Here is a 72,089-nt window from a genome sequence, read left to right as displayed (position 1 = left end):
GGTGGGAAGGCTATAACAACCCTAACGTAAACCGACACCCTCATAATTTTTCCGACACCTTAAAAATATTTAAAATATCCCAATATGTCCCAAAATACACCCCATACGCGAAAACGGGCCACGAATACCTTAAATATTAATAAAAATAATTAAAAATTGAGTTTTTAGGTCTGTCGCGGGTCGCGTAGACTTCTTAAGAGTCTTAAGCAGGCCGCTAGAGATCGAAATGGTGGCGCAACCCGGTGATGACACGTGTCATCATCGTGTCGAGCCTACTAGCTGATCCGGACGAGCTACACGTTGACCTGGAGTCAACGCGGGCCGCGTAGACCCTTGTCTACGCTTACGCGGGCCGCGTAAAAGCTGAAATCAGGCCCTATATAAAGGAGCCATCGGATCTCAGTCAAATTCGTTAGAAATCGTTTCTTTCTCTCTCAAAATTAAATAGTGGGAATTATAGTCGGGTCTAATACCCCCCCCCACCCTAAATAGCGAGGTTCTGCTACGATGTAAGTATTATAAACCCTGGAGACGTATTAGATACTCTGCCCGATTGATCTAGGGTTCCGTAACGGCTATCGTGGTTCTGCCCAACGTAGTCATTGGAATGCCGTCTCGGGGAGGGTATGATGTGTGTAAAATGCAACATATAAATCACATTAATTAAGGCATAAAACTAACCCTTTTTAAGTACTAATGTTGGAAAAAGAGTGTTTTTGTCTTCCTTTTGTATTTTCAGGATGAAACGAGCTCAAAATCACAAAAGAAGCAAAAAAGACAACTAATTCTAGCATAAATACAAGAAAAGGAACAAAAGTGGACTGCCCGGACCCTCAACGGCACCTCCCAAGGCAAAGGAGAAGAAACAGAGTCTGAACACGCCCCGTGTCAAGCGAACACGGGGGCGTGCCCAGGAAGCAGTAGAAAAGACAAACCAATAGAAGCTTCCATTGCCCACCACGGGGCCGTGTCCAGCGGGCACGGGGGCGTGGTGAAAGTACAGCAGGCGCATTAATTGTAATTCGCAATTACAATTAATGAAGAGAGAGAATGTCAGACGGGCACGGGGCCGTGTCCAGCCTTCTGTTCAGCCTATAAATAGAGGAGCTTGGTTTCATTCTCTCTCATCCCTTGGCACACCACCTCTCTCACACTTCATCCACCACCCATCACCACCATAACACCATCATCCACCACCATCATCCATTGTCCATCATAGAGTGTGTGAGTCGTCTCGGGATCCAAGATTGATCGTAAGAGTTCTTGACAATCAAGGCCATGTTTGCCTAAGTCTCTTACATCACTTGGTGAAGACAAGTGTTTAGTATAATACTTTTTATTTTTAATCTTTTGCACTTTTTATTTGGTTTTGTATTAATGACTTTAATAACTAGTTACTTATGTTGAAGGTGATCTTTCCTTATCGTTTGTCCGTGGTGTCTTGGCATTATTTTACTGTCTATATAAAATAAAAGATTTTCACCATTCATATCTCCACGGTCTATATGGAGGTATGTTGGCTACCTGGTCGGGGGTTAAGGGAACGGTTTGGTAAGGGTCTTGCCCTTGTTCAGCGTTTAGAGGTCCTGCTTGGGACCTGGGTCAAATTTAGTAGGATCTCCTTCAATGCCCATAGGTATTGGATGGCGGGGATCCAAACTCTTTGACCCCCTCATAAGTTAACTACTATTAATACTATAACCCGGCTACTTAGGACTGTATCCCTGCTGACTCAGACTACTTAGCCGAGGGTAACGTCACCGCCAAAAGCGGGGCCTACCACAATTTGCATTAATAACTTAATTCATTATCTTTCAATAATCCGACCCTTTAGGATTGTATCCTTGCTGACTCAAACTACTGGGTTGAGGGTAACGTCGCCTTCAAAAGAGGGGCCTACTACAATAACTAAGATAATCTCTTAAACAAGTGCAAAAGTGCGAAAATAATCAAAGGTTATACTAATACACGTGTCGGGTCCAAGTGATTCATCTTGTCTATCTGTTTTTACTTTTATTTTATTTTTCAGCATTTAGTTAGTTTTTATTTTTCTTAGTTTAAAACATTTTTCTAACTTTTTGATTTGGTTAGACGTTGAGGATAAACCAGTATTAAAAGCTCTTGTGTCCTTGGACGACCTCGGTATCTTACCAACACTATACTACGTCCACGATGGGTGCACTTGCCCATATGTGTGTTTAGTGTTAGTGAATATCGTGTTTTATAAATTTAAAACTTGGCTAAAAGTGTAAAAAGGGGCTTAATTATATATTAAAAACATATACACACTGACACGCATCAAGTTTTTGGCGCCGTTGCCTGGGACACAATGATTTTAAGAAAGCTTAAAATCGACGGCCTAATCAGTTTTTCAAAACCTTTTCAAAATGCGCGCATTTTCCTGCATTTTAGTTTAGTTTTGCATTTACAGTAGCCTGAACACGGGGTCGTGCTCGCTGAACACGCCCCCGTGCTGCATATTTTTAGAGTAGATACCCAGATACAGAGTCTGAACACGGGGCCGTGCTCGCTGAACACGCCCCCGTGCTCAACGTGACCAGTAACTTTAATTAAAACGCCCAGATACAGACCCTGAACACGGGGCCGTGTTCACCCAACACGGGGCCGTGTCCAGCTTCTGTTTCCGTCTTATTTTCGTTTTCTGGTCCCGAGACTCAGTTGTGATCTGTTGAGTGATTCTTATGGATCAATACTCAAGAGGTTACAACTACACCTATGATGAGGATGATTATAGAGGTAATTATTGCACTAATTGTCGTAACGCACGCTCGGTTCAATATGATACTTCATATCAACCATCCAATTCATACAACCATTATGAGGAGCCCAGGTACGAGCCATCAACTTCGTACACATCCTATGAAGACCAAAGGTATGAACCTCCTCCCTCATACTCATATTTTGATGAACCAAGGTATGAGCCTTCATACTCATACTTTGAAGACTCAAGATATGAGCCACCACCTTCATATACTTATTATGAGGAACCATGGCGTGAACAACCCACCTCATATGAGTACTATGAAGAACAAAGTTTCGACCCTTATCCATCATATACTTACAATGAAGAACAATGGTGTGAACCATCTACTTCATATGAGTATTATGAGGAACCAAGGATTGAACAACCGGATTCAAGCTTTGAGGATCCAAATTCTTTTTCTCTCACCGAAGTAACTAATAGGATATTGGAAAAACTTAAAACTATCGAACGTTGTATAAAAGAATCTCGCGCAAGGGAAGAGGAATCCCGCGCAAGAGGAGAATTAAAAATCAATAATAACGTAGAGGTAGTTGAAAGTGTAAAAATGGAAGAACAAGAAAGTGAAAAACCGACACATGAGTTAAACAACAAAAAAGGTGAGTCTGATAACGTTAAAATTCAAGAGGAGTCTAATTTTGAGGAAATTATTCTCTTATCACCTACTTTCGAAAATCATCGTTTAGTAACCCCTCATGCTAAGTTTTTAAAAGAGTTAAACACTAGTGCTAAAATCAAAGACTTAGTAAGTGTTAAGTTAACTAATGATCAAACTTCGCTAATAAAAGAAGACCCTTTTGAAATTAACATTACACCGTTCCATGTTTCTTTCAAAATTCATTTATTAGTAATATCACTATTGATAAAGATCTTTGTGTTAACATAATGCCTAACTACATTTTTGAAAAATTAAGTGTTAGTGATTTTACTCCACTTCAAATACCCATTTTTCTATCCGATCGGAAAGTAATGAAATCAATCGGTGTAGTTGAAGATGTTTTGGTTCAAACAAATCAAATGGTAATCCCAACCGACTTCGTCATCTTAAATGACGCCCCCTTAGTCTTGGGAAAACCTTTTGTACAAACTCATAAAGCTTTGAAAAACCGGAAATTCAACAATCTACCTCTTCAATTAGGGGCATTCAAAAGGAGCATAGATCCTGAGCGCTCAATGAAATATCCTTTTGGCAACAATGACCCCCTAATTGAAGATGAAGCTGAGCCGCCCGATACAACCAACGAAGAAGACCACTTTGTCGAAGAAGAGATAGCCGTAGAACAAACCTTTAAGATTCTTAATCTAGATGAGCCACAAAATAAGGTGTCTTCCAAAGACCCACCCGTTGAGCTCAAAGAACTTCCTAAAGGTTTGGAATATGCTTTTCTAGGCAAAGATGGTAGTTTACCTGTAATTATTTCATCTAAATTAAGTAACTTAGAAAAAGAAAAATTAATTAGTCTGCTTAAAAAACACAAAAACGCGATCGCTTGGAAGCTTGTAGATATTAAAGGAATAAGCCCTTCCATGTGCACGCACAAAATTTTAATGAACGATGACTACAAAACGGTGATTCAACCACAACGAAGAGTGAACCCCAATGTTCAAGAAGTGGTTAAGAATGAAGTCATCAAGCTACTCGACGCCGGACTAATCTACCCTATCTCCGATAGCCCGTGGGTAAGTCCCGTTCAAGTAGTCCCAAAGAAAGGAGGTATGACGGTAATAACTAACGAGAAAAATGAATTAATACCAACAAGAACCGTCACAGGGTGGAGAGTTTGTATAGATTATAGGCGATTAAATGAAGCGACAAGGAAGGACCACTTTCCTTTGCCCTTCATTGATCAAATGTTAGAAAGATTATCCGGTCATAAATTTTATTGTTTCTTAGATGGTTTTTCAGGTTACTTTCAAATACCGATAGCACCAGAAGACCAAGAGAAAACAACTTTCACATGTCCCTACGGAACTTTTGCATATCGACGCATGCCATTCGGTCTATGTAATGCACCTGCAACATTCCAACGTTGCATGGTCGTCATTTTCCATGATATGATCGAAAAGACAATGGAAGTCTTCATGGATGACTTTTCCATCTTTGGAGACTCATATGACCAATGCCTCGATAATCTTGAACGAATGCTATCCCGATGTGAGGAAACTAACCTCGCCCTTAACTGGGAAAAATGCCATTTCATGGTAACGGAGGGAATAGTACTCGGTCATAAAATCTCAAGCGAAGGAATGGAAGTTGATCGAGCAAAAATAGAAACTATTTCTCGATTACCTCTTCCATCCTCCGTGCGAGCAATCAGAAGTTTCCTAGGACATGCCGGATTCTATAGAAGGTTTATCAAAGACTTTTCAAAAATTTCAAGACCTCTAACAAAATTACTTGAAAAAGATGCACCCTTCATCTTTGACAAGGAATGCAATCAAGCATTTCTAACCCTCAAAGAAATGCTAGTCAATGCACCTATCATGATAGCGCCAGATTGGAAATTTCCTTTCGAAATCATGTGTGATGCAAGCGACTTTGCTGTTGGAGCAGTCTTGGGACAAAGAAAAGAAAAGCATTTCCACCCAATTTATTATGCTAGTAAAACTCTTAATGATGCACAAGAAAATTATACAACTACAGAAAAAGAATTACTAGCAGTGGTATTTGCTTTTGATAAATTTCGTTCTTATCTTGTTCTTTCTAAAACAGTAGTCTATACAGACCATGCAGCCATCAGGTACCTCTTCAAGAAGCAAGACGCAAAACCCCGTTTGATCAGATGGATTCTACTCCTCCAAGAATTCGACATCGAAATCAAGGACAAAAGAGGAGCAGAAAACACTGCTGCAGATCATCTCTCACGCTTAGAAGACCCAGCTTTGGAGACAACCAGAGACGAGCAAATCAACGAGAAATTTCCCACGGAATCCTTGGAAATGATGGAAAGTAGACAAGAACCATGGTATGCCGACTACGCTAATTTCTTAGCTAGCGGTATAGTCACCAAAGGATGGCCACATCATCAAAGAAAGAAATTCTTTGCTGATGTAAAGCATTACTTTTGGGAAGACCCCTATCTTTTCAAAATATGTGCCGATCAGCTCATCCGAAGGTGTGTCCATGGTAATGAAGCACGAAGAATTCTCCGTCATTGTCATGAAGGTCCATACGGAGGATATCATGGTGCCGCAAGTACCGCACGAAAGGTATTTGACTCGGGATTTTACTGGCCAACCATTTACAAGGATGCACAAAACCTTGTAAAGACATGTGATGCCTGCCAGAGATCAGGTAATATTTCTTCCAAAAACGAAATGCCTCAAAATGGCATTCTCGTCTGTGAAATCTTTGATGTGTGGGGACTCGATTTCATGGGGCCTTTCCCACCTTCAAAGGGAAACAAATATATACTTGTGGCGGTCGATTACTTGTCTAAATGGGCAGAGGCCGAGGCTCTTCCAACAAATGATGGGAGAGTAGTGGTAAAATTTCTGAAAAAGCTGTTTTCTCGCTTCGGAACACCAAAGGCTTTAATAAGTGATAGAGGTACCCATTTTTGCAATCATCAACTCGAAAAAATATTAACAAGATATGGGGTCTATCACAGGGTCTCGACAGCATATCACCCTCAAACAAATGGGCAAGCCGAAGTGACTAATCGAGGTTTAAAACGAATACTTGAAAAAACCGTAGGAATAAATAGAAAAGAATGGGCCGACAAATTAGACGACTCTTTATGGGCTTTTCGAACTGCTTATAAAACCACTATAGGCACAACCCCATATAAACTCGTCTATGGAAAAAGTTGTCACTTGCCAGTGGAAATAGCTCACAAAGCCTACTGGGCAATAAAAAACGTAAACTTAGATTTGGAAATTGCCGGTAAAAATCGATTTTGTCAAATAAACGAATTAGACGAGCTAAGAAATTATGCATATTCTAATGCCGAAATTTATAAGGAAAGAATGAAAAATATACATGATAAATATATTAAATCCAATGAATTTCGGGTAGGAGATCAAGTTCTATTGTTTAATTCACGACTTCGATTATTTCCTGGTAAGTTAAAATCTAGGTGGTCAGGACCTTTTTCCGTCACCCATGTTTTTCCACACGGTGCAGTAGAAATTAAAACTCGAAATGGGACACCATTTAAAGTCAATGGCCAACGGCTGAAACTCTACCAAGGATCCATTGAGGATGAAGAAGAGGAGATCTCACTGCAGACGGTTAACGAATAAACTCATACCCGACATGTTACAGGTAAGTGTACGTTTAAAAAAACTGGAAAATCTTCTAACCATTTTTCGGAAATAAGGGGCATGCACACGAGCACAAAAAAAAAAATTCAAAAACTTTGCCCGGCACGGGGCCGTGTCCGCTGGACACGGGGCCGTGTCGAGGCGACTGTCGGGATAAAACCCTCTTTTCCTATCAGTTACACCATTCCACACGCCCCGTTTAGCCGAAAACTCTCTGGTTTGAGGCGATTTTCTGCAGATTTTCAACGTCACCACCGAATCTAACAACGTCAAGGTATGATTCTATCCTTCTTAGTAGTTAGATTAGTTACTTGCATGTAGTTAAAACATCAAAAATTGGGAAAAATCTAGGGTTCTTCATGTTCATCCGGATCGAACTCAAAATTTTTGATGAAATGTGTTAGTAGTAGTTTAGATTAGAGTAGTAGAAAGTAAATAGACAAATATTGTTGACAGATTCGTTCGATTTCCAACTAAAAACCCAAACCCTTGTTCTTGAACCGAAAAACACGAAATTGAAAGGGTAAACGGTTTGTTTTGGGAAAAATGACACTTAGGGTTTCATTTTCGGGGGTAACCGCTACTATTGGGCTAAAAATTTTCAGGTTTTCGAAACCGGGACGAAAAATGGAATTTTTGGGTTACAGACGCCTGGACACGGGGCCGTGTCCGCTGAACACGGGGCCGTGTCCAGCCCACTGTTAGCAGTTTCACTTCGATTTTCCTTGTTTCGTACTAACTTTTGATGTATTCTTTTCAGATGTCTAAATTCACACGGTTTAACGCAAATGAACTGGACGCTAGGGCACGATACGAGGTTCTACAAACAAGACTGGAAGAGTACCCAAGGCGGGCGTGTACGGATTTGCTAACCATGGTGAATCAACTTGACCGCTTCAACAACATTGTGAGGGGTCCACTGCATGTCGCATTGACAGCCCGACTTCGGTCGGTGCATCAATGCACGATGGAGTTCTACAGCACCTTCATTTTCAACTCAAGATGCGAACCGTTTGACCACGAGGCGGTCGAATTTCGATGTGGAGGGACCACGTACAGAACCTCCATGGCACAGTTTGGATCTATCATTGGGCTATACAATGATGAAGAAGCGGGGAATGAAGAGAATACTGGGGGATTACGAGACTTGGATGCAACTGAACGCCAAGCCGCATGGTCTCAAATAGGTGAAGGAATCTACAACCCGAGCAGCACCAAAAGCACCAAACTGAGGGACCCGCTATACCGATACATCCACAGGCTCCTCTCGTACTCGCTGAACCAACGCCACGACAGTAGTGGCGTTGTTGGGTTGAAAGATTTGGTTGTCCTTCACTGCATCCACAACCAGAAGCCTCTCGATGTTCCTTACCTCCTACTGCGAAACATGCACCTAAACCGCCTTGCTCATGCTCCTACACCGATCTTCTTCGGAGGATAGGTGTACCGTCTTTTCAAGCACTTCACGAATATCCCCAGGTCCTTCGAAAGGAGTCCATGGTCGGGATGGGTCGATTATCACATTTGCCGAGCCATGAACTTGCTTTATGAAGCGGAGGACGGGACGGTGAGCTTTCAGAGGACGCAAGGCTATGCATGGAACCCGCAGGAGGCTCTAGTTCTTCATGCACCACCTCCCCATTTTCAGTACCCACCCCAAGGCGATCCGGGTCAATCCTCCTCTCAAGGAGGCGGTTTTCCTAACTTTCAAAGTTTACATGATCTTTTGCAGGAAAACCTTATGTGCACCAGGAACACCTACAATCTCGCCAACAACACATACCATCGGGTTGGAGCTATCGAGCGCAACGTTAACGATATACAAGATGATATCGGTAGCATCCGGGAGTACATGGCGAGGCATGGCGGCGGAGGTGATGGTAGTGATGAAGACATGGAGTAGGAGGCTTGGAGGAACAAGGGGCTGGCTGGTGATGAGCCCACAGGTTTAAGTGCCCTTCTATCTATCAAACAATTCATGGCCTGCGTGCCATTTGTCGAACAATTTACTTTCCCTAACTACTTTTTATCTTTGTTTTGTTTTTACTTTATGTTTGGATGATGCTTGACAATGGTAATTTAGGATGGTTTGTGCTTGGTTGGTTGGTATTGAGTGATTAAACAGGTGCAATGCAAGGGTTAGAGTGCTAAACATTAGCACTTGCAGCCCCAGGATGGAGAAACCGGGAGAAAAACCTATTTTTCAGGCTAACAGACTGTCCACACGGGGACGTGTCCAGCCAACACGCCCCCGTGTTCATCTCCCAGATCTGCTGTTTGGCTACTAACCTGCAATTTTTTGCCAGACACGAGGCCGTGTCCAGCCGACACGCCCCCGTGTTCACCTTCTGTAAGTTTTCGTTACTGGCAGTTCACCACCGGGCCGTGTCCAATGGACACGGGGCCGTGTCCAGGATGCCAGTAACACAAATCTTTGTTTTTAAACCCACTTTTACACATTCTAATCAACCAAAAACATTATTTTTGGACACATTGAGGACAATGTGTAATTTAAGTGTGGGGGGGATGCTAAAACCTTGAAATTTTGCAAAATCCTAAACACAAGCCTTACACAAAACTCTATTGGAACCGCTAAACACCCCAAATTTTTTCAAAAACTTTTTCAATTTTTATTATTTACTTGTCTTAGTTTAAGTTGGGAATAACAAGTTCTAAAAAGGTTATATTTTTACAAGTTTACAACCGATAGCGTCGTGATAAAAAAGGAACCAACATAAGAAAATTATGAAACGGCATGACAAGCTTAGTTAAAAATTCGATTATATATACTTGATCACATAAAAACCCATTCCCACAAAAGTGAGTTTTGAGCCTTTATTGAGCATAAAAATATACACATCTTTAGACTAAATGCTCATTTTTCGTTTCTTGTGTGAATAGCCGCTTGGTTCTTACAAATCTAGAACTTGCCACGACGATACATTCCCGGTCCTTACCAACTTAAACCCAAGTAAGTAAATGATGGAGGCATTAGGACTAACCTTTTTCTTTCAAAACCATTATTTTTCATTTTTTTTATCACCTACCCAAAAATCCCCCCAGATAGCCCCTTTGAGCCTAAACCTTTCATTTCATTACCCCAAAACCCTTTTTACCCACCAAAAACCTTTTTTATTTTTCACCCTTTATTTTAGTAACAAGCTCGGTTTTTCGTAAACTTGCCCTTTCATGTGATCAAAATATATATATATATATATATATATAGTGATGAAGTCAAAAACAAACAAAAGCTATATAAAAGCTTGTTTGAGAAATACTTCAAAAATAAAAAGTCACTAAAAAACAAGGTATTTTACGAAAACCGACGCTTTTTACGATTTTCGTTTTTTTTTTTTTACTAACCGCTAACCCAACCACCCACCTTTAACCCAAGCCTAACCCTTCACCCAAAAGTCCTCTTGATATTTACAAAGGTAAAAAGTTAAAAAGGAGGAGGATTGATTGCTTGGCAAGCCTATGGAAGGCGTAAGTTCCATGCCGCTCTCGAGTGATTCACTAAAATATACACCTTCGGCCGAGTGTTGAGTGATCTCCCGTGAGGTATGTGAACCTGTATATAAATGGAATTTTAATAAGGCATGCTATGCCCAAATAAGTAATTTATCTTATGAAACGTTCAAAATAAATCATGACGAATAGGATTGTAAATAAGTAAAAATAAAATCTATAAAGACCTTGGATTCCCGACACTCTAGGACAAGCTAAAAACTTCTCTTCTACCTATTCCATTTGGGAGTGTAAGCCACATTTAAGAGTTTTGCTTGAGGACAAGCAAAAGTTCAAGTGTGGGGGTATTTGATGTGTGTAAAATGCAACATATAAATCACATCAATTAAGGCATAAAACTAACCCTTTTTAAGTACTAATGTTGGAAAAAGAGTGTTTTTGTCTTCCTTTTGTATTTTCAGGATGAAACGAGCTCAAAATCACAAAAGAAGCAAAAAGACAACTAATTCTAGCATAAATACAAGAAAAGGAACAAAAGTGGACTGCCCGGACCCTCAACGGCACCTCCCAAGGCAAAGGAGAAGAAACAGAGTCTGAACACGCCCCGTGTCCAGCGAACACGGGGGCGTGCCCAGGAAGCAGCAGAAAAGACAAACCAATAGAAGCTTCCATTGCCCACCACGGGGCCGTGTCCAGCGGGCACGGGGGCGTGGTGAAAGTACAGCAGGCGCATTAATTGTAATTCGCAATTACAATTAATGAAGAGAGAGAATGTCAGACGGGCACGGGGCCGTGTCCAGCGGACACGGGGCCGTGTCCAGCCTTCTGTTCAGCCTATAAATAGAGGAGCTTGGTTTCATTCTCTCTCATCCCTTGGCACACCACCTCTCTCACACTTCATCCACCACCCATCACCACCATAACACCATCATCCACCACCATCATCCATTGTCCATCATAGAGTGTGTGAGTCGTCTCGGGATCCAAGATTGATCGTAAGAGTTCTTGACAATCAAGGCCATGTTTGCCTAAGTCTCTTACATCACTTGGTGAAGACAAGTGTTTAGTATAATACGTTCTATTTTTAATCTTTTGCACTTTTTATTTGGTTTTGTATTAATGACTTTAATAACTAGTTACTTATGTTGAAGGTGATCTTTCCTTATCGTTTGTCCGTGGTGTCTTGGCATTATTTTACTGTCTATATAAAATAAAAGATTTTCACCATTCATATCTCCACGGTCTATATGGAGGTATGTTGGCTACCTGGTCGGGGGTTAAGGGAACGGTTTGGTAAGGGTCTTGCCCTTGTTCAGCGTTTAGAGGTCCTGCTTAGGACCTGGGTCAAATTTAGTAGGATCTCCTTCAATGCCCATAGGTATTGGATGGCGGGGATCCAAACTCTTTGACCCCCTCATAAGTTAACTACTATTAATACTATAACCCGGCTACTTAGGACTGTATCCCTGCTGACTCAGACTACTTAGCCGAGGGTAACGTCACCGCCAAAAGCGGGGCCTACCACAATTTGCATTAATAACTTAATTCATTATCTTTCAATAATCCGACCCTTTAGGATTGTATCCTTGCTGATTCAAACTACTGGGTTGAGGGTAACGTCGCCTTCAAAAGAGGGGCCTACTACAATAACTAAGATAATCTCTTAAACAAGTGCAAAAGTGCGAAAATAATCAAAGGTTATACTAATACACGTGTCGGATCCAAGTGATTCATCTTGTCTATCTGTTTTTACTTTTATTTTATTTTTCAGCATTTAGTTAGTTTTTATTTTTCTTAGTTTAAAACATTTTTCTAACTTTTTGATTTGGTTAGACGTTGAGGATAAACCGGTATTAAAAGCTCTTGTGTCCTTGGACGACCTCGGTATCTTACCAACACTATACTACATCCACGATGGGTGCACTTGCCCATATGTGTGTTTAGTATTAGTGAATATCGTGTTTTATAAATTTAAAACTTGGCTAAAAGTGTAAATAGGGGCTTAATTATATATTAAAAACATATACACACTGACACGCATCAGGGTATTACTAAGGTTAAAATGGGTTATTATACTAACACACGTGCATTTGTGTAATTTATAGATTATTCCCAGGAAATCCTTACTGAAAACCCTAAGACAGCAATGTGAGTTGATCCACTTTTTGAAAACCTTTTATTAATTGTTTTTACAAAACCTTAAATATTTTTCCATGCGAATAGCAGTTATTGAGTATTTGTAAGAATACAATTATCATGGGTATGTTGGGGTTTTGTATACAAAATTTGTTACCACCTGGTCAAGGATTAACATTTCCACAAGTTGAGTCTGACAGTACCACGGGTGATAATTGGTATAACTTGGATACAAATATAATTGCGAGATCGCCCTCAATACTGTACACTGGGTTTTACTTAAACTTGATTAAACTGGGATTCACTCACCAGTATTTCCCACTGACAAAATGTTTTTAAAACGTGTTTCAGGTAACAATATGTGAAAATCAAATAAAAGCCAGCTGGACAGCATTGAAGGCTTGGAAAAGTGGCAATAAAGTTACCTAAAAGAAATAGATGTTTTTCTTAAATAAAAATAGGATTTATTCCTATGAAATGTGTGTACTGAAAACTTGGGTTTTACCCATGTGTTTAATGTTATGAAAATGTGGTATTTTACTCTGATAAAATATTTCCTAACTACGGTCCTGATGAAAATTCCGCTTCCAAATTAGACAATATCAAGATACCACCAGAACTGGCTCACGGCCGCCCGCTCCCGGCATAAGGGACGGGGGTTGTGACACTTTAACTCCATGTTATAAAAGTATAGACTTCCTTAAAATTCTAAAAGGAAATGCCTGTCAAAAATATAGTTTATAATTTTTTGAAAAAGAGTTAGCCTTTGTTTAACCTCTGTATTATGGTCAAAATAACACTTTTAGTCAAATAGTTTCAGTTTCACTTTCTTTATTCACGGTGATTTTCAGTTTGTTTGAATCAACAATGGTGCTTTAACTAGGGTTGTAGTAAGCTCGCCATTCGTAGCTGGCAACGATTTTCTTTGCATTCCCCGGTGTGAAGTGATGGTAATTCGTGATGTATGGTGTAGATATGGTGAAAAATATGTAAAGCTCGGTTGCAACCACCTGTACATTAGTATTCACCCCGTAAAAAATAATGTTGAAAAGACAATAAAAAATAAGCAAGTTCATGTCAAAACAACGTTAAAAAAATAAGCATTGCAAAAGTACAGGGATAGAAATATAAATTGATTAAATAAAAAGAAAAAAAGTATTGAGTAAAGTTTATAGAGTATAACAAAAAGAGATTAAAAAAGCAACCAGTGCACGTTAGCAAAAGCACCCGATGCACGTTTGCAGGTGAACACTATTAGAACCTTCCTACTTTAGTGTGTGTGTGTGTGTATAGAGAGTATGTAAGTATTGGGAGAAAATCCACAGCGATTGAGAAAACCTAAAAAGCTCTAACCTCTCAACATTTTTTGATTTTGAAAAAAATCACACATGTAATATATATGTTTTTAAGAGTTTTGAACAAAAAAATAAAAAAAAATAAGCGCCGAGGGGATATTTTTTTTATAAAATAAACAAGTTTTGCACAACGCGACTGCAACATATATTACACATGACTGGTATATATGGTACACAAAAACATATTTGTTTTTTTAATCTGGTCGACGCTTTTTTGATTTTTTTTTTTTTGTTGCTCAAAACCCTTAAAAATATGTATATTACATGTGTGATTATTTTTTAAAAAAAAGTTAGGAGGTTAGAGTTTCCTATGTTTTCTCAATAACTATGAATTTCTTATTTAACCCTCCCTAACTTTGAGGAGAGAACTTGACAACTAATGTGAACACAAACAAAAGTCGTACATCCACAATGTTGTTTGGACTATGATTCTTATTCCACTTGAAATTTTATATTCGTAAACCAACTTTGTTAAAATATAGAAACTGAATCTATATATTTTAATAAATGAAAAGGATTTGGGCCATGTGGCATGTGATGGTGGAACCAATTGCTGACGTGGCATGTTATGGTGGAACTTTTAGGTGGGAAGCACTCTCAATACTCCATTCAATATTGGACACGGGATCCGTTTTTATATTGGGTCAAAATCTGGATTTGGGTCACCCGTCTCTCGAATTCCTTATATTGATTCATCTTCTTTCTCAAGCTTCAATATTCTCTACAAACCCTAGAAACTAAAACTTCCCAGCCACACTTTTCTAAAACCCTAAATCCAATTTGCGAAACAACTTCTTCCTGTTCTTCACTGATTATTTGTGATTGATCATAGGTATGTCATTGCTCTTTCCCTATTTGTTTTTTATTCTTATTCCGTAACGTGTATTGCATATCATCAAGAAGAAATTCTTAGGGTTTTCAGTTCTTCCACTCCAAGGTGAGTTATGTTGATTCTTTAAATTTGGGGTTTATTTTTGTTCAGATTACGTTTTCTTTTACAAATCAGTTCAGATTTGTTACTCGAACACTTGAAATTCCAAACCAAAAGCAATGGGTAATTTTGGACTGCGATTTGTATGTTATTCGGAATGAAAAGCCTGACAAGTAATCATTCTCCTTCTGTCTGTGTTCTTATTACTATTTTCTATCTCTATGTCTTGAATATTTCTGATCCGGTATCTTCTTCAGTTTGGAGCTCTGCAAGAGTGTCAAGTATGGGTCGATCACATTTGGGTTTCGTCGGCTACGATGGTGTTGAACGATGATAACGTCAGGTGAGTTTTAGGCTACTTTCTGTCTTATTTGATGCACTGTGTGCTCATGGTTCATTTTTATTTTTATTATTATGTGATGAATTAAGACTAGATAGGAGGTTTCAGTCATTTTTTATTTAATAAACGGTAACCAAAATGATATATGTGGTTTGCAGAGCGTAAACTTTGGGGTTTTGTTCAGTGGAGAAGATGATAGTGATGGATTTTGTTCATTCTCCATGGACTCATGAACACGATCAGTAGCCCGGGACTTCTTTTGAGGTTTGGATACATTTTTGTAAATGTTATTTGATTTTAGTTTCTTTTTGAGAGATCTTACCTTTTTTTCAGGTTAAGGTTAACCGAAGTGGGTGATGATGATGACTATAATCTGAAAAGGTTCCATCCATAATCACTTCTCCAACGTAGTTTTTTCCTCAAAAACAAGAAAATACAAATCATATATCTTCATTAAGTGTTTGAAGCGTTAACTTCATTGATTTTTGTTGGAACTTTGAGGCACGTGGGTATAACAAATATAAAATATGCATCGGAAATTGTTGTGTGTTTGTGTAGGTTAAAGTAACGCTTTTTAACATATATAATTTATATAAAAAGCTGATGATTAAAAACTATCCTGAGAAGTACAGAGCACATGTAATCTAATCTCAAGTTAATCTAAGTTGATTTTGGTTTCATGAGGTCCTGTTATGTGAATCATGGGTAAAAAAACTTCACTTTTTGGGGTTAAACTACTGCACTTCTATGGGTCAGAAAACTGCAGTTTTATGAGTTAAATAGTTGCATTTTTTCTGGTTAAATTCCTACACTGTTTGTATCTACTTTGTAGTTGCAATATTCAGCTTTCTAGGTAATATTTTTGCAACTATGTTCATGTGTAGGCTAAATTGAAAAAAGTGAAAAAAGGGAAAAGAGATGAGAAGTGAAAAAAGTGAAAAAAGGGAAAATTCCTACACTGTTTGTATCTATTTTGTAGTTGCAATATTCAGCTTTCCAGGTAATATTTTTGCAACTATGTTCATGTGTAGGCTAAAGTGAAAAAAGTGAAAAAAGGGAAAAGAGAAGAGAAGTGAAAAAAGACAAAAAGGCTATGAATTAAAAAGCATGTGTGTTCTTTGTAGTTCTGTGTGGTGCTGAAAAAATGCGGAAAAGGTTGAAACAAGTATCTTCATCTTCTCCCGGACTTCCAAATCATGGCGTCAATAATGAATGTATGCATATTATTTTTTTTTTGTACATATAATATTTTATCAAACATTCGAAAGTTTATAAATAAAAATTATGCTGATAATGTTACAGGTTTAAATATTCCGTTATCTAACATTACGAATGGTAATTCAACTTTGTCCTTAATTTTAATTTTATTTTTATGTTTTTAAACTGCTTGCAAGTTATTGTATTTTTTATTTGTTATTATTATTTTTTTATTTTTTTATGTTTTGATGTATTGTAGTTGACGAGGGCAGACGTAGACGAAAGTTAAGAAAAATATATCTTGATAATAAGAAATCAAGATCTACTTCAACACCAACGAATACACAATTGAACATACCGGCTTCGTTTTCGTTACAAGTTTCTACTTTAGCCGAGTCAAGTATGTGTGGTGGTGAATAAATGCATAATAGGTTGAAACAACTTACTACATCTTTGCCCGGTATGCCAAATCATGGCGTCAATAATGAATGTACGCGTGTTACTTTTTTGGTTTTACATGTATTATTTTATAAAACATTCGAAAGTTTATAATTTGATTTTTTTTTCCGATAATGTTTCAGGTTTAAGAACTCCGTTATCTAACATTACGAATGGTAATTCAACTTTGTCCTTAAATTTAAATTTATTTATTTTTTTGTCAAAATCTACTTCAACGCCATCGAATACACAAATGAACATACCAGCTTCGTCTTCCTTACAAGTTTCAAATGCTTATCTTAGAGGTAAATTGTCTATTATTTGTTATGATATTAGTTGTATATACATGTTTTATGTATTTAATTATATTTTAAGTTTAGTTGAAACAATTTTTATTAAAAAACCTAATTTTCTGATTATCATATGATCTTTTAATATTTTATGTTAGTTATATAATATTTAATTGCTTTATGTAATTTAACATTCAGTTGTCGAGGCTAAACACAGGCATAAGTTAAGAAAACTATACCTTGATGGTAAGAGATCAAGTATTACTCGAAAACCGTTTCCTTCCAAAGGGGAAGCATCATCTTCATCAGGAAGACTAATCATTTTTACCGACAAAGAGAATTTACCGCCTAATTCATCAATCACAACGTTTTGTACACATTCCTCAACTATTATACCGATAAGAAATTCTACATTTATATTAAATGTTTTTACTAATTGTACATTATTCTTACATGTTCACCAAGAAAATGCCCGGTTCTAGTTGCTATTTATTTTACTATAAGGTTTTTTATTTTGAATTAGGTAGTGATTTCAATTCATCCGGTAACTTAACATCTTCCATGATAACACGCTCAACTTTGAAGAACGGATTTGTACCGCAAGACTCTTATACAACACCCCAGCGTACACCGTTTGCAAACAAAGAAAATGTAATACCAGGTTCATGTATCACAAAAAATACTGTTACTATTTGCAGATGTTTCATAGTTTATTTTTTTTACTTTAAAATAAAATAACAAACCGTCGTTTTTAATACTTATTTGTACTATGATATTTGTGTTTTTTGGATTAGGAACTATTTTGAATTTTGCTGGGAAAGCAACGTCTTCATCCAGAGCCTTTTTGAATTTGAATAGCAAGACAAACGTATTGCAAGAGTCTTCTACATCAACACAACGTACCCAGATTGCAAACAAAGAAAACATAACACCAGCTTCGTGTATCACAACTATACGTTCAAAATTTCCTAATGTCTCATAGTTTACTAATGTTATGTCTTCTTTGAATCGTATCTCTCCTGGTACGCTTTTTATATAAATAAAATTTTAATTGTAATGTTCATATACTTATTTTCAAATCATGTTTTCAATGTTGTATAGATAATATTGCAAGCTCATCAACTTTACCATTGAATGATTGCTATTCTATTTCTCCAAGGATTGTCAACAAACGCAATGCATCTTCTTTTATCACGGAAGTGTCTTCATTAAAAAAGATGTCTTCTGGAAAACGTAGACTTATTCATAAACCAATCGAAATAGAACCCATACCAATGACTGATCTTGACTCTGACGATGTAAATCATGTTCACGAATGTGTTATAGACATTACCAAAGGCACATCTATAGGTAACTTATTAATATTACTCATTGTAGTTTGATATTTTATTTTAACTACTTAAGTGTTGACTTAGTGTTTAACTAATCAGATTACCTTGACCATGGTGATCAATCTCTCACTTGTGGAATATGTTATGGAAAGTTATGGCCAACCGAAGGTGGAAAGGGTCAGATTACACTTGAACAACAAACATATGGTTTATGTTGTGGTTATGGTAAAGTTGACCTACCTGATTATAAAGATTCTGATCCAGCTTATCAGATGCTTTTTCTATGTTCAGATTCAGAAAGCAATTTTTTCATGAAGAACATAAGATGTTACAATTCTATGTTTTCCTTTACATCCATGGGAGGAAAAGTAGATACTAAAATAAACAAAGGTAATGCTCCATTTGTTTATAGAAATCAGCGGTCAGAATGCACATAGTCTGGGTAGCCTTCTTCCTAAACCCGGAAACAAACCAAAATTTTCACAGCTTTATATCTACGATACCGAGAATGAACTTTTGAATAGAACAACGTTATTTGGGTATGTATTTTTATTACATATATTAATATTATATTACTTCATAATGTAGTTTTTTTGTATTTCAGTCTATCAAATTGTAAATTAAAAACGTTTAATTTTCGACCAGGGATTCGACAACTCAGTCATCGTCAAAACAAAGGGCATTTGACGTTAAATTTATAAAGTATCTTACCGACATGTTAGATTCTCATAATATGTTGGTAAAAACTTATAGGATGGTACGAAACCATATTCATGAGAATCCTAACGTTTCTCTTAAGCTTCGGTTAATTTCACAGAGAGATCGGGACGGTAGGACTTACAACTTACCTACATCTTCTGAAATTGCTGCTTTAATTGTCGGCGATATGGATAAGACGATAGATCATCGTGATATTATTGTTAAAGAGCAGTCAGGAGTTCTTAAACGTATTAGCGAGCTACATCCTTCCTACCTTGCTCTACAATATCCAATTCTTTTTCCGTATGGTGACGATGGCTATAGGATTAACATTCCGCATAGGGATTTTGGTCCTAACACAAAGAAGACACGGCCAAATTGTACAATGAGAGAATTTTTTGCTTATAGGATTCAGGATAGGGACAACAAGTTCTCTTTAATCCTTAATGCCAGGAGGTTGTTTCAGCATTTTTTAGTCGACGCATACATAATGATCGAAAGTGAGCGGCTAAACTACATATGATTTCAGCAAACAAAATTAAGATGTGAATCGTTTAACAGTCTTAAAAAAGTTCAAGAAGGTGGCCAGAGTGATTTGTCTCATAAAGGGAAACCTGTTATATTACCGTCATCATTTACCGGTGGATATCGCTATATCATGCAAAACTACCTGGATGCTATGGCTTTATGTAGGACGTATGGGTATCCCGATTTCTTTATAACAATTACATGTAATCCGAAATGGTAAGGTTTATTGGTGACTCATCAATTAAGCCAGAAGACAGACCCGACATTCTTTGTCGATTGTTTAAGATGGAACTTGATGCATTAATAAAAGACATGAAGGAAAAAAAGATTTTCGGTGATATTAATGCAGGTATGTGATTAGTATTTATTTACACCCAATTTCTGTCACACCCTGGCTTTGCGGAAGCGTGGTTAATTTGGTGTGACTTCTTAATACCATAGCTTAATCATAACAAGCTATATGAATTAAAAATATGCAAGATCATCCATTAAAATAAAATAGTAAAACATTGTCTTAACGGGTTAACACCCAACAACCATAAACTTGTCTAAACATTACAACCACATAACATAAACACGATTCAAGGACTGTGACTTGTCCAGGAAAGAGTCACATTCCTCAAACCCTGGATGACCCTGGTGACTAATGCAGCGGAAAACATGCCATACCGTGCCAGATCTTTAATTCCCTGAAATACATGTAAGTTAAAAAATCAACAATAATGTTGAGCGAGTTCATGCGAAAGTGAGTAAATAAACCTTTATCTTTATCAAAACCCTGGTATGTAGCAAATAAGGAAAAAGAGATCACCAATGGGTTGCAAGTCCATTGATATGTGTGAAGTGCAAGTAGGAAGACTCAAACCTAGCGGATTTTGCGTCGGGCACAAAGTCACCCCAAGGTCTGTTATGCTGGACCTGGAGTTGGGCTCGCTACACCCAGATAGATCTACCGCTTACGTCCCTCGGTCCTACAATGAGGATTAATGGCCTCCAGTTTCCGCCTATCCACTCACATGATCTAAGTAATAACCCTCCTTACGCTAACCATACCATGTAAAAAGTACTCATAATCATAGTAACATGTATTTCACCCCCGCAGTTTATAAAACTGAAAAGAGTTAAGAGAAAAGGGGGACATGAACTCACAGTCAGTGCGTCGCTATACCAAGTACTCCAAATATCCAACTGCTGTGCAACGACCTACATGTGCTAATTCTATTAGACGGATGGCCGTGCCTTAGCTTTATAGTTTACATTTTTGGGGAAACAGTTAGACAACCGTTCCTTGTATGTACTTGGTAATTTAATTTCCTTCCCAAGGATGGGGGATTTAATACATGTGTATTTGTATCATCTCATTAAGTCCCACTTAATATATTTTTACTTCTCATTCCAAAATATAATTATTTTTCTCAAAAATATTATATTTTCTCTTCTCATATTACTTTCCAAAATAACACGTTGACAAAGTGCGCGTTTATGAATATTTCCGCATAATGCGTAAGTTCCGTTTTAACGATTAAGTGGTAATAGTAATTACCGTTGTAACTTATATGTTTGTCGTGTAAGCGTTTGTATTATTTTGGGTTCGTCAACGTTTGTAAATATTGTTTTTACTCTAAAAATAATATTTATATATTTTCACAAAATAATCATAAACAGTGAGGTGACAATATATTTACTAAACATATATTTATCACGTTTAGTTTTGTGAAAATCCCACCTCCGATTATTTAGTAAATAAAGTCATGGCGAAATATATTTTGAAAATATGTCAAAAGTAGTCTAACACTTGTAAATAATTCTAAGTGTTAGATTTTAGAAAAATTTCGCCAGAATTTCCCCTGTAACTGGAGGTGGCCACGCTTTCAAGCGTATCATTTTCTTTTACAAAATCACTTCAACACTTCTTTAAATCAACCAATCAATTTCCAACACATCAACTAGTTTTCAACACATCAAACTAGTCGACAAGTATGTAAAATCGCATTATTACATGAACTTGTAGTTTTTCTGAAAACTATTGTGTAGATCTCCTTATATTTAGTGGATCTATGTATAAAATAGTTTAGTCTTGTAAAAACCCCGTTTTTAGAACAAATCATTCTTTACAACTTCCCGTCATCTTTCTCAAAGATTGTTATTTTGTCGAAACCTCTTATTTCACAAGTGTTTATACACTTGTGGTTTATAAAACCATCTTTGTTAGTATGTCATCCGACTTTTATAAAACATGATTTTCTCGACACTTGGTTCTACGAAAATACCACTTGCAGATACGTAGATCCGCTAGTTTTAAACACCATTTTACTAGTAATAATACTTTTACACAAGTTCATGTTTCTCGTGTGGTGGAGTTTCACCTTTTAACCCTCGTACCGACAGAAACAAGCTTATGTCAAGATCTATGATCTTAACAAGGTCGGGTTAAACGATGATAAGAGCCACCACAACGTAGATCGGGCCTCAATAATCAACATATTCAAATACTACAACTTTTACACATGTTATGAGCTTTTAACCAACAAAATTCAAGTTTCAGTAAACTTTAGAGATTCAAAACGCATGATTCCGACTTTTAACCGTTATAAATCATATTAACCACTTTAGATACGTTCGAGAGTGAGTTTTAAACATTATACCTCTAGCTCGGGGCTAGGGAAGAATCTAGTCGAAAATGTGGTGGATAAAAGCTAAGAAACGAGGTCCTTCCACTTCCGCTTGTTTCAAGACTCCTAATATGTAACCCGTAAGCCTTGTAGATACTTGGAACTTGCAAGATGGAAATCGAAATGGATGGATGGATGTGGGGTGCTCTCGGCCGAGACCTCCAAGAGAGGGAGAGAAAGTGTGGGTGGTGAAATGTGAGGTGTGATAACTCTCTAATGTGAGGTGATGTATTTATAGGCCAAACTCATGTTCATCGTCCAACGGTTTTTATGTCTTCAAGATATTAGGCATAGGGGAATTAAATAATGAAAGTTGTACTCCCTTGGTCCCACCTAGTTGGCCGATTCCATTGAGGGGGGGGGGGATATCCGGTTTGTTTTCAATCGTTCAGTTAGTGTTTAGTTTAGTTAAGTAGGTTAACTTTAGGGATTAACCCCGTTAGTTGCATGATGCGTTATATTGCGAGTGTTAGGGTAATCAGGGACCCTAACTGGCTCAGAAAAAGACTAATAATATTTCTGGCAATATGTTTATGTTCCGGGTATAGTCCGGTTGTTCGGTTGGATAGTAATCCGTTAAAGTGCTTAAGTAATCTTTTAAGCGTCGTAAGTAATATTTTTAGCGACACAATTTATTTTGCAAAGTGTCAGGAATATTTCCTCATGTTTTGGCACTTTATTAGTTGGCTAGAAGCTAGTATGTTAATAAAAGTGCTGTGCTTTGTGCTTAGAGTACGTTTTAGGCACATCCAATCTCTGTTTCTTATTCCTAGAGACGCAGTTCAACAACCCTTGTATCCCTACACACACTCTGGGTGTAGTAAAATATTTCTGGCTCATACAGGCCTTTAGAGGCAGTGTTTGCCTGATGCTGGCTATATCAGCATGTTCAATAGGTTATCCGTTCAAATGCTACTGTGCTTTTGTGCATCATGTTTATCACTAGAGTTCAGTAAGTAAATAATGTAGTGACGGAAATCAAAGTATGATGCAGATATGTACATGTATCAACAGTCAAGTAGCAGTTTATCGGTAATCTCAGTCAAGCACAGTAATTAAGCAGCAATTAATAGTTAATTAAGTCGTACGGATACCTGGTTTAGTGAGGGTTGTCACATTCTCCCCCCGTTAGAAAAATTTCGTCCCGAAATTTTAAGCTCTGCTTGTAGAAGCAGGGTCCTTAGGAAATAAGTGGGGGTATTTCTCTTTCATTCGGTCCTCACGCTCCCAGGTGAATTCAGGACCATGTCTAGCATTCCAACGAACTTTGACGAGCTTGACACTGCTCCGGCGGGTCTTGTTCACTTTCCAATCCGTGACCTCCTCAGGTTCTTCAACGAAGTGGAGCGTGTCATCAATATGAATTTCGTCGGTAGGAATGGCAATGTTATCTTGAGTTGGACTTCTTTTCAGATTGGATGCATGAAATGTATCATGAACACCATTCAATTCGGCAGGTAGATCCAACTTGTATGCTACGGTCCCAATTCTTTCCAAAATCCTGAAAGGACCAATGTAGCGCGGATTCAACTTCCCACGCTTCCCAAAGCGTGCCACCCCTTTCCAGGGTGATACCTTCAACAGAACCATATCTCCAACCTCGAACTCTTGAGGTTTCCTGCCTCGATCTGCGTAGGCTTTCTGCCTGTCACGAGCCGCGCTAATGCGATCTCGGATTTGTGCGATCTTGTCAGTGGTTTCCTGGACTACTTCAGGGCCAACCAACTGTCTATCACCAGCGTCAGACCAACAGAGCGGTGATCTGCACTTGCGCCCATATAAAGCTTCAAACGGCGCGGCACCAATACTGGTGTGGTAGCTGTTGTTGTATGAAAACTCAACCAGGGGTAAATGCTTATCCCAGCTACCGCCCAAATCCATCACACATGCTCTCAGCATGTCTTCTAATGTCTGAATCGTCCGCTCACTTTGACCGTCGGTCTGCGGGTGAAAAGCAGTGCTCAGATTCAACTTTGAGCCAAAAGCTTCCTGGAAAGATTGCCATATCCTCGATACGAACCTTCCGTCTCTATCAGAAATAATCGAGAGAGGTACTCCATGGCGTGTAACAATCTCTCTCATGTAGATTTCAGCCAATTTGCTTGTATGATCCTTCTCGCGGATAGGCAAGAAGTGTGCTGACTTCGTTAATCGATCCACTATCACCCAGATAGTGTCATGGCCTCTTGGCGTTCTTGGCAGTTTCGTAACAAAATCCATGGAGATTTGTTCCCACTTCCACTTGGGAATCTCTGGTTGCTGCAGAAGTCCTGCAGGCTTCTGGTATTCTGCCTTAACTTTGGCACATGTTAAACACTTGCTCACATAAACAGCAACATCGCCTTTCATCCTAGGCCACCAATAATAGTCTTTAAGATCCTGGTACATCTTATCCGCCCCCGGGTGGATAGAGTACCGTGACTTGTGAGCTTCATCGAAAATAACCTTCCTTAAACCACCAAACAAAGGAACCCACATTCTTTTCTCAAAACACAACGTTCCTTCCTTGTTTGGTACCAACAACTTCTCCATCCCACGGAGATATTCTTCAGCAAGGTTTCTTTCCTTGAGAGCTTCTTGTTGCGCTGCACGAACGCGCGAGGAAAGATCGGTTTGGATAATCATCTCCAAAGCTCTAACCCTTATGGGTTTGATTCTCTCTTTACGACTTAGGGCATCGGCGACCACATTCGCCTTCCCTGGGTGATACTTTATCTCGCAGTCGTAGTCGTTCAACAACTCGACCCATCGTCTTTGCCTCATATTCAACTCCTTCTGGTTGAATATATGCTGGAGGCTCTTGTGATCTGTGAAGATTGTACACTTCGTACCATAAAGGTAGTGTCTCCAGATCTTCAAAGCAAAACCCACTGCGCCAAGCTCCAAATCATGCGTGGTATAGTTCTTTTCGTGCACTTTCAGTTGGCGTGACGCGTAGGCAATAACCTTTTGGCGTTGCATCAACACACAACCCAATCCTTGACGCGATGCGTCGCAGTATACCACAAAATCATCAGTACCTTCCGGTAGAGCTAAGATTGGCGCGTTACAAAGCTTATCTTTCAATATCTGAAATGCTTCATCCTGTTTGATTCCCCAATCAAACTTCTTATCCTTCTGCGTGAGGAGTGTCAATGGTTGAGCGATCTTTGAAAAGTTCTCGATGAACCTTCGATAATAGCCAGCCAAACCCAAGAATTGCCGAATCTCGGTCGGCGTCTTTGGCGTTTCCCAATCCTTGATCGCCTCGATCTTGGTTGGATCCACGTGGATTCCATCACCGTTCACCACGTGCCCAAGGAATTGCACTTCTCTTAGCCAAAACTCACACTTAGAGAATTTGGCGTACAACTGTTCCTTCTTCAGCAGCTCCAGAATGGCTCTAAGATGCTGCTCGTGCTCAGCCTTCGTCTTTGAATAAATTAGAATATCATCGATGAATACGATCACGAACTTATCCAAGTACGGCTTACAAACTCGATTCATCAAATCCATGAACAATGCAGGTGCGTTTGTCAAACCAAACGGCATAACGAGAAACTCGTAGTGTCCATATCGAGTCCTGAAGGCTGTCTTTGGGATACTCTCCTCCTGTATCCGTAGCTGATGGTATCCAAATCGAAGATCGATCTTGGAGTAAAAGCTTGAACCTTGAAGATGGTCGAATAGATCATCGATCCTTGGCAGGGGATACCTATTCTTGATCGTCAGCTTGTTCAACTCTCTGTAGTCAATGCACATACGGAAACTACCGTCCTTCTTCTTCACAAACAAAACTGGAGCTCCCCAAGGCGAGAAGCTTGGTCTGATAAATCCCTTGTCTAACAACTCTTGAAGTTGTGTCGACAGTTCCTGCATCTCAGACGGAGCAAGTCTGTATGGTGCCTTAGCCACAGGCGCGGCGCCTGGAACTAAGTTAATGCGAAACTCCACTTGTCTCTGAGGCGGCAATCCAGGCAAGTCTTCTGGAAAGACTTCTAGGTATTCCCTCACGACAGGGATGTCTTCGATCTTTGGCTCAGCAGCTTTCTTATCCACAATGTGTGCCAGAAAGGCAACACATCCTTTCTGCAAACACTTTCTCGCTTTCAGGCAGCTAATCATTCTCAACGGCGTCTCACACTTCTCCCCATGAACAACAATGGTCTCACCATCATCGGTCGGAATACGAATAATCTTCTCGTGACAAACTATCTCTGCCTTGTTGCTCGATAACCAATCCATCCCTACTACCACGTCGAAGCTTCCCAACTGGACTGGTAGTAGATCCAGAGCGAACTCACGCTCTCCCAACTCGATTACGCAACCTCGAATAACCTCGTTAGCTTCCACTAACTTTCCATTCGCTAATTCGATCGAGTACGGAATATCTAACTTACTAGCGGCTAAACCAAGCATATTCTTAAATTCTAGTGATACGAAGCTATAATCGGCACCAGTATCAAATAAAACGGATGCATAGCGTTGGTTTACAGGAAACGTACCAGTGACAACATTGGGATCCTGGCGTGCTTCCCTGGCCTCCATGTTAAAAACTCTTCCGCGTGCTTGGTTTAATTCTGGGCAATTTCTTTTGTAATGCCCAACATCACCGCAGTTAAAACATCCGGGCCTCTGCCCGTTCCCACCATTGTTTCCCGCTTGGTTGGCATGATTAGCACGGTTTCCATCACCTCCCTGGTTTCCTTGTGGGCGGTTCCCAGCACCACCACGGTTGTTCCTATTCCCATATCCTCCTTGGCCTCCCCGGCCAGCATTAACCCAACAAGAATCCTTTGAATGACCAGTCTTCCCACATGATTCACAAACTTTTGGCCCGCATCGGCCAGAGTGATGGCGTTGGCATGAGTTACACTTGGGTTGTGCACCCATATATCCCTTACCTTTCTTCCTACCACCAATTGAATCTTGAGCTGGCGCATTCGATTCCCCTTTCTTAACTACCATCCCGGTGCCCTGCTTGAAATTCGAAAACTTTCGCTTGTTTCCACCAGACGACTCCACATGAGTCTCTTTCTTCTTGGGCTCAATTTCATCAAACTTGTTCAACCGAATTGCCTCTTCGGTGAGAGCCACACTCAAATCGATGGCTTCCGTGATAGTTGCAGGCTTGGAGGAGGTTACCATGCTGATGATTTGAGGAGCCAATCCCCAAATGAAGCGTTCAATCCTCTTGAACTCGGGTGTAACCATGTAGGGTACCACATGCGACAAATCGTGGAACCTCTGAACGTACTCAGCTATCTTTGATCCTTCCATCTTTAGGTGCCAGAACTCGGTCTCCAATCTCTGGATTTCGGCGCGAGAACAGTACTTTTTGCGCATGAGTTCTTTCAACTCAGTCCAGGTCAGTGCGTAAGCCGCAGCTTCGCCAAGGGTCTGGACCTGTAGGTTCCACCAGGATAGGGCTCCGTCCACAAATAGCCCTGAGATATAAGTGACTTGTTAATCTAGCGCGCATTTGCTCATGCGAAGTACGGACTCGGTTTTCTCAGCCCAGCGAACGAAGGAAACAGCACCTCCCGTGCCATCGAAGTTTACGGGCTTACAGTCCAAGAATTGTTTGTAAGTGCACCCATGCGGTGGGTTGTTGTTATTGCCGGTGTTGTTCGAGTTGCTTCCACTCATTCCTCCTTGTGAGGCAGCATATTGAGCAATAGCGGCAGCAATGACTTGCTGTAGTTCGGCTTGAGTCGTAGGCATTGGCTGAGGTTGACGTCTTGGCGCCATCTTCTAAAGATGTGTACATCGGTCAGGCCATGATAAGCATACATATATAGTAATAGTAATAGTACATAACATCTCATGTTATCAATATATCACACACAACATCCCATGTCCCAACATCCCATGTCACAAATATCATACATACAACATCCCATGTCCCAACATCCCATGTCGCAAATATCATACATACAACATCCCATGTCCCAACATCCCATGTCGCAAATATCATACATACAACATCCCATGTCACAAGAAAATAAGTAAGCAATCAAGTGAATCAGATATGGTGAGAATACCGCGATTGCTATATATATATCGAGACCATAATGTAGTAAATGTGTCATACAATCATCAATCAAATAGGGGCTACATCACCCCTGTCCAAAAACAATATCGCGTCAGTGTCACATACATCAAGTACATCAAACAAGTATCAACAAAAGTCAGTATCGTCAGATGGTCTCCAAAAGGCTGTGCAGTCACAATCGCTGTCGTCTCACCAACGTCTACCTCTACAGCACTGATGAGCTCTATGCAGATGGCGGTGGAGGAGGGGGAAAGTGAGTGTAAAGCAAGCGGCGTAGATGAAGCGAATCCTCCTCCATAGCCTGCTAAGTGCGAATAACAGAAGCAATCTGCTGCTCCAAGGTCAGAAGTCGGGCAGCATAGTCAGGGGGTAATGATCGAAACGGCTGAAAAGGTGAAGATGTCTGACCATGGCATGGACATGGTGGCAGCTGAGCTCTCTCAAGCTCCTAAAGTCGTTGCGTATGGAACTCATGCTGGTGAACGAAAGACATCAAAAGATCCTCGATAGTGTGACCCACATGAAAAGGATGATATGGATCAGTAGGTGGCATGACTGGTGGGGTCGACCAGAGCAATGGCTCGCTAGCAGGGTCAAACGGTGCAACATGAAACGGTGAAATAGATGGTGGAACAGATGACATCTGGGGCATGAAAGGCATAGACATCGGTACGTGCCCAAAAGGGTGGGCTGAAGAGCCCTCTCCAGGCCCCGCTGGAGGTACAAACTGTGGGATCTGAAATGAAAAATCATCATGTCGTGAAACAGGAATCTGAGGGGGTAACGGGGGAACATCCTCGTCAGCAGGTATCCAACCGTGCTGAGCATCCTCATCGGGTGGATCCATGTGGTCAGCAAACAGAGCGTGCTCAGGCTCAAGGGGAACAGGATCAAACGGAGCAATGACACGATCAACAGGTGCAACGTGATCGACAGGGTGGTCAACAGGGATATCAGCAGCCAAAGGTGGATCAACAAAAGGATCAACAACAGGATCATCGGCAATAGCATGATCACCAACTATCAAAGGAACATCATCAACAGGAAGATCGCCAACAGGCGGGTCAGCCAAAATGGGCTCAACAGGAACGTCAGCATGTACCAAGTCATGCTCATGCATAGGATCTAGAGCAGCTGCCTGCTCTGGGGCCAAGGCAGGCTCTGGGTCGTCAAAAGCCATATCAAAGTCGAACTCAGGATCGATAGGGTCAACGGGATTAGCGGGATCCTCCATGTGCTGGTCCATCGGAATATACTCAATGTCATGATCGGGGTCAAATCCCGGAGGAAAGACGGGATCAGAATCCTCAATATCGTCGTGCTCAAATGTAAAACTCGGAATGGGTGCGGCAGAAGATGCCTGGTCGGGGTCCGAGTCATGTGCGAAATGCTGTGTGCTCACCTCGTGAGACGGTGCAGATGCCACAGACTCAAAGGAGTCTGGGACTGGTGAGTGTGCGGGCGAGTCCGCAACAGGAGCACCAGCGATCATCAAGAGATCGCCATCGGGAAGAGGGGCTGCATCAGGAATCTCGTCCTCAAAAGGCTCGTCCTCGAAGAGATCGACATCGCCGTCAGCCTCGGCGTCGGGTAGTAAGTCGTATGCTGGATACGAAGCAAGAGGTATAGGAGCTGGAATCACTACCAGGGGAAGATACTCAGCAGGAGCGCCATCAATAGGCTCATCAGCACCCTCGGGCAGAGCGAAGGGCTGGAAGTCATCGTCGTCCGTGCTCGTGTAATCTGAGGTATGCACCTCGTGCTCTGAAGATATAATGTCGTCCGATACTACGGGTAAAGGTCCGGTGGTATCTGAATCACCCGTGGCTGGTGAGTCCATGTGTCTGTAACACAAATATGCATAAATAATCAGTAAATCAGGTAATCACATAAGTTACCAAGTAATAATCACATAATCCTCCTAGTCCCACTAGCCTCCCAGCCTCCCAGACTGTCCTTCCTAGTCCCACTAGCCAATTTTCCCAGCCTCCCAGACTGACTCCCTAGTCCCACTAGTCAACTCTTCCCAGCCTCCCAGACTGACTCCCTAGTCCCATTAGCAAACTTTTCCCAGCCTCCCAGACTGACTCCCTAGTCCCACTAGACAACTACCTCGATCCATTAGATCGAGCCTCGGCCTCCCAGACCGAGCCTCAGTCTCTCAGACCGAGCCTCAGCCTCCCAGACTGAGCCTAAAAATAATAAATAAAATGTGCTCAACATTTGTTTATAAAAACGTTTTGGATCTGGACTTAAGTGGTATGCAGAAAAATGTTTTCGGGAGAGCCCTAGTGATCATAGTCTAGACTCAAGAAAGAATCCTAGTTCGCTATGATCAGAGCTCTGATACCAAGCTGTCACACCCTGGCTTTGCGGAAGCGTGGTTAATTTGGTGTGACTTCTTAATACCATAGCTTAATCATAACAATCTATATGAATTAAAAATATGCAAGATCATCCATTAAAATAAAATAGTAAAACAATATCTTAACGGGTTAACACCCAACAACCATAAACTTGTCTAAACATTACAACCACATAACATAAACACGATTCAAGGACTGTGACTTGTCCAGGAAAGAGTCACATTCCTCAAACCCTGGATGACCCTGGTGACTAATGCAGCGGAAAACATGCCATACCGTGCCAGATCTTTAATTCCCTGAAATACATGTAAGTTGAAAAATCAACAATAATGTTGAGCGAGTTCATGCGAAAGTGAGTAAATAAACCTTTATCTTTATCAAAACCCTGGTATGTAGCAAATAAGGAAAAAGAGATCACCAATGGGTTGCAAGTCCATTGATATGTGTGAAGTGCAAGTAGGAAGACTCAAACCTAGCGGATTTTGCGTCGGGCACAAAGTCACCCCAAGGTCCGTTATGCTGGACCTGGAGTTGGGCTCGCTACACCCAGATAGATCTACCGCTTACGTCCCTCGGTCCTACAATGAGGATTAATGGCCTCCAGTTTCCGCCTACCCACTCACATGATCTAAGTAATAACCCTCCTTACGCTAACCATACCATGTAAAAAGTACTCATAATCATAGTAACATGTATTTCACCCTCGCAGTTTATAAAACTGAAAAGAGTTAAGAGAAAAGGGGGACATGAACTCACAGTCAGTGCGTCGCTATACCAAGTACTCTAAATATCCAACTGCTGTGCAACGACCTACATGTGCTAATTCTATTAGACGGATGGCCGTGCCTTAGCTTTATAGTTTACATTTTTAGGGAAACAGTTAGACAACTGTTCCTTGTATGTACTTGGTAATTTAATTTCCTTCCCAAGGATGGGGGATTTAATACATGTGTATTTGTATCATCTCATTAAGTCCCACTTAACATATTTTTACTTCTCATTCCAAAATATAATTATTTTTCTCAAAAATATTATATTTTCTCTTCTCATATTACTTTCCAAAATAACACGTTGACAAAGTGCGCGTTTATGAATATTTCCGCATAATGCGTAAGTTACGTTTTAACGATTAAGTGGTAATAGTAATTACCGTTGTAAGTTATATGTTTGTCGTGTAACCGTTTGTATTATTTTGGGTTCGTCAACGTTTGTAAATATTATTTTTACTCTAAAAATAATATTTATATATTTTCACAAAATAATCATAAACAGTGAGGTGACAATATATTTACTAAACATATATTTATCACGTTTAGTTTTGTGAAAATCCCACCTCCGATTATTTAGTAAATAAAGTCATGGCGAAATATATTTTGAAAATATGTCAAAAGTAGTCAAACACTTGTAAATAATTCTAAGTGTTAGATTTTAGAAAAATTTCTCCAGAGTTTCCCCTGTAACTGGAGGTGGCCACGCTTTCAAGCGTATCATTTTCTTTTACAAAATCACTTCAACACTTCTTTAAATCAACCAATCAATTTCCAACACATCAACTAGTTTTCAACACATCAAACTAGTCGACAAGTATGTAAAATCGCATTATTACATGAACTTGTAGTTTTTCTGAAAACTATTGTGTAGATCTCCTTATATTTAGTGGATCTATGTATAAAATAGTTTAGTCTTGTAAAAACCCCGTTTTTAGAACAAATCATTCTTTACAACTTCCCGTCATCTTTCTCAAAGATTGTTATTTTGTCGAAACCTCTTATTTCACAAGTGTTTATACACTTGTGGTTTATAAAACCATCTTTGTTAGTATGTCATCCGACTTTTATAAAACATGATTTTCTCGACACTTGGTCCTACGAAAATACCACTTGCAGATACGTAGATCCGCTAGTTTTAAACACCATTTTACTAGTAATAATACTTTTACACAAGTTCATGTTTCTCGTGTGGTGGAGTTTCACCTTTTAACCCTCGTACCGACAGAAACAAGCTTATGTCAAGATCTATGATCTTAACAAGGCCGGGTTAAACGATGATAAGAGCCACCACAACGTAGATCGGGCCTCAATAATCAACATATTCAAATACTACAACTTTTACACATGTTATGAGCTTTGAACCAACAAAATTCAAGTTTTAGTAAACTTTAGAGATTCAAAACGCATGATTCCGACTTTTAACCATTATAAATCATATTAACCACTTTAGATACATTCGAGAGTGAGTTTTAAACATTATACCTCTAGCTCGGGGCTAGGGAAGAATCTAGTCGAAAATGTGGTGGATAAAAGCTAAGAAACGAGGTCCTTCCACTTCCGCTTGTTTCAAGACTCCTAATATGTAACCCGTAAGCCTTGTAGATACTTGGAACTTGCAAGATGGAAATCGAAATGGATGGATGGATGTGGGGTGCTCTCGGCCGAGACCTCCAAGAGAGGGAGAGAAAGTGTGGGTGGTGAAATGTGAGGTGTGATAACTCTCTAATGTGAGGTGATGTATTTATAGGCCAAACTCATGTTCATCGTCCAACGGTTTTTATGTCTTCAAGATATTAGGCATAGGGGAATTAAATAATGAAAGTTGTACTCCCTTGGTCCCACCTAGTTGGCCGATTCCATTGAGGGGGGGGGGGGTATCCGGTTTGTTTTCAATCGTTCAGTTAGTGTTTAGTTTAGTTAAGTAGGTTAACTTTAGGGATTAACCCCGTTAGTTGCATGATGCGTTATATTGCGAGTGTTAGGGTAATCAGGGACCCTAACTGGCTCAGAAAAAGACTAATAATATTTCTGGCAATATGTTTATGTTCCGGGTATAGTCCGGTTGTTCGGTTGGATAGTAATCCGTTAAAGTGCTTAAGTAATCTTTTAAGCGTCGTAAGTAATATTTTTAGCGACACAATTTATTTTGCAAAGTGTCAGGAATATTTCCTCATGTTTTGGCACTTTATTAGTTGGCTAGAAGCTAGTATGTTAATAAAAGTGCTGTGCTTTGTGCTTAGAGTACGTTTTAGGCACATCCAATCTCTGTTTCTTATTCCTAGAGACGCAGTTCAACAACCCTTGTATCCCTACACACACTCTGGGTGTAGTAAAATATTTCTGGCTCATACAGGCCTTTAGAGGCAGTGTTTGCCTGATGCTGGCTATATCAGCATGTTCAATAGGTTATCCGTTCAAATGCTACTGTGCTTTTGTGCATCATGTTTGTCACTAGAGTTCAGTAAGTAAATAATGTAGTGACGGAAATCAAAGTATGATGCAGATATGTACATGTATCAACAGTCAAGTAGCAGTTTATCGGTAATCTCAGTCAAGCACAGTAATTAAGCAGCAATTAATAGTTAATTAAGTCATACGGATACCTGGTTTAGTGAGGGTTGTCACAATTTCACTTTATACATCTGCGAAAGTCATACATACATTTTTTGTTAGTACTTTGTGCTAATCATTTTTTTATGTAGTTGTTTATACTGTCGAGTTTCAAAAACGTGGTTTGACCACACATGCGCATATATGCTTATTTATGAAAGCTGATCATAAGCTTCCTATTGTTGAACACATCGATCCCTTTATCTCAACTGAGATTCCGGATAAGAATGAAAATCCTGAATTGTATTCTCTTGTGAGTGACTTTATGATTCATGGTCCTTGTGGACACGCTAATTTGAAATGTCCATGCATGGTAGGCAACCGTTCTAAAAATTTTCCAAAGAGGTTTATGGAAGCTACTTATGTAGGATCATGTAGCTGACCCGAATGAGTCGTTCAGAGGAGTTTTACTTTGTTTCAGAGGCAGAAACTAAGAAACAAAGTTAGGCACAACTTGAATATCACTTTAATACTCTTTCTGATTGGTTTAACAGCTAATACATCCACATGATAAACCGGCAGCACTTCGGTATCCTATACAAGACCACACGTACAACTACTAATGATTTCGCTCGAAGCAACTATATATAGACCCTCTGATTCCACTTGAATCATGCTCAAGCGGAATCATCACTTCAAGCGGAATCTCCATGTTACACTCAAGCGGAATCAAGTCTAATGATTTCGCTTGAAATTCACCGAATCCATTTCAAGCGGAATCAACTTAAATCACCCTAAACTCTGCTATTTTCTCGTATAACGAGCCCTGATCTAAACATTCTAGTACAAGACTCGATACAAGACGAAGTCGACAGATACATGCACTAACAGACTTCCCCTCAGATGTTGACGAGTCTTACGGTGTCGAGTCTTTGCAACTTCAGTCTTGATCCGTCTCTGGGCTTCACACTTTCAATCAGCATTAACAGACTCCCCCTAACGATGTGCTGGCATTCCTTAAGTTCATCAGCATCATTAGCTTCAGGATTGTATTCTGGCTTTCACAACTTCAAGATTGTTGTCTGGCTCAAAATTTGACCACCGAGTTCTCATGTATCGGAACCTGGCTTTAAACTTCTCAGGATCGAACAACTTGGCTCAGACTTACACCTGCACAATCTCTACCTCAAAGTAAAATTTCACACATTTAAACATTTCAAATTTAGATATTTAAACTCTCCCTCAAATTTATCTTATAATCTTGATGGACCAATTTTAAATTTGATCAAAACATATTTGAGTGAAAAACACAGACTCCCCCTCACAATATGCTCATCATGTCTAGCACTTTGTAACTTTGAAAATCAGCTTTCCAACACCAGTTGTCGAAAATCTTTTTGGATTTTTCAAAATTTACACTAAAACACACACAAAATCTTTTTTTTATTTTTTATAATGAAATTCAGAAATAAATATTTACAAACAATATTTTTGTGAGTTTGTGAAAGAGAATCATATTAGTTTTGAAACAAATCATCAACACCGTTAATCTTCATTACATTTTAAGTTCTAAACAATTCACTTAGATTGTCAGTATATTGGTCCACTTAAATTTTCAACAATTTTAAAACTTCATTCACAAAAACTATTTTAAGAATGGTGCCGATTCCTGATCCGCGATTACAAACTTGGGATCTCCGGCAAGTCAAATGATTCAGGGGAAAAGAATTTCCACCCAAGTCTTACCATCCTTGGGTGTTTTTAACTCTTGCTCAGTTGGGTTATAGGTTGCTTTCTTTGTTGCATAAAAATCTTTAACCCCTTTGGCCTTTCCCTCGACCAGTTTCCCAAAAATTTTCTGAACATTCCCATTGAATACTTTCTCAATATCAATTTCCTTCTGATCAGAAAAGAATTGATTTGAGATCTCAACCTTTCCAACTTTTTGCTTAATATTTTCAAACTTCAAAGATGGAATTTTAACATCATCTACTGAAGACACAGATTTTTCTTCTTTTACCTCAACCTGTGGCTCCTCTGATTTTGTGGAATCAGGTTCATCGCCAGCTTTCTCATCACACTTTTTAACAACCCATACTTGATTGTCCTTGGCTTTCTTTTTATAAAAATTTTTCTTTGAACATTCACCAACTTCATAAGTAGAGTTTTCAATTTTTCAGTTAGTGGTTCAACATCTACAACTTTTTCTTTTAGTTTTTCAGATACTCCCTGTTTTGGTTTTGCCATTGGAGAACAAACTGATGCAATGTGACCAGCTTCATTGCATTTAAAACAGGTGCGAGTATCTTTCCGGTGAAAAACTCCAGTTCCTTTTCTCTTCATTTCAGCAAGAAACTCCTGGTTTGATTGTCTCCAGAACGTTTTCTTCTGTTCTTCTTCAGCACTTCCACCTGGAACAAATTTTGTATTTGTTTTAGAAATTTTATCATTTTTATAATTTTCAGGTGGTGTAAAACCCAATCCTTTCTTTTTGTAGCTACCATTATGGTTTGGTTTCTTTTGAAAACCAGAACCAGAATTGTAAGCCTTTTTATTGTTTAACCTTTGTTGAACTCTTGAAGTGTATTTTTTAGGTTTTCTAGTAAGATTTAGATCTTTTATTTCAGAAATATTAATTTCTGTCATTTTGAAAACCTTTTTGATCATTTCAAATCTAACACTTCTTATTGGCAACTCTTTGTTAGAATATAATTTGTCAGAATCATTCAAAGTATATGCTACATCGAATGTTTCATCATTAAAATTTGATTTTGATAATAAAAACTCTTTACTGTAAGTCCTTTTAACCATCGGTTTTGAACTGTTGACTGACGAACTTGACCCTCCAGACTCAGACTTTGACTCAGACTCCTCATCAGTATCCAACACCTGATCGACCACCTTTTTAATTAACTCAGACTCATGATCAGTGTCAGACGATGTGAAAGTGACGTCAATGTTTTCTGGTAATTCATCAGTTATATCGGACTTCAGTTTTATATTGACTGCCTTTTGAACTTGTTCCTCATTTGGTTTTCTGGGAGAATAACCTTCCCAGATCGGAGGCGGACACTTGTTATAGCTAACAGTCGGTTTCTTACCAGTATCTTTCTTCTTTGGCTTTTCTTCTTTGGCTTTTCGTCTTTGAATGCTCCAAACCTGCAACCGTTGGATAAATTCGATCAATAGATAATCAGAACTAGAATACCTCTGTAATAACCGTCTGATTCTTTCATTCTCAATTTTCTCAGATTCCAACTCTTGCTTTAGCTTGGCATTTTCTTCGTTGTAATGAGTGATTGCCTTTTGTTTTGTCATCATTGTTGCATTCATCATTGTCAAAGCGTCTTTTCTTTCTGAATTTGTCTTTTGAAGACCGGTTACTGTTTTGTTCAAAACATCATAAGATTCCTTCACATAGTTGAGATTGAACATTAATTGATCCTTCCTCTTCTCAAATTCAGCCAATTTTCCATCTTTTGTTGTGCATTCCTTGCAAGACTCTAGACACTTTGAACAAGGTTTGATGACTTCCACAATTTTTTCTACTTCAATAATCTTTTCAGATTCTACAACTTTGTCTGCTTCAGTCACCTTTTCTGTATCATCAATCTCTTCATCAACACTTATAATTTCTTCATTTTGAACAGTTTCTTCTTCTTGAACAACACTTTCAGACTTCATTTGCTTTTGTTCTTTTGCTGCTCTTCTCTCCTTCAGCTTTTCCAAGCGATCTGCAAAATAAAAATGAAAACTTTCAGGAGATAGATGAGTTTTAGCAATGTTAATATGTTTTTCTTCCTCATCATCACTACTGTCATCAGTAGGTGATTGATTAAACTCTACTGATTTGTCAGAACTATCATCCGAATAACCAGAATCAGATGGTGTTTGATCAAAGACAACTTCTTTTCTGAACTTTCATCACTTTGTAAATTTTCATCTGAACTCTGTGAACATTCTTCTGATGAAACATATTTTTCATCTTCATTCTTCACACTGACTCCAATAGATTTCATACACTCAGTAAACATACCGGGTTCTTTCACAATCTTAGCAATGAAAGCTTTAAATTCTCCTTTATCATCAACAAACATATCCAGCTAAAGCCTTCAGGTAGCCTTTCATCATCTTGATTGATTAGGCATGCTTTGCTGTTGGATGAAACATATTTGTTCCAGTTAAAACTTTCTTGATTCCCCAAAATGCTCTTTTTGAATCCTCAATCAATTTTCTACCATGAGCCACTTGTGGTTCTTGTTGTTGTTGCTGACCAACTTCTTGGTATATGGCTTTCCGGTAGTAGTCGTCTTTGCCGAACGGATTCTTTGCATCATTCGCTTCTCTGTTCTTGCATTCCCTCTTGAAATGACCTTTCTCCCTGCATTTAAAACAAGTAACTTTAGATTTATCAAAACCTAAAGTAGAAACATGTGCATCAAGAAAGTCATTTCTTCCGGTAATCAATTTGAACTTTTCTGCTCTTCTTAGGACACTAGCTAGACACCATTTTATGTCCATGAGCTCCATCTCTTCAGCGTCTATCTGATCTTAATCCTCTTTTGTGAGCATAGGATTCCCGATCCTTCCTGCAACCAAACCTTTATAAGATAGTAGCACAGATCCAAGTAATGCCATGTGGTCTTTTGCAACTTCTTCAGAGAAACTTTGATAATCAGGAAGATTCAAAGCAATGTTGCATTGTATTACACAACCATTTCCACTTTTAGAACTTTGATGTTGAAAGCTTGATGTTGTTTCTTTTGGATTAACACTTGGATATGAAGAGAATCCACTGCTTTTGTTTGAACTTTGATCAACTTTTTCAGATGAGTCTCCAGCACTAAAAGCAGCTTGAATTTTTGGACTTCTTTTAGTTTCTGAAATACTGCCTTTGTAATACATCTTCACATCTTGTTCACCACTAGGATTGTTCATCCTTGCAATCTTTTGTTGTTCCAGATCTTGGCTTTCAATTTTCTCGATGAACAGAGAAATTGTTAACCCATCATATACCCCAGTGTTTTTCAGAATCATCAAGTAAGTACCCCACACTTTTTGTGGTAAAACATCAGCTAACTTGTCGACCCATTCTTCACGATCTATGGTTATGCTCAGCATTGACATGGATCGCACTAAGTGACAATATCTTTCAATAAGCTTCTTTGTATCTTCCCCGGGCAAACTACTGAAAAGATCAAATTCTTTCTTGAGCAATGCCTATTTACTCTTAATCATATTTTCACTACCCTCAAACTTGACTTTAAGAGCATCCCAGATTGACTTTGAAGTTTTGTCGTGTTGAAGTAGCACAAAGATGTCTTCTTTGATAACCTGCTGAAGTAAACTAATCATCATCTTTTCAGCACGATACATTTCTCGTTCTTTGTCATTGAACTCCGAGATTTGTTCTTCAGAATACATTCCCACGATCTCAGATGATTAGCTTGAACCCAGTTTTCAAAGCGATCTTTCCATCCATAATATTCTTCAATGCTCATTAGCTTCGGGGGTTTTTTCTGTAGTTCCGGTTTCATTTCCCAGATTCATGTTTTGAGCAATGGAAGCCGGAGTAATCGAAGGTGTGGCGAATGCATTGAAAAACTCTTCACACATGATTCTTGCAAGTTCAAGCGAAATATTATAACTTGTTCAAGCGGAATACCTGAAACACAACTTCAAGCGAAATTAAAAGCTTCAAGCGGAATAAGGAATTTAGGCAAAAAGATCTGATTTCGCTTAAAATTCAAGTGGAATAATGATCTTCGAGCGGAATCAGAAATTTCAAGTGAAATTACTGATTTTGCTTGAATTGTTTCAAGCGGAATATGTCTCTTTAAGCGGAATCAACAGCTTTTGAAGCGAAATACCAGATTTCATTTGAAATGTCAAGCGAAATAAGATGCAATCTCGAGCGGAATCACCTGGTTCGGTCAAACGGAATCACATCTAAGGTCAATTTTACCCATTTTTAAGCTGTATTTTATCATGAAACTTTCAAGGGTTTGTTAATATGTAGTTTTACACATTCTGTGAAAAATTGATCCAATTTTGACCGTTAAAATTAGTTTTAATGAAGAAAGAAGGTGTAGAATTAAGAAAACACAATGAAATTCAGCTGTAAACTGCAGAACTCCTCCTCCTGAGCTCTGATACCACTTGTAGGATCGTGTAGCTGACCCGAATGAGTCATTCAGAGGAGTTTTACTTTGTTTCAGAGGCGGAAACTAAGAAACAAAGGTAGGCACAACTTGAATATCAGTTTAATACTCTTTCCGATTGATTTAACAGCTAATACATCCACGGGATAAACCGGCAGCACTTCGGTATCCTATACAAGACCACACGTACAACTACTAATTATTTCGCTCGAAGCAACTATATATAGACCCTCTGATTCCGCTTGAATCATGCTCAAGTAAAATCATCACTTCAAGCGGAATCTCCACGTTACACTCAAGCGGAATGAAGTCTAATGATTTCGCTTGAAATGAACCGAATCCATTTCAAGCGGAATCAGCTTAAATCACCCTAAACTCTGCTATTTTCTCGTATAACGAGCCCTTATCTAAACATTCTAGTACAAGACTCGATACAAGACGAAGTCGACAGATGCATGCACTAACAACTTCCATTGATTCAGATGGATTTCCCTTATATAGAAGAAGAGATTCGGGTCACACAGTTGTGAAGAAAGGTGTTACATTGGACAATAGGAGCGTCGTTCCATACAACAAAAAGCTTCTTAAAAGATATCAGGCGCACATCAATGTCGAGTGGTGCAATCAGGGTGGTTCAATTAAGTATTTGTTTAAATACAATAATAAAGGACCAGACAGAGCGACTGTTGTTGTTGTTGATTCAGATAAAGGAACTGAAGAGGAGATCTCCAAAGATGAAATTCATGAATATTATGATGCTAGATATGTTTCCGCATGCGAAGCAAGCTGGAGAATATTTGCCAATGAGGTTCATTATAGGTATCCGTCTGTTATGAGATTACCTTTTCATCTTCCAAACCAACAAAATGTTGTATTCAGTGGTGAAGATGATATCGAAGATGTCCTAAACAAACCTCAAGTAAATTCCTCAATTTTTCTAGGATGGATGAACATGAACAACGATTCTGAACCTGAAGCAAGGGAACTTACTTATGTTGAGTTTCCAGGAAAATATGTCTGGAAGTTAAAGGGTAGGTGTTGGCAGCCGCGTAAAACTCATGTTTCGGTTGGGAGAATTTATTCTGTGTCTCCTTCTCTGGGTGAGGCTTATTTCCTAAGAATTCTTCTCACTAAAGTTAGAGGACCACGATCCTTTGAAGAAATCCGAACCTATGATGGTGTTGTGTATCCTACCTTTAGAGATGTGTGTTATGCACGTGGGCTGTTAGACGATGACAATGAATATATTGAGTGTATTAAAGAAGCCAGTTTCACAGGAAATGGTAATTATCTGCGTTGTTTATTTGGTACACTACTATTGTCTAATACGCTATCAAGACCTGAAGTTGTTTGGGTAAGACGTGGGAGTTTTTGTCCGAAGACATTTTATACAATATGCGGAAGGATACTGACATTAGAGGTACTTTTTAATCTGCTGATATTTTTGTGATATAAAATGTATTTCATCGTTAATGATTTATACTTATATCAACAAAGTTTTACGTTATATTAAATTTATTTTATTTTGTTTGTCGGATTGGTTGTTTCAGACGAACGTATAAAGAATATAATGTTGTCTAAAATTGAAAAATATCTTCTTCGTAATGGTTCAAGTTTGCGCAGATTCTCACCAATGCCTGTTCCTGACGATGAGTCTGTAATATACGAGAGCAACCATCTAATAAACGAGGAGATTTCTTGGGACACTGATCAACTTAGTGATGAGTTCAATAATCTTCATAGCTCTTTTAATGATGATCAAAGAGCAGTGTTTAATGAGATTATGGATGCTGTTCGAAGTGGGAATGGTGGTGTTTTTTTTATGTACGGTTACGGTGGTACAGATAAGACCTTTCTGTGGAAAACATTAGTTGCTTGCATTAGATGCAATGGACAGATTTTTATTAATGTTGCTTCAAGTGGTATTGCATCATTGTTGTTGTCACGAGGTCGTACGGCACATTCACGATTTCATATTCCAATTAATCTTAATGAAGATTCGGTTTGCCATATTAAACCTAATACTGAAATCGCTAATCTTCTAAACGAAGCCAAGTTGATTATTTGGGATGAAGCGCCAATAGTACACAAACATGCTTTCGAGGCTCTTGACCGTACATTGAAGGATGTTTTGAGTGTTGGTGATTCACGAAATTCTGAAATTCCATTTGGTGGAAAGGCTATTGTCTTTGGTGGTGACTTTAGACAAATCCTACCGGTTGTTCAAAATGGAAGCAAGCAAGACATCGTACACGCCTCTTTATGTTCATCCTACATTTGGTCGAGTTGCAAGGTGTTAAAATTGACAAGGAACATGCGTTTATCTGTTGGAGCCAGTAGCTCAAACATACAGGAGATACACGAGTTTGCTAAATGGCTTCTTGAAGTTGGCGAAGGCAATGTTGGTGATGGTAACGATGGCGAGGCAACTATAGAAATACCAAACGATCTTTTAATAACTGATTCAACTGATCCAATTCAAAGTTTGATCGACTTTGTATATCCTTCAGTTCTTGACCGTTTTAAAGATCGAGACTACTTTTGTGAGAGAGCCATACTCGCGCCTAAGAATGAAGTTGTTCATGGTATCAATGATCGTTTGCTTGCATTGTTTCCCGGTGAAGAAGTAGAGTATCTTAGCTCGGATAGTATATGCTCGACTGAGGAAATCAATGATCCATTACACCAAGATTTATATAATCCTGAGGTTTTAAACAGTGTGAAGGTTTTCAGGATTACCAAATCATAGATTGGTATTAAAGTTGGGTGTTCCAGTGATGCTTTTGAGGAATATTGATCAGCAAAACGGTTTATGTAATGGTATGCATCTTCAAATTACACATCTTGGTAAACGTGTTATCGAGGCTGAGATATTATCGGGAGGTAATGTTGGTTTAAGAACTTACATTCCAAGAATTAACATGATACCGTCTGACAAGAAAATACCCTTCAAGTTTCAACGGAGGCAGTTTCCAATAAGCGTATGCTTTGCGATGACTATTAACAAAAGTCAAGGACAATCTCTATCAAGAGTCGGTCTTTACTTGAGAGACCCTGTATTTTCACATGGCCAATTGTATGTTGCGTTGTCGAGAGTGAAGACTAAAGATGGCGTCAAGCTTTTAGTATTTGACAAGGATGGAAAGCCGACAAATAAAACGACGAACGTAGGTTAACATTTTGAATTATTTTAGAACTTCAAAGTATTTTTTTATATTATTAATCAATCTTCATTATTCATCATTCAATGTTTATTTCTTAATATATGTATATTTATTTTTGTTACATAAAAAGATTTCCAACCCTTAAGTATTTACGGGTGAAAACCTAGTTAAATAACATATAATAAATAAATTAATTAATTGATAAATATATAAGTGAACTTAAAATATAGAAAACGAATTAAATAATATATAATTAATTAATTGATAAATATATAAGAGAACATTGGCATTGCATATTTGCATGGTAGTGAAAGCAGTATACATTACCTTGCTAGGACCACAAAACAAGTGGTTTGGTCTTGTGTGGACACAACTACACAAAAAGAATCCACAATAAGATAAGAAAACCAATGTCGAGTTTATCATCACTTCATATTCCTATTATGGTCCCAACATATCATGTATTATTGAAAACAAAATTAAATAATTTAATTTTCATTTTATTTAAATTACTAACAAAGGTTTGAAGACTACATATAAATATTCGGTCCTTTTTAATTCAAGCTAAAGACATGGTTATGTAAATGTAATCAAACTGTCTTCATTTTTCTTAACAGTGCTCCATTTATTGTTTTATTTATGCCTAAGATGTTCCGAATATATTTCTTTTTAATAATAATACTAATAATATTAATACTAACCAAATAATATATATTATATTGTAGTTTTAACAATAAACATAAAAATATATTTATAAATGTATAAATACGAGTCTGAGCTTAAGCTTTAAAATTTGAGCTCGAAACAAACCAACCTAGATTTTCTTAAATTAAACTAGCTAAGTTCCGGTTTGGCTCGACTCATTTATGCCCCTAGTCTGAGCTCGTTATGCCTTCCAAATCTTTGAAGGTTCAATCGTTTATTATCTAAAGGTGATATTTTTGTCCATCCTTGGGTGTGCCTTCGTTATGTGGTTACTACTTATATTAATCATTTGTCTTGATGTCTAAACCATGAGTAGTTTCATATATGGGGTGTCCACCTAGACTAACGGTACACCATGCTTAAATTTATAAATACCTTGATTGTCATTTCACATATTTTACATATTTAGTAAATTACAAGAGCATGCCAACATACATGCCACAATATGTAAATAAGTAAATATTGTAGTACAATCTTTGATCCTGAGCAACTGAGCATCTCAAAATACGCCTCAAGATTATTAGCTATAATATTGATTATCAAGTTTAAGTCCATATGATCATGAAAGTGAATATGGGGTTGTTATGAATCTAACTTAGATGCGAAACTTATCTAAACAACGTAGTTTTGATAAGATTAACTTAATATTAGTCTCATTATTTTTATTCCTGAATCTTCTCCAACATTTCTCTATCTCCAGTTTTTCACAATTAAGTTTACAGGCGTCTACTTCCCAATCCTCCATCATAGATTAACATGTCCATGCCATAAAATTCACTTATAGTTTTATAAGAAACTTCTTCCCAATCCTCCATCAATATACATCCTTGCCATTAAATTGATTCAATCAAAATTAAAATACAAATAAAAATCCTAAAATGAGTATTATGAGGTCATGGACAAAGGAATAATATGAGCAAAACAAGGTAATGACCGGTGAGGGTGAATACCACTTATGAGACCCTACCCTTACAACCAAAATATAAAAAAAGTCAAAAGGATTTAGGAAGTTTGTCATTACGTAGCTACAAAATAATAGACGAAATGAGGTCATCGATACCTTGTATAAATAAATACGACATTGAGAAGTGGAGGTTTTAACAAATTGAGAATGTCATACTTTAAAAAATTATTTGACTTCTAAAAAGTTATATGCACTAAAATAAAGTATTACTTTTACTTTTTAAAAATATGAGTAACACCTTATTTATATTTTTTTGACTTGTATTATCGTCGTTTAGAGCTTGATAAAATTTAGAAAGTTGTATTGAGTGAGAAATTATATGAAAGGCGGATAATGTGTAATTACTTTAAATGAAAAAGATCAATAAAAGAAACGAAGTTAGATTTAGGTTAGGAAACAATATTAAAAGGAAAGATTCTATAGGGTTGCAGTTCGTCCAACTATTATATATGGAACAAAATTAGGGCTAGACCTAGTGTGTTACAAGGGGTAACCTCCGTTGCCCCTTGATGCTTCGGTGACGCTCCAACTGTAGTGTAAATTTGGAAAAATTTGACGTTTTTTCGATTTTGTTACTCTTTTTTATGAAACGTTACCCCTATGCGGATTTTCTAGATCCGCCACCGAACAAAATGTAGGGCTATTAAAAAGATACAAACTTGAAAGCTAAAACTGAAAGAGATGCAGATGTTGAAGTGGATGCATGTGCCCACAAGGTTGGTTGGACCCTGTAAGAAATTAAGTTTTCCAGTATCACATTAATGGTGAGACAAGTGAGGACATTGAAATAATTTGAACATATATAGGGAAGACATATGATGGCACCAATAAAAATTATGAAAAGTTCACAATGGATATGAAGACGAAGAGATAGGCCCAATATATAAGTACCTTTTGTTAAACCCCATAAATACTATAGTTCGACCAATTTCCATTCCTAAATTTTCACCTTCTTTTCCTTGTTGCAATTTCAAATTTCAAAATCTATATTTTGTATAAGATTAAGAGTATGAGAATAAGTAGATTTGATATTATGACATTTATTATATAAATATAAAGTATATTAGTGAGTGAGATAAACATGACTTTTTTTTTCTTTTCTAGTTTTTAGTGTTTAATTGTGTTTACATTAGTTATAAAAATGTAAACATAATCTATCAGCATATTTAGTGGTTTTCTGCTCCACTTTTATCAAGTGTACATAACTTTTTAAAATTATTAATTACGTCAACATATCATTTACTTAAAAAAAACACTTTTAACATCAAAACTTCCTATCCATGGAAAATAATGAAATTACATTCTAACACACACACACACAAAAAAAAAAAAAAAAAAAAAAAAAAAAAAAAAATCAAACTAAATATAATACGTTGAACAAATAAAGTACAAGTTTGACAATTTCGTCAAGAAACAATCAAACAATACATCAACGAATCATATAGAAAAATGATAAAATCAAATACGAAAACAACAAGAGACAAATAACTATATATCATATATGTTTTCAATTATTTATCATAAATATTTACAACTAATTATAAAAATAATAATAATATAAAAATAATAAAAAAAACCCCTCAAGTGACGTTGATTTTGGTGTAGACCCGACAAATATGGAAGAGTGGATCACAACTTTCCAAGTATTTCAACTATTTTTATTTCCATATTTACACACAACTTGCAACTAGCAAGTCTCTCCAACTAAGATTCCGCTTCTTTGGTATCACCACCACCACCATTTCATCTACAACTTCACCACAAAATATTATATCAAAATATATCAATAATTATGCCTGAAGAAGTAGTAGAACAACATGATAACAGATTCAACAGTATGTTTACAATGGATCTAGACCTTGATGGTTCTTGGACTTTTGATCAGATATTCTTCTCTGACCCTTCACCACCCTCGTTTATTTTATCAGCAGCAGCTGACCAAACTTATTCTCCTTTGTGGGCTTTTTCTGATGATAACGCTAACGTCAACGACAGTGATGGTAGACTGGCTGGAAGTGCCACGTGGACATGTTCTGGAGTTGTTTCAGGTTAGTTTGTTTGGTTAAGGTTATGATTTGATTTGGATTCATGTTTTGAGATCTGGTTTGATAAGATTGAATTATTTAGTGGAATATGTGATGATGGTGTTGTGGATCTTGTCAATCAGAAAACAATAATTGTTGAGAGATTCCGGCCATTCAATTTAGTTGGTTATTGTAAGGTTGTTCTCTTGGGGTCCAACTTTTTATTAAGAAAAAGATTTTACATATGAAAATTTAATAAAATTTGGTGAATGGTCACCGGACCCTCTTGACCCCTCCCTTGGTTTCGCCACATGAAAATAACGGAAATCGGGATAGTAAGACTGCTTAAGGTGTAGAAGTTGAGCTAAGAGAGTAAAAACAAGTTTTGTTGAATCCATATTTGAACATGAATCAAAACTGTCTAATCTAGTAAAGATGCATATCAGCTATTATGTTCTTTTTAACAAACTAACAATAGTATTGATATTGATATGTGGGTCCGGTATGCATATGTTGGTAGAAAAATATAGTGCGATCGGATTGGGAAGATGGTTACCGTCCCTGGTGGTGGGACGCCCCGACTGCAGCTGAAGACACTGAGTTGAACCATGGGTTTTGGGTGAGATTCACACTAACATGTTGGACCCGACTGTTGTAGTGGAAACAGCAGTGGTTCCTCGAGCGGCTCTGCTAGGCGCAGCAGTGAAAATATAGGAATGAGTTTGTAGAACATTAAAGTAGAAGATGAAAACATAATAAATTTACCGAAAAATAACCAAAATAGAAATGTTCAGTTGTTCACCAGTACATCTACAAAAATGAACATTGACCAAAGTATATTCATCACAAACAATTGACTTTCTAAACTAATAGAACATAACACTTGCCTTTTTTTATTGGTTTTTAAGTCAATGTTTATGGTTGAATTAATTTGGTCAATGTTCACTTTGGTAAATTGGTGGTCAACAGATCTTAACTAGTTCAAATGTTGATCTTTCGTATAGTTAACAAGTTTCGTTATTTCAAGATATCGAGTGTTGAATAACTAAAAGATAAAATAAATGTAACCTTTTTATTTTGTTTTGGACCAGACACATGTAACCCTGCTCAAGTAACCAGAAAACCATCAAACAACGATCTAAAAAGGCGGCTACCAATGCCAACTTTGGAAGTGAACACATTCGAATATCAAGATGCAACATGTATAATCAAGGAACGGATGACAATGGCACTTCGTTACTTTATAGAATTGGGTGAAAAGCATGTCCTCGCTCAAGTCTGGGCTCCGGTTAAGAACAAGGGCCGTACTGTCCTCACAACATCTGGTCAACCTTTTGTTCTTGACCCAAACTGCACCGGGCTTCATCAGTACAGAATGGCTTCTTTGATGTACACGTTCTCACTTGATGACGAAACTGATGGAGTTCTTGGGCTTCCAGGTCGGGTTTTTAAACATAAGCTTCCAGAATGGACTCCGAATGTTCAGTTTTATTCGGATAAAGAATACCAACGGCTTAATTATGCTTTGAGTTATAACGTTCGTGGAACCTTGGCTTTGCCTGTGTTTGAACCTTTGGGGCAATCGTGTGTTGGTGTGCTTGAGTTGATATTGACTTCGCAGAAAATAAATTATGCTTCGGAGGTTGATAAAGTCTGCAAAGCACTCGAGGTTGGTTGTCACACTTTTTTCTGTATATGTAATTGTAAGTTTATGTTTATTCGACCCATATTTTCAAGTAGATAGGATTAATTGCCAGAATTTACCGGTTTTGGTCAAGAATTTGGCCGGAATCACTAGACTGCCACCAATTTTTGGCCAATTAGGACTGGATTTGACAACTGTTAACTGCTTACTGATTAATCGTCCGATTAGATAAAAATTACTCGGTGAACCTCTGACTAGTAATTAATCAGAGGCTAGTCGGGATTTTTACAACGCTATAAATTAAAAATATCTGTTTGAGAAGTATGTAATAAAGTTTCAGTTTTGCAGGCGGTAAATTTAAAAAGTTCAAATATATTGGATTCTCCGAATACTCAGGCAAGCAGTAAGATATTATAATTGTTAATTCTTTTATTTTCCTTTTCTTTGGTTTACGTTATTCTAATTATGCGCTTGATGTTGTTTGTAATACAGATATGTAATGAAAGTCGACAACAAGCCTTAGCCGAAATCCTGGAGGTAATCACAGCAGTTTGCGAGACTTATAATTTCCCGTTGGCTCAAACGTGGGTCCCATGCAGACACCGAAGTGTCCTAGCCTATGGTGGTGGGTTGAAGAAAAGTTGCAGTAGTTTCGATGGAAGTTGTATGGGTCAAGTATGCATGTCAACGACTGATGTAGCGTTTTACGTTGTTGACGCTCACATGTGGGGATTTCGTGAGGCGTGTGCTGAACATCACCTACAAAAGGGTCAAGGGGTAGCTGGACGGGCTTTTGTGACTCGTAGTTCGTGTTTTTGCGAAAATATAACGCATTTTGGCAAAACAGAATACCCGTTGGTGCATTATGCACGTTTGTTCGGGTTAGTTGGATCTTTTGCGATTTGTTTGAAAAGTAGCCACACGGGTGATGATGATTATATACTGGAGTTCTTTCTTCCTCCGAATATGGTTGACTGTAAAGATCAACAAACGATGTTGGGATCGTTGTTGACTTCAATGAAGCAGCATTTTCGTAGTCTTAAGGTTGCTAACGGTGAAGAAATAGGGGAAGACGGTAGATTTGTTGAAAGTATTAAAGCGTCTGTGAATGGTGATGCTATTGATTCAGGCATATCTGAATCTGGAATATCTAATGGAGGGCCGTTGATTATGGGACCAAATGCAATCAATGGAAATTATGGTAAATCGGTTGAAACAAACAAAAAATCAGAAAAGAAACGAGGGAAAGCGGAGAAATCGATTAGTTTCGAGGTTCTTCAACAACATTTTGCTGGAAGTCTTAAAGACGCTGCAAAGAATCTCGGTGGTATGTTTATACATTCTTTTACTTATTTCGCTATATTCCTTCACATTTCATATTAATTATTGATTTTGCAGTTTGCCCAACTACAATGAAACGAATATGCCGACAACATGGGATCTCAAGATGGCCATCTCGTAAGATTAACAAGGTTAACCGCTCGCTTACAAAGCTAAAACGAGTGATTGAGTCGGTACAAGGTGGTGAAGGAACGTTCACTCTTCCTTCGTTGACAGCCACCCAACTCCCACTTGGCGTTGACTCCCCATTTTCGCCAACGGCTCCAAATGGTTCACCAACTAACCAACACGGCTCACCATGGTCCAAACCATTTGACCATTGTCCAAAGAACAATCAAGGTCCAACCATTCAAACATCTGGCAGCCGAGAAACCAGTATCGGTAGTCCAAATTCTCAAAGATCCTGCCAAGGTAACGCTTTCTATAACATATTCTTTTCCAATCGTAAATTAAATTGTTTCTCATAATAAAAAATGTGTCGCGATAACAGAAGAAACCGCAAAACCATTTAGAGGAATGTTAACCGCGGATGCCGGAAGCTCACATGATTTAACAAGCCTTTGTCCAGTCACAGAGCCTCTTGAAAAGGTACAAGAACTTGCTCCAAATGCACAACCTTTCACAGCCAGGCCGGAAACAAAAACAATAACGATAAAGGCGAGTTACAAAGAAGATATAATCAGGTTTCGTTTGGCTGCAAACTCGGGTATATTCACACTGAAAGAAGAAGTTGCAAAGAGGCTGAAGTTGGATGTGGGTACATTCGATGTAAAGTATCTTGATGATGATCATGAATGGGTTTTAATAGCGTGTGATGCAGATTTACAAGAATGTGTTGACTTGTCCGGGTGCAACATAATTAGGCTTTCGGTTCATGATTTGTCGACAAATTTTGGGAGCTCGTGTGAGAGTTCAGGTTAGTTGTAAGTGTTGGAATGTTAGGATTTGTAGGATATTGTTAAGTTGTAGATTTTTGGGTTCATAGAAACAGGACCAAATTACAGGAGGAATTTTCCCCTATTTTTGTTGTATAAGATATAATGGAATTGTCAAAAGTGTTAATTGTATATTGACTTTTTCTTTGTTTTCCAAATCATGTTTTTCTTCCCATTTTTATTTTTTAAATTTCTATTTTTTCTAGGGGTGATAATTGTATAGAATTAAAGTATACTCAAAGAACTACTACAACTGAGTATTGTTTATACAGTGTATTTTTAGTTAAAAGTATATTGTTCTGTAGATAAAAGTAAAAAAAGAAAAAAGAAAAAAAAAAGAAGCTACGTAACAAAAACAAGACAATAACCCATACCTGATATAAGACTATGTGTTGTGGAGAAGGGCGTGGGCACAAGAGGGGGGGCCTTGTTGGCTCGTGAGGTAGATCTGAATTTAATATTTTATCTAATATTAATAGCATCAAATCTTTAAAACTATATATTATTAATAAAGATGCTAACCATTTCTAGAAACATATTATATCTTTGTTACAATATTAAACGTGTCATGTTCACCATGGGTGATTATCAGTTCAAACCAGACCGACCCGGACCTTAACCGGAACTGTAATAAGGAGAATAGGAGAATCGAGAACCGGACCAAAAGACCTTGGTTCGATTCTGGTTTTAACCAGTCCTGCAGCTATGACTAACCAAGTTACGAGTACCATGTGTTTGAAAAATTCTGTTAGGAACCTATTCAACCGAATTCTAATCTTAAATTCAATTGAATACCTGAAATCATTCATGATTTCTAATCATTGATCAGCTTTATGTGCGGTCCAACATGGGATTTGGGATGCTACATTTAGAAAATTTCTGCATCAAAAAACTACTGAAGTTTTTCCCTGTTTAATTTTTATTCTACTGGTCGGTTTTGGGGTTTCGCGGCTCGAACGTGCGAAATTATATTTTGTTTTCGGTTTTAATTTGTAAGCTTTGACTAAAAATACAATCAGATTAATATTTGAGATAGAACACATTTTAAAAGAACTAAAAAAATAAACGGGTCAATCCAAAAACCAGCAAAACTGACACGAACAAGACCCATTTAGCTATGCCTAAATATGTTCACGAGTTTAACCTGAAACTACACAAATCTGTTTACACTTTACACTAAAATCAAAACCGCGTAACCCCTGACTTTTATAACTAGGGTAAAGTTCTTGTACAAATAATCTTAACATACTAAACATACAAATTGAAGGAAAACTCAAAAAGACAAGTTGGCATTTTTGTAATTATCAATAACTATCAAAGTTACTCTACAAATATACCTAAAAAAACCTAACCACTCCCCCCACCCCCAAAAAAAACCTAAACCCCCCACCCCCCCCCCCACCCCCAAAAACCTAAAAAAACCTAACCCCCCCCCCCCCCCCCAAAACCTAAAAAAACCCTAACCCCCCCCCCCCACCCCCAAAAACCTAAAAAAACCTAACCCCCCCCACCCACCCAAGCTAAAATGCTAAAAACTAAACCCCCCAAAAACCTAAAAAATAAAAAAAAAACACACAAATTATTTTATTTTATTTTTTTAACATTTTTTATTAAAAAATCGTTACTTTTAGTAGCAGCCAAAAAATTTTTTTTTTTTTTGCTAACGAAATGTAGCGATTTTTTAATAAAAAATGTTAAAAAAAAATTTGTGTTTTTTTAGGTATTTTTTGTTGTAACTTTGAGAGTTGGTGGTAATTACAAAAATGTCACCTTGTCTTTTTGGGTTTTCCTTCAATTTGTATGTTTAGTATGTTAAGATTATTTGTATTTGATCTTTTGCCTTTATAACTATTTCTGATACAAATTTAGCAATCCAATCATGAAAACTGCTTAACCATTAGTTAGAAAACATACTAATACAGTAATACTAGTTATTTCATTAACCATCTGATGTAGTGAGTAGTACGATAATGAAGATCAAACACGTTGATTCTGTGAATGCCCGTGTCGTTCTTCCCCAACCCCAAAATTCAACCCAAAGGGCTCGGAATTTGAAGTGAAAACTGTTTTTCTCAAAATTCAATTCTGATCTTTCATTTCACTAGGGCAATACATAAATAGAGACAGAAATTCGAAACGGGCCTAAAAAAGACAACGGGCCAAACACAAGCCCAAAAACAAAATGTCCAAAATACTTGAAAAAACATAAAAATGGAAAAAACTAATAGAAATAAGCGTTTTTTCGGCACGGACGATGACCCAAACCGCCGTAGGCAGTTTGCAGCAAGATAGAGCTCGTTCTCCCGTTCGTTTTGACTGGTCACACGCCCCAAACGGACCTCCGTAGCCCAAGTTAGAGCCATTTCAGCGAAGCCCCTTTTGTGACGCGATCTTGGGCCTCCAAGTACCGGATGGCCCGCTCTTCTACGCTTGGGCCCGCATCACCATCTTCACAATCTTTAAAAATTCAATAAAAATAAACGGTTTACTGCTTGTTTCTTCTAGCAAAACCATATAAACATAAGGAAAACAAACTCATTCCTTTAAGTAATAGAAGAGATTCGATAGAACCATTAGGACCTGGAACTGGTTGTGGAGATGAAATCACAAACATGTTAGCGAAGGATAATTAAACTTTATTATGATTATAATACTTATAAGTTTATGTAATAACTGATATGTTACATTCGGTACATTGTGTGATAAGTGTAGGCATAGATCATAAGCGGGTATTTTGAAACTGCCGATGACAGTTTTGCCGCCAAGATTAACCGCCAGTTTTCACACATATATATATGTCTTGTCCGGTAACTGTTTCCGGCACCAAGACAGATTGTTCCATAATCATTCTGTCCATTCGCTTGTTTCAATATCATTCAAAACTCATTCTTTCATTACTATACTCTTGATATCACTCACAAACATGTCCACTGATGTTCTGAAATCCTGTTTATCCGCTGCAAACATAACCGGAGTCCAACAATGTGGTATCAGAGCCACATCAGGGACGTGTGCAGAAATCAGAACCACTTCTACAATTCTACCATGCCAATACTGTTATGATGAACAAAATGAGAGGGAGGAAAACAAACTGCCGGATGAAACTATGTTACTATTGTCATCGGCCAGGGCATCAAATTTATTCATGCAAATCCAAGGAAAATGATGAAGCAACACAACTTGTTAACCAAGCGGTTAATGCCGGGATCCTGACACAAAGGAGGGATGCAGAGGATCGGGGTGAATTAATAGTTACTAGCACGAAAGGCGGCCAGTGGAATGACATATGGTATGTCAGCAACTCTTTCTCGCATCATTACGCCGGTAATATAAATGTTTTCAAAAGGATTAACATTTGGTTGGTGTTGATACAAACACTGGGGAAAACAATTTTCTGTTCATCCGGGGTATAGGGAACGTTGAAATCAAGTCTAACAACGAAAAATTAAAGTTTCAAAGTGTCTTTTATACCCCGGAATTGGACAGAAATGTCCTAAGCATGAATCAATTAACATTACAAGGATTCACCGTCAACAAAAACGGTGATACTTGTAGGATTTATCCGATGTTCTCTCCTCCCGTGATTAACACTGTAAATGAAGTTACTGGTTTGTCAAAAGAAGAAGAGTTAGGATTGAAAGAAATACAGAAAGTTAAGAACCTGAATGATGTGAACGAGAAGTATAAAGAAGATTATTTAAATTCATACTTCGAAACCTTAAATGTTACGAATGAAAGTGAATTTGATTGGAGTCGGATGATCTTAAGGGCGTTAGAATTTCACGAATTTGCTGACTGCAAAGCCCTGTTAGACATGATCGATGATCGAGACTTCGTATTCAAATACAAGCATGATCTTGAAATAAAATTCGAAATTATGGTGGGCTGGTTTTTGAAAGAAAAAATGGGAATAACTTCAAGATCAATACCCCCACTTCTGGATGATGGTAGAAGAATAGATCTACTTGGTTTGTACATTATGGTGGAAAGAGACGGCGGTTATCAAAGTGTTACTGTCGACAATCTATGGCCGGCGATAGCGAAAGATCTGGGGTTCGAATATCAAGACGGTGACTTCATTAGAGTCATTTACGCCATGTATTTGGACGTTTTGGTATATTACTACAAGTTTAAATCTGTTCAAAAGAAGGTGCAGGACAAAGAAATGGTGGAACAAGGAGAAAGCTCAATGGTCGGAAATGATCGAGGAAGAAGTAAGAGTGCCGATCCTATACCGGAGGACGCTGAATAAGAGCATTACGCTCTGTATGCCGGAAATAGCTGGGGAAGACTCCTGGAATCTGCACAAGAAGCGCCACCGATTCAATTTCAATGAAGCTCGTAAAGCCGTCGATAGAGCCAACAGGAGCGTGATGATGCATGCCGCTAAACATAATTAAGTTTAAGGGAAGGTGTTAGCGAAGGATAATTAAACTTTATTATGATTATAATACTTATAAGTTTATGTAATAACTAATATGTTACATTTGGTACATTGTGTGATAAGTGTAGGCAAAGATCATAAGCGGGTATTTTGAAACTGCCGATCACAGTTTTGCCGCCAAGATTAACCGCCAGTTTTCACACAAATATATATATCTTGTCCGGTAACTGTTTCCGGCACCAAAACAGATTGTTCCATAATCATTCTGTCCATTCGCTTGTTTCAATATCATTCAAAACTCATTCTTTCATTTCTATACTCTTGATATCACTCACAAACATGTCCACTGATGTTCCGAAATCCTGTTTATCCGCTGCAAACATAATCGGAGTCCAACAAAACACGCAATCTCATCCGTGTCCCCTGGACCGGAGTCAAACAGAATTACTCTTACCTGGTTGATAGAAGAGTTCACCACTAAAGACGATCCTCAACCAAAATCAACAGATGGAACACCAACCCAAACAACCTCTACACATCAAACAACAGATATACCACCATCTTCAACCAAATATTGTTCTTGTTTACAAGAAAAGAAATGTGAGACAAAAGCAGCTTGCCAGTAAGATAAGCCCAGACCTGCAAGAATTGAAAGACAAGAACTTTCCAAAACGACTCAGTTCATTTACAAGCAATGCAAAATCCATAAAAATCATAAACCAAAACAGATGATTAAATATCAGTTTCTTATAGTGATGGCAATTGTATTGAGATAAAGAAAACACATTCATTAAATAAAAAAGGTTCCTAATGAAATAAAGGAAACAAACACATATGTTACACAGAAAAGGTTCCTAAGGAACCACTAGGACCTGATATTGGTTGTGGAGATGGTAGCACACGCATTCGTTTTCTTGAACTTTGAATACAATCATTCATATCTTCATCAGTTGTTAAAGATATCCAATCTTGATCTTCATCAATGTACTCGAGCTCAAAAGTCCCTACACTCAACTTCAACCTCATACCAATTTCTTTCTCAATAGCTACAAAGGTTGCTTGCGAGATAGGGAGATGTAATTTGATAATCTTTGTTGAATACTCTGCTTTTAGGGTCAGGACATCTTTGTTCAGGTTTAAAGTTGATATGCCCTCAATTGCTCCATGTTCTTCTTCATTTGTGTTGATTTGAATAACGGACGAATCATTTCGGTTTCTCTTCGTAGGTTTTGGTCCTGGCCACACTGAGATGCCATGTTCTTTGGATTTGCGTTTGAGCGTAGATAAAGAAACTATAGCACAATATCAAGAAAGAAGATTTTCTAATGTTCCATAGATGAAAGTATAGTAAAAGAAACATTTGGTATCAAAATTCTTAAACAAGTGGTGATTTTAATATATAAGATTATCACTGATTACCACTGAGATTTTCTGCAGCTTCTTTCATGGTTTTTCCAAATTGTTTCTCAATGACTTCTCGAGGTAATACTTTTGGAGTTGTCTTGCATATCACCTCAGAATGTGCTATGTCGTCCACAACCACTGATCTTTTTCGTTGGAAAATCTTGAATTCAGTTCGATCATCTTTGTTGTGAACGTCTAATTCGTCACCTATTTCTGCACCAGAAGCAAACTTGAATCTGGGCAAACACCTTTTCAATGTTAAGAGTATGGCCTCCAAAAAGATAATATAGCTTGCATGTTTGGTCCATAGGAATTCAAACGCGTAATTAAAATCACCAGTGTCATTACTCCTCAAGCATATTGCAAAAGCACTAGATGGACAAAAGCCACTACCCCAATTCATGTACATATCAGATTGAAGCAGAGAAATATAGCGTGATTCATAATCCTTAAGTGTCACCAAAGGAAGTTCCTCCCCGATTGCACGAGGCGTTACATCACCAAATCTGAAGTATCGCTCAAAATCATAATATTCATTATAAAGATGACCAGTCAATTTGATCGCTGATAATCCCTTTGTATGCTCATAAGGGATCCAAACTTGAGCTAGAGCTAAGTTATGTGATTCACAAACAACCTTTAATGCTTCTTCAATCTCGTCCTTAGTAACTTGTAGACAATTTATAGTCTGTTTTAGAATAGTAAACATCAAATCTCTAACCGTAGAACATAGAATGAAAAAGATCGTCACTTTCAACAGTTATATGATAAAATTTATATGAAGATTTAAGTTATTGTTGGTAACAAATTCTGTTGAAGCACAAATGATCATTTTTTATAATTAATTTGGAAGGCTTACCTGGTATGGTATAAGCTGTTGTACATAAAACACATCCAGACCTGCTTTCTGCAAACAGATCAGCAAAAAATATGGATGGAAATGCAGGTTTTAAAAAAAAAATATTAAAAGTATTGGAAGGCAATTCCTTTGATATGGTTTTGTAGAAATTCATAAACACGTACCTTTATTGCCTCAACCATGTAAAAAAGAAAATGCGCCAATCGATCGGGTGAGAAGTCCAAACTTAAAGTAAATTGGAGAACACCGATACAATTGCTTTGAAAAGGTAAACAAACAGGAACCATAACAGATATGAATTCATCATTCAACTGATCCAATAGAAACTCCTGGGGTTTATCTATAGATGTCCGACAATTGAAGAAAGCAGTGGCGGGTCCACCACTTAAGATCATGTGGTCGGGTTCAATGTGAAGCTTATTCGCATCGATATTATATTTATACTTCTCAGAACGTAGTCTATACATGGCTAAGTTGTTGGAAAGAGGACGGACGGCAAATGGTTGATCTGAAGTTGAAAGTAGCCGTCTGCTGTCTATTGTTACAGGTGCCCAGAACTGACCCAAGAAGAAGCACCAGTAATGTTTAGTATTAGAAAGTGCAGATTTGATCATTTCATGAATCATGGGAGTAGTGGCAAGATCAGCTGCATAATAATAATTAGAGTGATTATTTATTAGAAAATGCCATTTCATCTTTACAATTGATAAAGGAAAAGTGAAGCCAGCAACTACTGACCTGAAGATGAATTATTTTCACATCCTTCAGATTCGCTCCAAAAAACCCTTGGATGTCCATATTGAGGTTCACTGTGATGATGATGAAGAGAGATTGGAGAAAAGATTTGAAGGAACTCGGAGATATCTAAATTCATATCTGAAATTAGTCGACTTCGTTGACTGACATTCAAGAAATGGAAAGCACACCCCGTTGAGAGAGAGAGAGGTGTGATTCTGGTGGATGGACAGGTGGTGGCCGGGAAGGTTCTGGCCAAAATTGAAGGAAGTCGTTTATTTCAACGAGGAGGGAGAGAAGGTTTTGTAAAATAAAGGTCCGAAACATAACAAAGTTGTCTAATCTAGCAATTGCAAAACACATCCCTATTCTTTTTGCTAAATTGCACTTTTGTCTATTAACTTATTATATATTATAGTATCACTATAAAATTATAAACTCCTGTCAACGGTTACCTACTATCTCTAATAATATATGCTTTCGAAAATGACTTCTTTTGCCGGGTCACACAAAATTGTTTAAGCATCCATAGGTAACTTCTAAAAGACAATATTGAAAGAAAATGGCTTAACCACTCATATTTCTAATCATGAAATAAATTTAAAATGTTGAAAGAAAAAAAAATCAATATCTTAACTGAGGAGTATCTATCTATACTTTCTATAAAAGAAGAAAAGCAAATGACATAAGAAAAGCTGAGGTGGCAGCCATAAAGGTTGTCCAACAAGGCTTTACTTATGTCATTACTGTATCATAAACATTAATATATAAAATCACTTTAATTTACAAAGGTTTGACCACATCCAAATTTCAAAGGTCTGGCCAACATTGAAAATTCAAACCTTTACCCACATACAAAAGGGCAACTATTTAACAAACACTTCAAACCTCTGCCCATAACTTCTACTCATATTCAAAATTCAAAATCCTGGCTCCAAATTCAAATTTCAAATTATATATGAATTTGGCCCCCCTATAAATAACATATATGAATCTAGCTCCACATTCAAATTTCAATTCATCTCTCTCGCTCAAATTTGCGAGCATATCTCCCCCCCCCCTCTCTCTCTCTCTCTCTCTTTCAAATGCATAGCTTTCATGAATCAGCCGGTTAATCTCCGATTACAGTTCTTTGTTCGAACATTTGTTGATTCTGTTTACACATTATCCTTCCAATATCATTGTTCCAACATCGTTGTTTCAGTGAAGCTCTGTTTCACACATCAACGTTTCACCATCGATGTTGCAACATCGTGAAAAGTTGCATGTTCTACCTTCTTTGATGGGAGAGTTGCATTGTTCCAACATCGTTAAATGCCGATGAAGCTTTTCTTTTGTCACTTGGTTTTCTCCTTTTATAGAAAGTATATAGATTGTTGCAATATCGTGAAAAGTTATATGTGTTACCTTCTTTTATGGGAGAGTTGCATTTTAGGTTTGTGGCTTATTTTTATTAATTATAGTTATACTACTTTAATTTGATGTGTGAAGAAACAAGTGTTGATAATGCTGATAGTTTTTATTAACAGTCACATTTTAGAGTATGTTTGTAACACCCCGTGTTACGGAAGTCAAAGTCAAAGTCAAGATTGAAGTCAAAGGAAGAAAAGATTGCTAACTGCGATCTGTCACTCCTTGCTTACTCACTGATTGACTTCTTTGACTTGTATTAGAATCTTTTATTTTAATCGCTTTAGTTGTATTATGTGGAGTATCTATTAATAATCAAGGTTAATCGATGATTATCGCATGTTTTATCGCTTTATCCCTAATCGCATCACAATCACGCTCGAACCTTGATTGGTAGATTCTGAATATTGTTTTACGTGTGTGTGTTACTTATGTGTTACTTGTGCATGTTTACTTTATGTTTGTGGTGATTAATCGAAACGCAATCGCAACTCTATCGCGAACGCTAAACGCTGAAAGCTCGGAGTCATCAGAAAAGTTACGCCGATAGACGAGGCAAGCCCCTTTAATTTTACGTTGGCGATCATGTACTCCTAAAGGTATCACCGTGAAAGGGTGTGATCAGATTCGACAAGAAAGGAAAGCTCGCGCCTCGATATGTTGGACCCTTTAGATTCTGGAAAGAATCGGAAAAATGGCCTACAGACTCGAACTACCGAAAGAACTTAGTAATGTCCACCCGACTTTCCACGTATCGAACCTCAGAAAGTGTCTAGCCGAGCAGGATTTACAAGTTCCAGTGGAGGATCTTCAAGTGGACGAAACATTACACTTCGTGAAGAAGCCTGTCGAGATCATGGACCGCGCATTCCCATTGGTAGATTCTGAATATTGTTTTGGGTGAGATTGACACTAACATGTTGGATCCTACTGTTGTAGTGGAAACATCAGTGGTTTGTCGAGTGTAGGCTCTGCTAGGCTCAGCAGTAAAACATAGGAATCAGTTTGTAGAACATTGAAGTAGAAGATGAAAACATAATAAATTTACCGAAAAATAACCAAAATAGAAATGTTCAGTTGTTCACCAATACATCTACAAAAATGAACATCGACCAAAGTATACTCATAACAAACAATTGACTTTCTAAACTAATAGAACATAGCACTTGCCTTTTTTTATTGGTTTTAAAGTCAATGTTTATGGTTGAAATTTGGTCAATGTTCACTTTGGTAAATTGGTGGTCAACAGATCTTAACTAGTTCAAATGTTGATATTTCGTATAGTTAACAAGTTTCTTTAAAAACTAACTCGAACTATCGGTCATGGGAGACCGGAGAAAACCTATTCCGGTGGAAGTTCAACGTCGAATAACAAAATTTTTCGTCTCAAATCTCCCAGATCGGTGCAGCGGTAATGACTTAGCAGGAGCAATTCGGGATTTTGGTGCTATTTTTGATATTTACATTGCGAAGAAAAGAGACAAGAGAGGATGCAGATTCGGATTCGTTTCGTTTTTAGATGTAAAGGATAAGGGTGACTTGGTGAGGAAGCTATCTAACATTCGGATGGGAGACTACAAACTGTTTACCAAAGTGGCAAGGTTTGTGCTAGAAGAAGGGGAGATTAGAGATCAGGAATTGGAAAAAAAGACGATGCAGAAAGGCCAACCGGGTCATGAAGAAGGGGTTTAGAAGACCACTTATGTTCGGAAAGGAATAGTTTCGTTCAAATAAGCTCTTATGGGCGAAGAAAGTATCGAAGATGTTGGAAGGAAAACGTTGGTTATTGAAGATAGCTTGGAGGCGTATGGTAATGTCACTCCCCGATTTCCACACGTTTCACCGGTGGGCCTGGTGGGGGATTACCGTGACGTAGTTGGCAACAATATAGTCAAACCACACAATATATAAATGCACAGCGGAAGCAAAAATAGATATATTTCAACTGATTATTATTGTAATATCAAGTATCACAACAGTTGAAAAGTAACCCACAGGGGATCCAAAAATAAAATAGGAAATATCGTTCAACAGGTTGACGTCCAAGCTTGCGAGACTTATTGAGGACTCTAGGAGGAAGCCAGCCTATTTCGTTTAGTACCTGCAGTTAACCTTTTCGGAAAAATACGTCAGTTTACACTGGTAAATACATTCAACCGACACTTTTGTAAAAGGTTTAATAAAATTGATTTAAGTGCGCTTGGCACAAAGTTTTATAACTTGGGATAATTATTTTAATATAATACTTGTAAACGAATTACATGTTTCTTTGCGTTCAGTAGCCCGTTCTGTAGACCGGGTCAAAGACTAATAGACACACCACAGGTATGATGCCCGCAAGGTTAATCCTTGAGGGAGATACCATTTTCATATGCAGTTGTCGGGTGTACGCCTACACCCCGTGCTTAGGTCGTGGCCATCTCGTAAGATGATGCCAGGGATATCCAGGACATGGTCATTAACCCCCCCCAAAGGCTTTAAGTAAACAATTAAAATTTCTAACGGGTCATAATTGATAACACTTAACCACCAAACGATTAAGGTCAATTGCCCGACCAAGCGGTATTCTATATACCGTACCCCAAGCCCGTATAGGGAAATAAGTTAAAGTATTTACCTTTGCAAGTATAATTCACAAACAGCTAATGCAAGTAGCTTTTACGTGGCCTCCTATTCTGGAACGAAGGTTTATAATAACCTATTAGAATCCTAACGGGTCTTTAATTTAGCCTTAGCTTAGACCGGTCAGTTTCAAAGGATAAATACGGTGTAATCGCGTGAAAGGCGAAAACCGGGAATGGAATGTGGTTTGGACCCAACAAGTTTGAAGACTTGTTTTACATGGGTAATATAACCACACTCTGGAGTTTGAAGTAAAAACAATAAGGTTTGACCCGTTTCGGCTAGTTTATGTAAACTAGTTGCATAAACCGAACCGTGCGGGCAAAAGGCGTAACGGGTAACCGTAAGAGTCCTACACAGGTTTCCTAAGTTAATATGCTTCAAGGAGGTTGTGGTATTAGTAGGATACCTTCCATCATGCCCATAACGAGTTAAATCCCAATATACGCCCCGTAGGGGTACTTTGGTTATTTTAAGGATTATAAAAGAGATTTCCGGGTTCTACAGGAAATCTGAGTTTTCTGAATAGGTTATAAAGTTGAAAAATACTTTATTTATTATTTAAAATTAGTAGCAACTGGATTCGGGTCAAAATACCTTGTAGAACTCATTTTATGTTTGAAAAGGGTATATTCGGTATTTACCGAATCCATGCCATAACCACAGATTATGAACAGGTTAAAAATAGTTAAAAATCCTTAAAAATCCCAAAATATTATTTTATATCAGTGGGTAAAAGGTTTGGTTTCGAAATTGGGTTTAGATAGGCTTTATGCTAATCGCGACGTTTAATTACAAAAGTTTTCTTTAATTGCGCTATTTAGCATAACTCCTATTCTAGACCTCGGATTGACATGAAACTTTTGGGACATGTTTAGAAATCAGTAACTAAGGTTATTGTCTTTTCACATGTCCTAAATTCTTGTTTTAAAGTCGAAAGGGCGTTATGGTCAACATTTAAGCATATAACGGAAATGTGTAAATGACTCGGACAAACAACGAACCGGTTACAGAGGGTTATACCATCATGTAACCTGGTCCTAAGAGAGTCCTAAGGCATATCTAAAACATACCAAACCGGGTCAGAACTGGAGTCAAAGCAAAAGTCAAAGTTTTGCGACTTTCGGTTCCGAACCGGGTTAATATAGCAAATGGTCGGATCAAACAAGCTTAGACAAGTTATAATACTCATTATCAAGTTACGTGAGTGATCAAACAAACTTGTTGCCCGACTACCTGCCATTGCTTTGTAATTGCCCTTTTTCATATGGAATAACTTTTCAACTTTAAAAAAAAAAAAAAATTATGCGTTAAATCGAAAGTTAGCATGTTGTTTACTTTTTCTAAGCAACTTTGACCCGACATTTGGATTAGCTAAAGTGGGAATCAGAGGGTGCCCTTTTAAGGGTTTAATACCCACATGATTACCAACATATAACTACCTTTGATTCGATTAATCACTGGACCATTAGTGATTAATCGCTAAGTCAATCGCTAATTATGACGGATTGACTTTTAAGCTATATCTAAGCAAAAACTTAACTAAGGAGAGTGGAGTACACTTACAAGAGTCCCATGCACGACCAGGGATGAGTAGTGAAGACACTTGAGCTCCAAAAATGATCAGAAGTGTTGTTTGAAGGTGTGAAGAACAATGGTGCACTAAGTGGCCTTTATATAGTGAATTTGGATGCATTAAATCATTACAACTAAGTCTACAAGGGTTCCCTGATCATCAACATGTGTCCCTGAGTGCTAGGGGTCGTTTAGGGGGTGCCCATGCCCTTACAATCATGCCTAGAGTCGGATAAAACAGCAAACAGTGCTTCTGTCCGCTTTTTCTGTATTTGGGAGTCTGACGCGGCCCGCGTAAAAGATACATCAACTCTTACGCGGACCGCCAGAATCCTTCTAACACGCCCATATCTCCGACATTCCATGCGGCCCATGTAAGATCATTTACATCTTTCACGCGGCCCGCCTGAGACCCAAAAGTAAGATTTTTCAAATCTTTTCAATAATTACAGTTGGCCTTTGGATTTACGGAGGGGTAACTTTGCGTTTTGGGCCTTTCTTATTTACGTCTAAGGGCCACGTGACTTTTACCCGCGCCGTTAAGTCCTCGGTTAGTTTATTGCTTCCCGAAAAGTCCTATCTTTCAACGTTTGACGTTTTTAACCCTTCTTAACGAATTTGGTCGTAACCTTCCCATATTATAATGGAACGTGATGAAATTTATATCGCGCATTGTAGTGAGTATGTTTTATCATTACAAAGCTTTGGGTATGCCAAAGGATCACTCAGAGGTATAACTTAAACATGTTGACACATTTGGCCCCTGCAGTTCGTAATTCCTCACTTTCTTCCACATTTCGTTCCGTATGATCCATGATTTATTCGTTTGAAGGTACGAGCATCATTTAGGGTTACTGTAAAATATATTTATCCCTTGTTGACGTTTTGAAACCTTGAATTCACATACTTTCTATATTTGTCAACTTTAGTCCCTTTGGTAGTATTTATTACCATGTGTAAACCTATGACACGTGTCAATACATTATAGGACGCAAATTTTCGAGGTGTTACATCCTCACCCCCTTAAAAGAAATCTTGACCTCGAGACTTATTGAAACAAATGAGGGTACTTTTCTTTCATCGTGGATTCTACTTCCCACGTGTACTCGGGACCTCTACGGGCATCCCATTTAACTTTTACAATCGGTATATACTTCCTTCGAAGCTTTTTGACCTGTCGATCCTCGATCGATACCGGTTTTTCAACAAACTTTAAGCTCTCATCGATGTGTACGTCCGTATGCGGTATAACTAGCGATTCATCAGCGAAACACTTCTTTAAATTGCAGATGTGGAATACATTGTGGATACCACTAAGCTCTTCTGGTAAGTTTAACTTATAGGCGACCGATCTGACACGTTCGATTATTTCGAAGGGTCTAATGTATCTCGGGCTCAACTTGCCTTTCTTACCAAACCGCATCACTCCCTTCCAGGGTGATACTTTAAGTAATACCTTGTCACCTACCTCGAAGTTAAAAGGTTTACGCTTCAAGTCTGCGTAGCTTTTCTACCTATCACGGGCAGCCTTCAAACGGTCACAAATTTGGACAATCTTGTCCGTTGTTTCAAATATTATTTCCGGTCCTGTCATCTGGACATCTCCAACTTCTGCCCAACAGACGGGCGTTCTACACTTTCTACCGTACAAGGCTTCAAAAGGAGCAACCTTAATGCTCGTATGGTAGCTATTGTTGTATGAGAACTCAATTAATGGTAGGTGGTTATCCCAACTACCACCTAAATCAATCACACATGCCCGAAGCATGTCTTCTAACGTTTGGATCGTACGCTCACTCTGTCCGTCTGTCTGAGGGTGGTAAGCCGTACTGAAGTTTAAGCGTGTGCCCAAAGATTGTTGGAAACTTTTCCAAAAATGTGACGTGTATCTGGTATCTCTGTCAGAGATAATAGACACAGGCACGCCATGTAGAGATACAATCTTATCTACGTATAACTGGGCTAACATGTCGGAGCTATAAGTCTCCTTGATGGGTAGGAAATGTGCTGACTTAGTCAACCTGTCGACTATCACCTATATTGTATCGTTTCCTTTCCTTGTCTTTGGCAACTTGGTGATGAAATCCATCGTCACCATTTCCCACTTCCACTCGGGAAGTTCAGGTTGTTGCAGCAAACCTGACGGTTTTTGATGCTCAGCCTTGACCTGCGCACAGGTCAAACATTTAGCTACATAGATGGCTATAGACTTCTTCAAGCCTATCCACCAAAAGTTTGCCTTCAAATCCTGGTACATTTTGTCCGCTCCAGGATGAACGGAGTATTTGGAACTGTGAGCTTCCTGGAGGATAACTTCTCTCAGGCCCCCATATTCAGGAACCCATATTCGTCCATTTAACCTTAGAAGTCCGTCCTTTCCATAGGATAACTGTTCTTCAGTTACTCCTAGCTTTTCATCAGGATAGTTAGCTTCTAGCACAGCTTCCTTTTGTGCAGCCAACAACCTTTCATTCAAACTGTTCTTTATCTCAATGCTCTTGGCATTGATTCTAATGGGCTTCACTCTTTCCTTCCGACTCAAGGCATCGGCGACTACATTTGCCTTGCCATGATGGTATCTTATCTCACAATCATAATCGTTTAAGGTCTCCATCCATCGTCGTTGCCTCATGTTCAAATCCTTCTGGTTGAACAGAAGCCGGAGGCTCTTGTGATCAGAATAAATCACAAACTTGATACCATATAAGTAGTGTCTCCACAGCTTTAGCGCGAATACAACGGCACCCAACTCCAGATCGTGGGTGGTGTAGTTCTTTTCATGTACCTTTAACTGACGTGAAGCATAGGCAATAACTTTGCCTTTCTGCATAAGCACACATCCCATCCCGGTGTGCGACGCATCACAGAAAACCACAAATTCTTCTGTCCCTTCCGGCAATGTCAACACAGGTGCATTGCTTAGCGTCTGCTTAAGGGTATCAAAGGCTTCCTGCTGCTTTGGTCCCCAGTCGAACTTAATTTTCTTCCTAGTCAGAGAAGTTAGGGGTGCAGCAATCCTTGAAAAATTTCATAGCCTGCCAACCCTAAGAAACTGCGAATTTCTATGGGCGTCTTCGGCTCTTGCCAGTTCGTAACAGCTTCCACCTTAGCGGGATCCACTTGAATACCACGCTCACTTACCATATGTCCAAGGAATTGGACTTCTCGAAGCCAGAATTCGCATTTAAAGAATTTGGGGTAAAGCTTTTCCTGCTAGAGTAGTGAAAGAATACAGCGAAGGTGCTTCTCATGATCAGCTTGGTTCTTCGAATAAATCAGAATGTCGTCTATGAAGACGATGACAAATTTGTCCAAGTATGGCTTGCAGACACGGTTCATGAGATCCATGAATGCTGCTGGTGCATTAGTGAGCCCGAAAGGCATCACTAGGAACTCGTAATGACCATAACGAGTCCTAAATGCAGTTTTGTGCACATCTTCATCCCTAACCTCAGATCAATCTTAGAGAAGTAGCTTACTCCTTGAAGTTGGTCGAACAGATCGTCGATCCTGGGTAATGGATATCTATTCTTGATAGTAACCTTGTTTAGCTCACGGTAATCGATGCACAGACGCATCGATCCATCCTTCTTCTTGACAAATAGGATTGGTGCTCCCCAAGGAGACGAACTAGGTCTAATGAAACCTTTGGCTAGCAATTCATCCAATTGCGTTCTTAATTCCTTCATCTCTGTTGGTGCCTGATGTGTGTCGGTGTGTATATAATTTAGATATATAATTAAGCCCTTTTTACACCTTTAGCCAAGTTTTAAATTTATAAAACACGATATTTACTAACACTAAACACACATATGGGCAAGTGCACCCATCGTGGACGTAGTATAGTGTTGGTAAGATACCGAGGTCGTCCAAGGACACAAGAGCTTTTAGTACCGGTTTATCCTCAACGTCTAATCAAATCAAAAAGTTAGAAAAATGTTTTTAAACTAATAAAAAAAAACCAACTAAATGCTGAAAAATAAAAATAAAATAAAACAGATACACAAGATGAATCACTTGGATCCGACTCGTGTATTAGTATAACCTTTGATTATTTTCGCACTTTTGCACTTGTTTAAGAGATTATCTTAGTTATTGTAGTAGGCCCCTCTTTTGAAGGCGACGTTACCCTCAACCCAGTAATTTGAGTCAGCAAGGATACAATCCTAAAGGGTTGGATTATTGGAAGATAATGAATTAAGTTATTAATGCAAATTATGGTAGGCCCCGCTTTTGGCGGTGACGTTACCCTCGGCTAAGTAGTCTGAGTTAGCAGGGATACAGTCCTAAATAGCCGGATTATAGTATTAATAGTAGTTAACTTATGAGGGGGTCAAAGAGTTTGGATCCCCGCCATCCAATACCTATGGGCATTGAAGGAGATCCTACTAAATTTGACCCAGGTCCCTTGCAGGACCTCTAAACGCTGAACAAGGGCAAGACCCTTACCAAACCGTTCCCTTAACCCCCGACCAGGTAGCCAACATACCTCCATATAGACCGTGGAGATATGAATGGTGAAAATCTTTTATTTTATATAGACAGTAAAATAATGCCAAGACACCACGGACAAACGATAAGGAAAGATCACCTTCAACATAAGCAACTAGTTATTAAAGTCATTAATACAAAACCAAATAAAAAGTGTAAAAGATTAAAAATAAAAAGTATTATACTAAACACTTGTCTTCACCAAGTGATGTAAGAGACTTAGGCAAACATGGCCTTGATTTTCAAGAACTCTTACTATCAATCTTGGATCCCGAGACGACTCACACACTCTATGATGGACAATGGATGATGGTGGTGGATGATGGTGTTATGGTGGTGGTGGGTGGTGGATGAAGTGTGAGAGAGGTGGTGTGCCAAGGGATGAGTTGAAATGGCTCCAAGCACTCCTATTTATAGGCTGAACAGAAGCCTGGGCACGGCCCCGTGTCCGCTGGACACGGCCCCGTGCCCGTCTGACACTCTCTCTCTTCATTAATTGTAATTCGCAATTACAATAAATGCACCTGCAGCACTCTGACCACGCCCCCGTGTCCGCTGGGCACGACCCCGTGGTGGGCAGTAGAAGCTTCTATCACTTTGTCTTTTCTGCCAGGGCTGACCATCCTGGACACTGCCCCGTGCTCGCTGAGCACGGCCCCGTGTTGAGCTGGACACGCCCCGTGCTCGCTGGGCACAGCCCCGTGCTCAGCTGGGCACATCCCCATGCTCAGCTGGGCACAGCCCCATGCTCAGCTTTCTTCTTGTTTTTGCTTTGGGAGATGCTGTCGAGGAGTCGGGCATGCCACGTTTCTTCCTTTTCTTTGTATTTATGTTGGATTTAGCTGCATTTTTGCTTCTTTTGTTCATTTAAGCTCTTTTAACCCTGAAAATACAAAAGGAAGACAAAAGCACACTTTTTCCAACATTAGTACTTAAAAAGGGTTGGTTTTATGCCTCATTTGATGTAATTTATATGTTGCATTTTACACACATCAGTGCCAACCTGTAAGGCGCTCTAGCAACCGTTGCTGCTCCAGGGATAATATCAATCCTGAACTCCACTTGCCTATCTGGTGGTAAACCAGGTAGTTCTTCCGGAAAGACTTCAGGGAATTCCGAAATAACAGGGATATCTTCAATCTTTGGTTTTGGCTCGTCGATAGTTACCTGTGCCACGTAGATGACACATCCTTTCTTCAGACACTGAGAGGCTTTGAGCATAGATACTTGCTCTGACAGTCCATACCGAGTATCTCCCTGAACGGTAAGTGGCTCACCAGACGGAGTCTTAAGCACTACTTGCTTCTTATTACAGACAATCTGGGCCTGGTTTTTAGATAACCAGTCCATACCCAAAACTATGTCGAATCCTGCTAATTTCAAAGGAAGTAGGGACAACGGAAAAGAGTGGTCCTTAATAGATATGAAACATCCCTCTAATATGGTTGAGGCGGTTTCTAAGGTGCCATCATCTAGTTCCACCTCATACTTTATACTTAAATTCTTAACAGGTAAATTCAGCAATTTGCAAAACTTATTGTCTACAAAAGATTTATCAGCTCCAGAATCAAATAATACTCTTGCATAGACATCATTTATAAGGAAGGTACCTATGATCACATTGTCGTCCTGCACAGCTTCCTTGGCGTCCATTCTGAAGACTCTCGCATTAGTCTTCTTTCCCTCGTCAGCTTTCTTTGCATTCTTCAGGCAATTCGTCTTAATGTGACCATTTTCATTGCAGCTGTAACACGTTGCATCATTCAGTTTCTTGCATTCGAGGGTCTTGTGCTCCGTGGATTTGCAAATTCCACAACGACCCGCTTGAGTCTGAGATTTGGAGTCAAGTCTGCATTTCCCAAAATGGTATTTCTGGTAAGTCTTACATTTGGGCTTATCCCCAGACTGATGCCCATCTTTCCTTGAACCAAATCCTTTCTTGTGGTCGTTTCCACGGTGCTTCTTGCTTGATCGTCGGGAGCTGTTGTCGTCATCATGCTTTCTCTTTTCAGCATCCTTGTTCCTCAGCGATCTCTGCCTGACCGCATCCAGAGCGAGGGATAAGGATATATCAGCTACGGACCTGAATGTAGCTAGTCGAGAAGCTTTCACACTAGCCTTAATTTCTGGGGCCAAACCCCCAATGAAACGTGCGATCCTTTTGGGTTCCGGGGTCACCAAGTATGGAACCAATCTAGACAGGGTGTTGAAACTCGTGAGGTACGCCTGGCAATCCAGGTTCTTCATGACCAGAGATAGAAATTCAGACTCTATCCTTTCAACCTCGTGCTGAGGGCAGTAATTTTCCTTGATAAGAGCAATGAATTGCTCCCAAGACATGTTATACAAGGCAGCTTTTCCAGAGGCTTGGATCAATGACCTCCACCAGGATAAGGCCTCTCCCTTGAATGATTGCGACACAAACTTTACTATATCCTTTTCAGCGCATCCCGCTGATATCAACCACCGTGTCCATCTCATCTAACCATGTCATGCAGTCAACAGCTCCTTTCTCCCCTGTAAAATCCCGAGGTTTTCATGAAACGAAGTACTTGTAAAAGCAACCCTTATCACGGGGTCCTTGATTTGGCACAACCCTTTGAGATGGAACACTGTGATGGTTCGAAGAGTGACGATCATCATCTTTCTTCGGTTCTTCCTTCTTGGAGGGAGGCTTGCTATGTGCCTCGAAATGAGTTTTGAGCTTTGAATGCGGTGTGGATAGCGTCCTACTTCGGGATCCGCTATATTCCTCATACTGTCGTTCTAAAGCTGTTGCAACAGCATTGTCTACTAACGCTTTCAATTCAGCACCCGTTATATTAATTCGGGCGTTATCATTCTCATTTGCCTTTGGATGACTATTAACCTCTTTCGAGTCAGCCATTGAAACCTTGATCTGCTACATAAGATAATGACAAAAGCCTTATTCGGGAGTTTATTATGGAACTGTCTTTTATGGCAATTCATTAACCGTGGCAAACATAGACCATATTTGGTTAACTTGTTACTCATATTTATTTTCGGATTTTAATATATCTTATCCTAATTACAAACAATATTACTAGCGGCACGAAAGCCTAGTCATAGAGACGTCCTAGATTTATAAGCCCTGATTTCAGAGAATTGAGGCATGCAGGTTTGAGCATAGTTCTTTACCTTTCTAACAGGGAGTCGTAGAGTACAACTGTCCTTTGTCTTATATGACAATGGGTATGGCCCGTAGGCACTACATCACTAATGGATGCTTGAAAAATGATCATCTTACTTGATGATTTAAACCCATGATTTATAGATCATTAAATGAGGTTTTGGGATTCTCTTGGAGAATCCTTATATAAGAGTGACATGTGTGATTTCACGAATCACGTCTGCCAGGAGTGTTAACATAATTCCAGAGGTTAACAGGGATTTGAATCTTTTAAACTGGTCTTACCATCTTGGCCAGGTCTTATCATGACACGGAGGCTAGGTTATACCGTTAAGATTCTTTATTTAATAACTGATAGGAAGATTT

The 72,089-nt window shown here is 38.5% G+C and overlaps 4 protein-coding genes and 1 long non-coding RNA gene across 5 annotated transcripts; 4 read left to right on the top strand and 1 right to left on the bottom strand.

Moving 5' to 3' along the window:
• The first annotated feature begins 15,256 nt into the window (after positions 1–15,256).
• On the top strand, positions 15,257–15,648 carry LOC118486674. Its single transcript, XR_004879430.1, has 3 exons — positions 15,257–15,281; positions 15,437–15,542; positions 15,612–15,648. It is a non-coding gene; the product is annotated as an uncharacterized LOC118486674 (long non-coding RNA).
• Positions 15,649–16,196: 548 nt separating this feature from the next.
• Positions 16,197–34,595, top strand: LOC110942640. The gene is made up of 15 exons (XM_035982086.1): positions 16,197–16,278; positions 16,403–16,492; positions 16,581–16,613; positions 16,735–16,875; positions 17,057–17,089; positions 17,402–17,575; positions 17,727–17,864; positions 17,998–18,144; positions 18,305–18,553; positions 18,634–18,834; positions 18,947–19,073; positions 19,180–19,689; positions 19,795–19,929; positions 19,983–20,110; positions 34,306–34,595. The coding sequence occupies exons 1-15, from the start codon at positions 16,197–16,199 to the stop codon at positions 34,593–34,595; spliced, it is 2,478 nt and encodes an 825-aa protein (XP_035837979.1).
• Positions 34,596–40,765: 6,170 nt separating this feature from the next.
• On the top strand, positions 40,766–43,490 carry LOC110942639. The gene is made up of 3 exons (XM_022184414.1): positions 40,766–41,597; positions 41,865–42,962; positions 43,048–43,490. Exons 1-3 carry the CDS (start codon positions 40,766–40,768, stop codon positions 43,488–43,490), a joined length of 2,373 nt encoding a protein of 790 aa, XP_022040106.1.
• A 3,329-nt stretch (positions 43,491–46,819) lies between these two features.
• Positions 46,820–51,250, top strand: LOC110939942 (protein NLP7). Its single transcript, XM_022181506.2, has 6 exons — positions 46,820–47,195; positions 48,263–48,840; positions 49,165–49,212; positions 49,309–50,143; positions 50,215–50,568; positions 50,648–51,250. Exons 1-6 carry the CDS (start codon positions 46,940–46,942, stop codon positions 51,076–51,078), a joined length of 2,502 nt encoding a protein of 833 aa, XP_022037198.1. The 5' UTR covers positions 46,820–46,939; the 3' UTR covers positions 51,079–51,250.
• A 4,955-nt stretch (positions 51,251–56,205) lies between these two features.
• On the bottom strand, positions 56,206–58,752 carry LOC110939943 (protein NLP6). Its single transcript, XM_022181507.2, has 5 exons — positions 58,478–58,752; positions 57,904–58,385; positions 57,740–57,787; positions 56,896–57,568; positions 56,206–56,768 (listed from the first exon to the last, which is right to left on the bottom strand). Exons 1-5 carry the CDS (start codon positions 58,611–58,613, stop codon positions 56,314–56,316), a joined length of 1,794 nt encoding a protein of 597 aa, XP_022037199.1. The 5' UTR covers positions 58,614–58,752; the 3' UTR covers positions 56,206–56,313.
• Between the last annotated feature and the right edge of the window lie 13,337 nt (positions 58,753–72,089).

The sequence above is a fragment of the Helianthus annuus genome, chromosome 2 (genome assembly GCF_002127325.2).
Source record: "Helianthus annuus cultivar XRQ/B chromosome 2, HanXRQr2.0-SUNRISE, whole genome shotgun sequence".
In the NCBI taxonomy this organism is placed as follows: Eukaryota; Viridiplantae; Streptophyta; class Magnoliopsida; order Asterales; family Asteraceae; genus Helianthus; species Helianthus annuus.
Note: the sequence above shows the minus strand (reverse complement) of the source record. Positions and strands in the feature narration are given on the sequence as shown.

Bases quoted from the DNA above. Each gene is read 5' to 3' on its own strand.
- LOC110942640 (XM_035982086.1), top strand. From the start codon at position 16,197: ATGAGAAGTGAAAAAAGTGAAAAAAGGGAAAATTCCTACACTGTTTGT. The intron at 16,279-16,402 runs GTAATATTTTTG...TGTTCTTTGTAG, and splicing joins TGCAATATTCAGCTTTCCAG to TTCTGTGTGGTGCTGAAAAA. The intron at 18,835-18,946 runs GCAATTTTTTCA...ATTTGTTTATAG, and splicing joins TCTATGTTCAGATTCAGAAA to AAATCAGCGGTCAGAATGCA.
- LOC110942639 (XM_022184414.1), top strand. From the start codon at position 40,766: ATGCATGCACTAACAACTTCCATTGATTCAGATGGATTTCCCTTATAT. The intron at 41,598-41,864 runs GTAATTATCTGC...TGGTTGTTTCAG, and splicing joins AGCCAGTTTCACAGGAAATG to ACGAACGTATAAAGAATATA. The intron at 42,963-43,047 runs GTATATGCTCGA...GAAGGTTTTCAG, and splicing joins AGAGTATCTTAGCTCGGATA to GATTACCAAATCATAGATTG.
- LOC110939942 (XM_022181506.2), top strand. From the start codon at position 46,940: ATGCCTGAAGAAGTAGTAGAACAACATGATAACAGATTCAACAGTATG. The intron at 47,196-48,262 runs GTTAGTTTGTTT...GTTTTGGACCAG, and splicing joins ATGTTCTGGAGTTGTTTCAG to ACACATGTAACCCTGCTCAA. The intron at 50,569-50,647 runs GTAACGCTTTCT...TCGCGATAACAG, and splicing joins TTCTCAAAGATCCTGCCAAG to AAGAAACCGCAAAACCATTT.
- LOC110939943 (XM_022181507.2), bottom strand. From the start codon at position 58,613: ATGAATTTAGATATCTCCGAGTTCCTTCAAATCTTTTCTCCAATCTCT. The intron at 57,788-57,903 runs GTACGTGTTTAT...ATCTGTTTGCAG, and splicing joins ACATGGTTGAGGCAATAAAG to AAAGCAGGTCTGGATGTGTT. The intron at 56,769-56,895 runs GTAATCAGTGAT...ATTGTGCTATAG, and splicing joins AGCTGCAGAAAATCTCAGTG to TTTCTTTATCTACGCTCAAA.